This window comes from Physeter macrocephalus, chromosome 16 (genome assembly GCF_002837175.3).
Source record: "Physeter macrocephalus isolate SW-GA chromosome 16, ASM283717v5, whole genome shotgun sequence".
Lineage (NCBI taxonomy): Eukaryota > Metazoa > Chordata > Mammalia > Artiodactyla > Physeteridae > Physeter > Physeter macrocephalus.
Window position 1 is genome coordinate 15,718,039 of NC_041229.1, and position 71,647 is coordinate 15,789,685.

The window sequence follows — 71,647 nt, forward strand, 5'->3', positions numbered from 1 at the left end:
GATGTTGAGATAAGTTCCTTCTATACTCATTTTGATGAGAGGTTTTTTTTTTTTTTAACATGAATGGATGTTGAATTTTGTTAAATGCTTTTTCTGCACCTATTGAGATAATCATTGATTTTTTTCTTTCCTTTTGTTAATGTGGTGTATCACATTGATTGATTTGTGAATGTTGAACCATCCTTGTGACCCTGGAATAAATCCAGCTTGAACATGGTGTATGATTCTTTTTATGTATTGTTGGATTCAGTGTGCTAATATTTTGTTCAGGATTTCTGCATCTATATTCATCAAGATATTGGCTTGTAATTTTGTTTTTTTGTAGTGTCTTTGTCTGGTTTTGGTATCAGGTGGACTTATAGAATGAATTTGGGTGTGTTCCCTCCTCTTCAATTTTTTGGAATAGTCTGAGAAGGATAGGTATTAGTTCTCTATATGTTTGGTGGAATTCCCTTGTGAAGCCATCCAATCCTGGGACTTTTGTTTGCTGGGAGATTTTTTGTTACAAATTCAATTTCACTTTTAGTGATCGGTCTGTTCAAATTGTCTGTTTCTTCTTGACTTAGTCTTGGCAGCCTGTACGTTTCTAGACAAACTTTCTAGAAGTTTGTCCATTTCTTCTAGGTTGTCCAGTTTGTTGGCATATAACTGTTCTTAGTATTCTCTTATGATTTTTTGTATCTCTGTGGTATCAGTTGTTATTGTTCTTTGATTTCTTATTTTGTTTATTTGAGTCCTCTCTCTTTTCTTCTTGGTGAGCCTGGCTAAAGGTTTATCAATTTGGTTTATCTTTTCAAAAAACCACCTCTTGATTTCACTGATCTTTCCTATTTTTTGATCTCTATTTTATTTATTTCCTTCCTAATCTTACTTATTTACTTCCTTCTGCTGGCTTTGGACTTTATTTATTCTTCTTTTTCTAATTCTTTTAGGTGGTAGGTCAGGTTTTTTGAGATTTTTGTTTGTTTATTTCTTGAGGAAGGCCTATATCGCTATGAACTTCCCCCTTAGAACTGCTTTTGTTGCATCCTATAGATTTTGGAAAGTTGTATTTCCTTTTTTTTTTTTCTTTTTGCAGTATGCGGGCCTCTCACTGTTGTGGCCTCTCCCGTTGAGGAGCACAGGCTCTGGATGCACAGGCTCAGCGGCCATGGCTCACGGGCCCAGCCGCTCCATGGCATGTGGGATCTTCCCGGACCGGGGCACGAACCCGTGTCCCCTGCATCGGCAGGCAGACTCTCAACCACTGCGCCACCAGGGAAGCCCTCCATTTTCATTTTTCTCAAGGTATTTTCTGATTTCCTCTTTGATTTCCTCAAGGACCCATTGGTTTTTTAGTAGCATATTGTTTAGTCTCCATGTGTTTGTTCTTTTCCCATTTTTCTTTCTGTAGTTGATTTCTAGTTTCATAGCGTTGTGGTTGGAAAAAATGCTTGATATAATTTCTTTCTATCCTCTTAAATTTGTTGAGGCTTGTTTTGTGACCTAGTATGTGATCTATCCTGGAGAACATTCCATGTGCACTTGAAAAGAATGTGTATTCTGTTTTTGGGGGATGTAATGTCCTGTAGTTGCCAGTTAAGCCCAACTGGTCTTTTGTGTTATTTTCACTCTTAGTATTCTTGTCTCCAGGCCTCTGCTTGGGCCATCCTCCTGCAGGAAATGCCCTACCTTTTCATCACTACGTTCCAACTATCCTTCCAAACCAGAGCAGATGTCTTCTCCTCCACCACATCTGCCCTTCCCCCTAGTTGGAAGTAGTACCTTCTTCCTCTCAATGCCCACTGTACTTGGTTCATACTTCTCTTATGACACATGTCCCATTCTCCTTTGGATCACACATGTTGGGTGTGTGTCTTCTATCCCCAGCATTCTTAGGAAGACCCCCTTCATCCACAGCACAACACAACAGTGCCTGACACTTAGTAAGTGCTTGACAAAGTTCACCAAAAGATGCAAGAATGTCTTTGAAGGTGCATTTTACAGATGAAGAAACTGGGGATCAGAGAGGTCAAAGAGTTTTGTTCAAAGCCAAATAGCCAGTGAGAAGTAGAGATAGACTTCAAGGTCAGGTCTGTTTTAGGGCTGTTTATTATTTTGGGGGACTTCTGCAGACAACAGGTTCAAACATTTAAATAATAGATGATAAAAAATAGCCAAACCAGCACCAGTTAAGGGAGGATGTCTTGACCATACTTCTGATCCATTACCTGGACAAGCCATAGGTGTGCTGATACTGGGGGGCTAAGGGAGAGTTATTTTGCTCAGGGGCCTGACATTCTGGAAATGAGTCCAAGCTGACTTCAGTGGGTTTCCATGAGGTCTTTGGGACCCTGGGGAGTTTCCTCTGTAGAAAAATTTCTGCTTGCTGACCTTACCGTCATAGCAGTATGGCTCTGAGGACCTTTTAGGCTTACAGTGCAGAATATCTGGAATGGTTGGAGGAGTCCACCATCTGTTCTGATGTTACATACAGGCCCTCTGATATTCTGAAACAGTTTACTTTACCAGTGAGGTTGCTGAGTCTACATTAACACCTCATTGCTGTAACTTTCTTCTGTGTAAATCCTGGGAGATTTACATGGCAGAATGGTCTCTGGCATCTTTTTGTGACTCAGTCTGACTTAGTAGTTCCCAAGACTTTCATAAAGAAGCTTTTGCAATAGGGGTGGAGGACCAACATCTTATTTTTATTTTGCCAGGTATAGTAGTGTCCATTGTCTTTGTCTGTGTGGACCCCTTCTTCCCTCTTTTTCAGTTACCTTATCCGTATTCCTTTAGGGCATCAACTCTTCCCCTGTTTCTAGAGGGGCAGCAGGCTACAGTTACCTGGGCCTCAGGAGTAATCCCATAGCTCAGGCCTGGTGTCCCTGGCCACAGTGATTGGTCTAAGAATATATATAGAGGGCCCAAGGTGGGACAGTAAGAGTCCTGCCTTGGATTTCACGTGGGGCTGCTGAGGGAGAACCAAGATCTCTTTCCTCTGAGATCCTAAGCATGGATAACATAAGCCCAGAGCAGCCTTTGGCCATGCCAACCCAGGAGTCATCCCTTCCATGATCTCAGCTTGGGGAGGAAGCTCAAAGTTAGTGAGAGAGCACAAGAGCAATGAAAGAGAGATGGAGAAAGGGAGAGGGACCAACAATACCATCTGACTTCTGGTTTTACCCCTGTTCTTCCTAGTTACATCAGCCAGTACATCTCCAGTTGTGCACTATCAGTTTAAATCCGTCCCTTGCTACTGAAAGTAATGACCAAGTAAGGTTATATGTGTAACTTTGACACACACGCACACGCACAGGCACACATACACGTATGTGTGTAAAACCACAAAGAAAATAGGAAGGACAGTTTCAGAATTAAGAACATCTTTCAAACTGAGTCCATGTAGCTTTATGAAAACATTACCCTTCTTTTTACTAGTGGAAACCTCATCAAGAGTCAGCACCTGACTGCATACCTGTGTTTCAGAACCACTGATGTAGCCAACCCTTTCTAGAGAACAGGTTCTGAATGGCGAAGGGCTCAAGAGAGAACTGGGATGACTTGGACCCCAGAGGCAAACTCGCCTCTATGCTTCGTTTCATGAGGGCTGTCCCTGCCCTAGCAATTGCACTGGAGGGGTGTGTGTGTGTGTGTGTGTGTGTGTGTGTGTGTGTGTGTGTGTGTGTGTGTGTGTGTGGAAAGTCCAAGGTCCCCCCACTCCAGGCCCAGCACCACCCCACCCCACCAGTATTTGGCCCCTTCTTGTGGTCAGACTTCCTGATTCCCGTGGCTGCTCTTGGCGAGGCGGGGGGTTCCCTCTCTGGACAGTGGGTATGTGGCAGTGCGAGCAGGAACCAGCAGCCGGTTCCTCGGGCTCGGCCTGGTGTGAGCCATGGGGGCTTTATCTTGCCATGAATGGTTTTCTAAATTGGTGGCAGTGGAGCAAAAAACCCAATTTGCGCCCGGAGCATGCATGATTACTATTGTAATAACCTCAGCTAATAAGAATACGATGTGGGGCTAGGCTGGGAGAGAAAACACATTTCTCATTAGCTTTTGATTAATTACTCTACGTAATGTCTTAGTTGTGGTGACCAAGGAGGGTGGGGCATTGCCATTTCCTCACCTCACCTTAACCCCGTGGGCTCGGGGTATTCTAGGGGCCGTGGTATTTCCACAGTGACCATGGAGGGAGAAGTCCTTGTCTCTTCTCCCATTTCCCCTCTTTCTCCTCCTCGCATCCTTTCTCTGTCTTCTCTCCAGCCCTCCTTTCTCCAGCCCTCCCTCTCCCTGACTTCTTAATCTCTTTTTTTCTCTTTTCCCTCCCTCCACCTTTTGCTGGTCGTCATGGGTGTCCGACTGGCACTTGGTGACAGCCCACGCTGTCCCCTTGCACTGCCAGGCAGGTAGGTAATGGCTAATTTGCAGGTCCTGGCTGATCTGCCCTGATCCCTGAGCTCAGATTGGATATTTCCTCCTGCTTCCCTCTGGACCTCCCCGGTCTGACCTGGGGACCTCTTCTTGGCTCACCTGCTCCTGACACAGGATCGTTTCTGGCCTGGCTCTGTCTGTGTGGTTTGGAATTGTTTTTCTCCCCTTACCACCTTACCACAAGCAGAGTGGCCTCCTGGCCTGAGGGCTTCTGTCCCTCTCTCCTGGTCCCTGGCAGCTAGGTCCAGGCTGGGTAGTCCCTCAGATCCTCACGTCTGGGATCTAGTGCTCAATAGGGCAGTAGCTGGAAATATTTCCATTTTATTTGTAACTCAATGGGTTTCTGTTGATCCCTACTCTATACCCAGAACTGTGCTAGGCACAGTGGGGCCCTTAGAGAAAAGACAGGTGTGGGTCTTGCCATCGGGTTGGGAAGGGTGTCGAGGAGGGACAGACACTGACACAGGCAGTGTGTACTGAGTGCCCAGTGGGTGAGGCAGAGAGAGCAGGGTAGTGAGGCTTCTCAGGCTGGAGGTTCGGGAGGCTTCATAGAGGAGGGATGCTCAGATTTGGATGACAGAGGGGAGGGGACAGGAGAGGGAACTCCTGATGAGGGTATACCATGAGCAAGGACCCAGAGGTAGGGATGCTTGAGGCAATTTTGGAGGGTGTGAATGTGGCTAGTGTATTTTTAGTGGGAGTTAGTGGGGGAGATGAACTACAAATAAAAATTGGAGGCTGACTGTCGAACATCAGGCTGAGGATTTGGGACATATGTGATATCTGGTTGGGAGTCCTGAAAGGTAATGCAGTGCGAGGGTGAGCCGATAGCAGTGCTTTGCTAAATGGATAATGGTGGGTTGTATTAGTTTTACATTGCTGCTGTAACAAAGTAAATAGCACAAAATTAGCAGCTTAAAATAACACAAACTTACTATCTCATAGTTCTTCGGGCCAGAAGTCCAGGTTGGCTTGAGTGGTTTCTCTGCTGTGGGTTGTACAAGAAATCAAGTTGGCTGGCTGGGCTCCTGTGGGGAGGCTCTGGGAAGAATCCATTTCTAGCATCATTCAGGGGGTGGGCAGAATCCTGTTCTTTGTGGTTGTAGGACTGAAGGCCCCCATTCCCTTGCTGTCTGTAAGTTGCAGCCACCATTATCTCCTAGAAGCCTTCCCAGTTCTTGCACATGGGCTCCTGTATTTCAGAGTCAGCAACAATGTATCAAATCCTCTGTTCTCGGAAGCTCTTAGACTTCCCATTCTGCTGCAGCTCTTCCCCCACTTTCCTACTTTCTCTTTTGTTGCATCTCTCTGACCTCAGCTGGGTAAAGTTCACTGCTTTTAAGGGATCATATCACTAGATAGGGCTCACCCAGATAGTCCAGGATAATCCCTATTTTAAGGTCCAAAACCCTAATTTTAAGCATCTGCAAAGTCCCTTTTGTCATGTAATGTAACATATTCCCAGGTTCCAGGGACCAGGGCATGGACATTTTTGGGGAGAGGCATTATTCTACCTACCCCATGGGGCAAGACAGATTAGGCGATTCCTGAAATAGTCCTGGTGAATGGAAATGAGGGCTAGAACCTGGGTGTAATGAGAATGGAAAGGCTGGGCGGGCGACACTAGAGGCTGCTCCATGACTAGCTGCATGCGTGTGGGTGGGCGGGAGGGAGTGAAGGGGAAAGGAGGAGTTATCCTTGGATCCAGCTTAGGAAACAGGAGAAAGATGGTAACTCGTCAGTCACTCTAGGTGGAGGTCCTGGTTATGGAGGGCAGATGATGCATTTGTTTCAGGCAGGGTGACTTAGGGGTGACAGCATCTGCCAACCTGGAACCGTCCTATGAGCAGGTGGGAACACTCATCAGAAATGTCAGATCAGGCGATACTCATTTGTGACCTATTCACATGAAAGCAATGATTGAAGGCTTGGGGGGTGCGGGGGTAGATCGTCGTTGTGTCCAAGGGAGACAGGGTAGAAAGGAAATTGGGCTAGAACACTGGGGGACCACCAAAGAAGAGATGGGAGGAGGAGGAAGAAGAGCTAGAGAGATTGAAAGAGCAGGCACAGCTGGGCAGCTGGAAGGGAAGGAGGCAAGCTAGGAGAGGCTCGGAAGGCCCAGGGCTCGGCACCGCTTCCCTCTTCCCTAGCCGCAGCGTCCTGGAGCCAGACCTTGGGCCTGCCCTGCCCCGAGGCCCCCCCCCACCCCTGTGCCCGGCGCCCAGCGCAGCTGCCCACCCCACGAGGGAAGAGGGAACCTCGCCAGAGAGCCATGTAAAAATAGATGTATTTCTGGATAAGCAGCGAGCCTGAAAAACGGCTGAGCCGGAGTCTGCTCCGCTGACAGAAGATCTATGTACCAAATTCCTCTTCAAAATCTGTTTCTCTGGAGATTTATTCTTGCAGGGCTCTGCCGAGCTGGGGGAAGTTCTCGGCCTCGGGCGTCCCCTGCTCCACCCTTTCCCCCGAGTGACTGTTTCCCAGCGTGAGCTGTGGTCACATTAGGCAGCAGCGGCAGCTCGGGCTGCGGCCAGAGCAGAAAAGTCAAGAGGGATTTGAAATGGCGAAAAGGTCATTCTCATGCATTACCCTGGCTGGGTGGGAAGCCGGCGTGATGCAACGTGACACCCATCCTGGCGGCTGAGAGAATAAGTGATGGCTATATTTATGTTTCCATCTAAATGCATGGATCAAAGCAGACACTTTAATCTATTCAACAACAGCCCAAGGATTAAAAAGTTCCAGGCAAATCACACTCTTAAATTGGTAATATATTTTTGCTTGTCACTTGACAAATCATTTTAGAGAGTGACTTCAGGCCGGGTGGGGGACCTGGAGATTTGAACCTGGCTCCCTCCTGGAGAGGGCCCCAGCACTATAGGATGTGACATGAATCTGGTCACTTGTTGTAGTCCCTCTGAGTCCTCGCACAGGAATCCTGGAGGGGGAGGAGGAGCTAGTGGGGAGTATCAGGCCTATGGTCACATCTCAAAATGTGTTTTAATCTCCAAAAAGCCTAGCAGGTGGACATTATAACGACCCCCATTTTACAGACCAGGAGAACCAGATGTGTGGCTTGCCCGGGTCACACAATAATAAGTGGGAGAGTGGGAAGCAAAGCTCACCCAACCCCAAGCCCAGTGCTCTTGTTCTGCTGGAGCTGCAATGACAGCAGAGGGCAGCAGAGACTGCTCCGTCAATTGCTCTGTAACTGTTGGCAAGTTCCTTCACTTCCCAGTTTCCTCATCTGCAAAACAGGGGTAATGATGGTATCCACCTACTGGGGTTGTCGTCAGGAGTAAATGAGATGACTCAGGGAAGGCACTTATAGCACGGTGTCTGACACATGGTGAGAACACGTTTGTGCCGAGCTCTGAAGGATAGGACCAGACAGGAGTGTGTCTGGAGGCTGAGAAAGGAACTCAAAAGCATGACTTCTAAGGAATGGTTGAAGGAACTGGGGGCCGCTGAGTCAGGAAGAGAGAAGGCGGCCTCCTAATGTAGGCTGGATTGTGAAAAGAAAGGGAGATTTGATTTGTTCCATGTGGCCCCAAGAGGGACAACTGGATCCTTAAGGAGACTGATGGATTTCAGCTAAAGAGAAGGAAGAACTTTCTCAACACCAGCGTTGGGCAAAGAGGAAACGATGAGCTCAGGATTCTGGAAGGTGTGCCGGTTAAGGCTGGACGAGCCCTTGGTGGTGATGCTGTACCAATAGATATGCCTGCCCCCGGCTTGGCATTTAGACCAGATTTCTTTAAATGTTCTTTCCAAGCAGTATATATATATATATATATATATATATATATATATATATATATATATATGTATGTATATATGGAGTTCTTTGTGTGTATTTCATCATTTAATTCTATTGATTTACGCTTGGCTCAGATTCCCACTAATCTTCAGGTATGCGAGGTGGCACGGTGGTTCAGGAGTGGGCCGGGTGGTACGGGAATCGTAAGGTGGCTGCGCTGGACGGAGGCAAAGCCAGCTTTGGGTGAAGGAAGAATTCCTGCCCCCAACAGATATTGGCCAAAGTGGTCTGAGGAGCCGGGGTAGTGCCAACCAACGAAAGAACGGTGTGCTTGGAGTTCGGCAGACTTGGGTTTCCATCTGGCTCCATCTCTTAATATCTGTGTGTCCAGCTGAAAGTCTCCTAATCTCTATGAGCCTCAGTTTCTCCACATGGGAAACTCTGAAAGCTTCCTTCCCTGTTCACCTTTCAGAGGCGGTGTGAGAATTGGGGAGAAGCTGGCCTTGCTGCTGCCTTGGCCTTGGGAAAGGGGCGCTGTTCCACCAAAGGAAGGGGCGCCGTAGGCACCCCGCCCTCTCGCTGAGCCAGGTCCTTTCCGGGTGCCCGCCGGGTCCGCAAAGCCACCTCCCAGCGGCGTCCCACCGGTTGCAGGGCGCGTGCGCGAGCGTCCGGGGCGGGGCCTACGCGCTGGCGCGCGGCCAAATCGCACCATCTGCCTAAGCGGAAATGCAGCGCAGGTGTGAGTTTGGGGGGCAGGTAATTGTTGACGGCTGAGCCAGCTCTCCCCGCATATGGTCCCGGGGAGGCGGCAGCGGCCCGCGTGGTCCCCCGCCAGGGCCGGCGCTCTGCGCCCTCCAGCGCCTTCAGCCGGTTCCTGCGTGTGAGCCTCAGAGCAGCTAAGCCAGGGAGGTCAGGGCATTATCGGATTCGCTTTACCAGCGTGGAAACCGAGAACCAGAGGTTAAATCGCCGGTCTAGAGTCCCGGAGCCAGTCAGTAGTGGGCCTGAACCAGCCCTCCAGGTCACTCGACTCTTAATTCCATTTTCCTCGCGTGACCCGCTGCGCCGTGCAGTTCAGCAAACATTTATGGAGAGCCTTGTGTGAGTCAGGCGCCGAGCTGGGTGAGCTGGGTCCCGGGGGTGCTGACCTGCGCTCTGGCTCTGTTAATGGGAGGGTGCAATTTTAACCCTCCGGTTTGGCCCCGAGGTTCCGAGTCATACCCCACAACCCAGTGTCAGACACCCAGGTACCTGAGGTGTTTCTCTGGACCCCAGGTCTGGCCGGTTCACACCTGATGATTTGCTGGGCCAGACTGCTTGGCTTGCCGTGCAAGGCCTTTCTGAGTCTGGCCTCAGTCTACCTTTGTGGCTCCATTCTTCCCTGTACCCTCCTGGACCCCGGGGTCTAGCTGCCCAGGTCGACGACCCACTGTTCTACAGCTGTGCTCGGGACCTCAATGCTCCTTTCCAGCCAGGAACTTGGCTTGTCTAAACCTACTGGTGAGTTCAGGCCCAGCTCAAGTGTGACATCCTCCCTGCAGCTCTCTTTGATTCTCCACCCCTTCCTGATTCTTCCCCATCTACAAATGATTCCTTTCCCTATGCTTCCTGCCCTTTGCACTGGCCTTTGTGATGACACGAGGCTGCATGGTACACAGTTCGAGTGTGGCTCCCCCACCCCTTACCTGCTGGATTGCGGGCTCCTCAAGGCCTGGGCCTGGGTCTTACTAATCTATGACACCCCCCACCCCAGCTTGATGCCTGGCCAACAGAAGATGCTCAGGGACACAAAGGAGATGGTGTATGTGAAACTGTTTTGTAAAGTACCACACAGTGCTAATCCTGCTGCTGCTAAAACTGAAAAGTGTTTAAAAGCCTATGAAATAAGGAGGTTCATCTCAACAACCCCCAATTTTTAAGTTATAGATGATTTTCATTATCAATTTAAAATCACAGTAATAATAGCTTAACATTTAAAAAAATTTTATTTATTTATTTTTAGCTGCATTGGGTCTTTGTTGCTGTGCGCGGGCTTTCTCTCTAGTTGTGGTGAGCGGGGTCTACTCTTCCATGTGGCGCGTGGGCTTCTCATTGCAGTGGCTTCTCTTGTTGCAGAGCACGTGCTCTAGGTGCGTGGGCTTCAGTAGCTGTGGTGTGCGGACTCTAGAGCACAGGCTCAGTAGTTGTGGCGCATGGGCTTAGTTGCTCTGTGGCATGTGGGATCTTCGCGGACCAGGGCTCGAACCTGTGTCCCCTGCGTTGGCAGGCGAATTCTTAACCACTGCGCCACCAGGGAAGCCCTTCAATAGCTTACCATTTAGTGACCTTTTTGTGCCTGTGAGTATTAGCTATTATTATTATTGCAATAGGAATATATACACATGTACATAATCTTTCAATTTCTCCATATTAATTAAATGAACATTAGGACAATATTGAAATAAATGTCACAAATATTCAAATATGCTTCAAGAAATTCTCAACAAAATGTCCCCCCACCAAGTGCTTCTGTGACCCCTGGCTCTCAAGGGCCTCGGTGGGTGGAGCCTGTGGTTGTCATGTTTCTCTGCTAGGTCAGGAGCTAACCCCTGGCCTAGCAAGATGCTCCACGCGCTGTGAATTTGTCCCTTTTTCCTAGGAGCGGAACCAGCAGGCCTCTTTTCCTTGCCTTTTGGGACCAGAAGGCAGTGAACCAGGATGGGACATGCCTCTTCACAGAGTCAGACACACACAGGTGTCTTAAAGAGGAACGTGCATCTCTGAGTCTGTCATCAGAATTTTTATTTCAAGTCTGCATGACATGAGGATTGTTGGATTTCTGTCCTTTGGGTGTTTATGGAGGACACAAAAAAAGAATTACTCTGAGTAAATAAACAGAGAAGATTAAAGGCCTTCCTCTATGGGGGGCACCGTTTATGAGGCAGCAAGCCAGGAGAGTTGTTTCTGGGATTTTGTGATGCTGCTGCAGCCGTGAACCACATCTCATTTCTGAGTTGTTGCAGTTGGGGCTCCTCAGCTTCTGAGTCTTAGCATCCAGAGGCTCTGATCTCAGTCCATGTGTATGTGCTGGAAGTGTCCCTGCCAGCACACAGGTGAGTATGGACGTGCGTTTATCCCTGTAAATGTGGGTCTGTGTGTCTAAGGTGAGTGTGTGCACCATCTGTGCATGTGGGTGTGTATAGAGAATGTGTCTTGGGGTGACTGTGAATCTTTCTAGGGGTACAGATCATATATTATGCATGAATGTGCATTTGTATGCAGGGATCTGTGTTTTTGAGTGTGAAAATGGGGCAGGGTGTAAAACCTTGGGTGTATTTGGTGTGAACAGGTGTCTGAGTTTGGGAGCATGGGTCTCTGTGTTCACAGTGGAGTGTGGATGTGCATTTCTCAGCACGTGCCTCTGCCTGAGTGGGTGGGTGAGAGAGGGTCATGGGTGAGTGGACACACGTGCACTGCTCATGTGTAGCTCTGCAGACAGGTTCCTGCAGACTCCATATGCCCAGCTCCTGTGGCTCCTCCTGGCTTGGTTGCTGCCTCCGGTCCCTTGTGGTTCTGCCTTGCTGGTCCACAGAGAGATCAACACCCTTCAAACCAGCTGCCTCGTTGGCTGTGGCTCACTCGATTGGTCTCCCAATGCGTGCAGTTGCCATGGAAACCAAAGTAGATCTGTTTCTGTCTGCCACCAGGTCCCTGGGCTAGGGCAGCTGTGGGCCAAAGCCACCGTGGTGAGGGCTGGCTGGGAGGAAGCGAGGAGGGGTCTGGGGGACCCTCTGAGCCACCTTCTCTTCACATCCTCTTGGAGCCTCTTTTCTGCCTCCAAACACAAGGACAGGTCCCTGCTGTCAGACCACTGGGATCAAAACAGCCCTGTAAGACGAGGGCCTGAGCAGTTTACTTTTTCACACACATATAAAATCCTTTCCTGAAAAAAAGAAAATTCCACATTACTATGCATGTCGTTTGTATACCATTAATTCAGTGCCTAAAATAAAGTGGCTTTTAGGAGAGAGCTGGTGCTATCTGATAGGAGAACTCTGTACATGCTTTTGTGGCCTGACTTTATAATAGGCATCTGCTCAGAGTTCACTGCATTGGGAGAACTTGAACATAACAGTGTTAAGCATTGAAGAGATCACAGATCCTGTTTAGTTTTGAAAAACTGAGTAGCAAGCACAAACCTAGCTGTGTAAGCAAAGGGCAATACATTGTTAGGGAGACGTATAAAAGTGGCACGGCCATAACGCAAAGCTAGGGGATGATTAATAGGAGAGTTAGGATAGTGGTTAACTCCAGTGGTTAATGGAGAGGGTCACAGGAGAGGGGACTGGGGAAATGGGGGCTTCTAAGGCACTAATAACATTGTATGTCTTAACCCAGGTAGTGGAGACTCAGGTGATTGTTACTCTTTTCACAGCACATACATACTTTTACTCTTCTGTATGTGCGATGCCTGCAATAACAAATCACCCATGCTGAGCTTGTGGCCCTGGCTTGATTCGAGTAGGTGGTAAGAGGCAGTATGGGGTCAGGGGAGGAGGACAGGGTAGGAATCACGCTTTTATGGATGGGTTCTGGAGCTCCCTCTAGCACTGACTAGCCGGTATGTGACCTCAAGGAAGCCTCTCAACTTCTCCGAGCTACAGTTTCCTTGTCTGTAACATAATGATGAATGCATTGGACTTATTCAAGTAAAAATTAATTTTGAGCTTTCTTTGTGTGGGGCACTGTGCTAGGAAACAAAGTCATGTACAGATGTCACGGGAGCACATGATGGAGTGAGGTGAGCGCGCTGGAAGGGGCTCAATGATGATGATGATGACGACGACAACGGGAGAGGCTCTGGGGGGACAGAGCTGGGAGAGAGACGGCAGTGGAGGAGGTGAGTTTTGAATTGGGTCTTAAATGATGGGCCAGATTTCAAGTGGCTGAGACAGGGAAGGAGGAAATGAGGAAGGGGAGGCTCAGTGCTATCAAGGGGGAGAGGTACTTGGAGAAAAGCGCAGACCTGTGCGCCTGGAGTGCCAGAACTTGGAGGATGGCTGTGGCGTGGTATTTACAATGAGAATCTCCCCTGATTGGGCTGGAGAGGAAGACAACTGGCCCAGCTGGGGGAAGGGGTAGGGGAGAGGGAGAGGGAAGGTCAAGTGCTGTTTCCAGTCCCCCTGTCCTGGGTGCAGGTGACCACTTGGTCCCCAGGACGCTGATGCTCAAGACTGTGGGCCCCTGGAGACAATCTGGGCGCCCTCACCCCTGGGCCTCTGCATTGGCCAGGCTGTGAGAAAAGACCCCTCCCTCAGATGAAAGCCTTTGTTCCCAGGGCACATGAGGCCTCCACACCCCATACACATCCAGACAAGCCTCATGCAAGCCAGCTGCCGGGATGGGTGTGTGTGGCAGCAACACTCCTTGGAAAGGTCCCAGGGACAGGACAGCACTGGCCAGGATGTCTCGGACAGCCTTCAGGTTGGCCTCACCCTGCCCTGCCCAGCACCCACACTGGCCTGTTCCCTGTAATTTTGAGTGCATGGTAATAAGGGAAGGAGGCCTGGATTAGGGACCAGAGAAGCTGGGTCCACATCCTGGCTCCATCTCTTCGGTGGAGGGACAAGTCTCCAGCCTTCTCTGCCGGGTCTGAGGTGTCCTTGTCTCCAAAGTGAGGAGTGGACCACTAATCACACAGGAACTTTCCATGTAGGACAGTTTGCCCCTTCCAGGGGGGAATGACTTGCTCATCTCCGACCCTCACTTGCTGGGCATCATTTTCAGGAAACCATGCTGCTTGGTCTTGGTGAAGATGGTATCTTTCATTGTTGAAGTGAGTAAAGTGTTTTTGATGTTGCAAGAGTATAGCGTCAGGGCTCCAGAACACCGTCTCCCTGGGGGATGCCTGAATGATGACTTACTGGAGTGCCCCCTGGAGAAGCAAGGTCACCTGTGTTTGATTGTTCTGGGTGCACAGCACCTGGCCGGCAGATGAGCTTTGTGAGCAAGCTGGGAACTGGAGGCCGCCGGAGGTGGGGGCCAGGAAAACCAAATAAGAGGGTTTTCTCCTGACTGTTTGCTGCTGAGAATCCAGCGTTGGAGATGGGAGGTCCCCATTCAGGGACCGCTCACCCCAGGCAAGGTGGTGTCCACCTCACGGACCATGACAACTCCTAAGGAGGGAGTCTGATGCCCGTCATTTATGTATCCACTGAATACGTGGTAGGTGCTCAGTATTTATTGAACGAATGTCTTTGGGGCAAATTCAGTGTCACTGATATTCTTGAATTTGATGATTGGTGAAGGTAGGAGGAGGTAGCCTGGTGGTGTCAGGGGTCCACCATCACTACTCTTAGTGGCAGAGAGCATGCGTTTTGGAAACAGTTAAGGGTCTGAGTCCTGGTTCTTATATTTACTTGCTGTTTGACCTTGGGCTTCTGTAATCCTCAGTTTCTTCATCTCCAAACTGGGTGCCTTTAGTACCTGTGCACAGCACATGAGGATCAGATGAGATGAGTCATGTAGAGGGCGCAGCAAATGCTAGTTACTGCTCAGTCCACAGTAGACGGTGGCATGTGCGGTGTGGTCATTGGGGTGAGGGGGGTGCAGTGCGGAGTGGAGGTGGCGGAGGGAGGAGTCTGGCAGGAAGGCAGGTGGGTTCTTGGCGAGGCTTGTTTGTCAGTCAGGTGGAGGGCAGCGGGGGGTCATCAGGTCAGTGGTGTGTGGAGCTGAGAGTGAGAAAAACAAGCTTGGGTGAAGGGGAGAGACATGCTTAGCATGAGGCGGGGTGTTCACTTGGCCCGCTCATCCCTTCATGCACTCGTTCACTCAGCGAAGGTGCGCTAATCATCTAATCATCCACGTTGTCCCGAGCACGATTCTAGGCACCAGGGATACAGCAGTAGCGTAGGCACTTACTCTGGTGAAATCCCGTGGAATACTTTTATCATTCAACAAATGTGTTTGGGGCATTTGTCCATTGCATGTTTTTGTATTTATCTGCCTTGTGCTTTCTAGTAAGTCTTTTTCAGAATGTTCTAACTTCACCTGGGCAGACTATGAAGAAAAGGGAAAAATCTGTCCATGTTTAGATCAGAAGAGACGGGGGTGTGGGGACAGGTCACATCATGAGACTAGGGGGGAGTGGTATCGCAGGTGGCCCAGCGCCACTGGAAGGCCTGGAGGGAGGGGGTTTCCTAGCTTGATGCTGATGGGAAATTCAGGCCAGGAATTCAGCCGTGCAGCAGATCCCTCTCCTCCCTGCCCCTGCTCCATCTATCTGGGACCCTGCATCTCATGGCTGACATGGCTGTGCCTGGCTGACTCCAGATTTTACACAGTTCTTGACCATTATTGGCCTTCCCCCCAGCCTGTGGCTCCTGAGCCTCCCCCCTAAACTTACCTTGCCCCGCAAAGAGCAGCAACATCAGGACCAGAAAGAACCACACAGCCCCTTGGAGATAGCCCCTCTCTCAAGGATCAAGATGAATCACGGCGAGTAGAATTGGCAGTTATGACGATATGGTCCAGTGTGGTGTTCTGGTAAATTCTTGGTTCCTGTCTACAAGGATGCTTTGCTGAGTGGCTTAGGAGATCCCCCCAAGTTGTGGCACATCCACAGGGCATCGTCAGTAACCCTGAGAGCAACACCCCGTGCTGGAGATGCTGTATTAGTCAGGGTTCTCCAGAGAAACAGACCAATAGGATATGGAGATGTGTCCATTTATTTATTATATTTATTGGCTCGTGCAGTTATAGAGGCCAAGAAGTCCCACGATCTGCCGTAAGCAAGCTGGAGAACCAGGAGGGCCAGTGCTGTAATTCAGTCCAAGTCAGGAGGCCAGAGAACTAGGAAGCTGATGGTGTAAATCCCAGTCTGAATCTGAAGGCCCTAGGACCAGGAGCTCTGGTGGATGTCCCAGCTCAAGAGGAGAGCAAATTCACCCTTCTTCTACCTCTTTGTTCTGTTCAGGCCCTCAACAGATTGGTTGAAGCCCACCCACATTGGTGGGGGCGATCTTCTTTACTTAGTCTACTGATTCAAACACGAATCTCTTCCGGAGACACCCTAATAGACGCACCGGAAACAATGTTTTGCCATCTGGGCATCCCTTAGCCCCATCAAGTTGATGTATGAAATGAACCATCACGCATGCTCAGCCCCTCTTCCAACCTGGCCAACAGCCTAGTTGCTAGAACTCACTTTATTCACTCTTCCATCTGGGCCTTTGCTCCAATACCTTCCCCTGTTCTCAGTTCAGCAGAGTCCTACCTGCTTAAGCACTGTGTCAGAAAGAACACAGCCTCTGCAGTGGATGAATCCACATACAAATCTCAGCTCTGCCTTTTTCTGTATGAGCTTGGGCGAGTCACGTAAGCCCTGGCCTCTGCTTCTTCCTAGGTGAGAGGAATCTTGCAGGAGGATGTAAGGATCATAGGTGATGTGGGTAGTGCCCCTGGCACCTGGCAAAGCACTCAGCAGATGGCTGGATTCAGAGGCTTTGTTTCCTTTTTGGAAAAAGACTGGATGTGCTGACCTTATTTTAAATGTAGCTACTAAAAAGTCCACCTCCTCCACGAAGTCTCCCAGGCCACCCCGCAAACATCGTCTTTAGCCCTGTGCTGCTCCTAGGCCCCAGACCCTTGGTGATGTCATCTGGGAGGCCAACTCGATTGTGTGTTTTAGGGCAGGAGGGAGGGGAGTGTCTTGTCACCTTTACTCCCAGTCATGGAGCACTTACAATACATGGAGAATGTTTGCTGACTTGCGGAGGGTGGGCAGGAACCGCCTGGGGGAAAAAGAGCTGAGGGCTGGCCCCATGGTCTTGGCAGCCAGGACCTATCCAGGGGATGGGGAGGGACGGGCAGCCCTCTTCCTCACTTGCCCCCCGCCCCACCTCCATCTGGGGGCTCCCACTCCCTCCTCCCTGACCTTGTTTCTTGTTGGCTCAGCCCTGTCCTGCTAACGAGCTGAGCCAGCCTCTCTTATGTGCTGACTCAGTCCTGTGGCTCCTGCTTCCTCTGCCCTTGTTTGAAAATGCCACGTTAATTGCTCTGTAGCTTCAGGCTGCACTGGCAGGGGCATGGCCCCCCTCCCTTCTCCCCTTCCACATGCCCCAGCGGTCTCCAGCCCTGGGCCTGCCCTCTGTGGACAGGGCAGCGGGGCGGCTTGGGGAGAGGGGCAGAGGAGCAGAGAAGGGGATGGGCTATCACTGTCCATTAGGGAGAAATGGAGACGGGGAGGGGCTGGCACTCTTGGAGCCTGGCCCCATATTTCCTGGCCCTTGGGATCTGGGAGATGCCAGCCACTGCCAGGGTGGCCCTGGGAGGGAGAGTGAGAGGGGGGCTGTAAGCACTGGTGGGTGGCCTCTCGGGTCTGCGTCAGAGCTGAGGGCCAGGAGGGCGTGCTGGGAGGGAGACCTTAGACCTCAAACAGGGAGGAAGGAAGGAGGAAAGAAGAAGGAAGGAAGGAGGAAAGGAATGAAGGAGTGGGGAGAGAAGGAGGAGAGGGAGGGAGGGAGGAAGGAGGCCAGCGGTGATTCTTGCACAGAGAAACTCTCACGTAATTCCCACAGGATGAGCTACAGATGCACCATCCGGGGTGGGAATCAACAATGTTTAACAACGGTGTGGCACCAGCCCTTACTAACCAGGATGGATGCGGGGCCAGGTGCTGGGCAGGGTCCTGGAGGCCCCTGAGCTGTGCCAGAAGTTAACCCTTTGGTTGCTGGGTCTTGGGGAGGGTGGGGAGGGGAAAGAGCAGGGTGTCGGTAGTGAGGTGTTTCAATATTTTCACATGATGAGCTTCACAGCCTCTTGGTCTGTTTACTCTAGTCTTTGTTTAGTGAGTAGGTACAAGTGGAGGGTGAATGCCAGCCTGGAGCTGACAGGGGGAGGGAGCTGACCTCAGTGGGAAGTGGCAGAACGCAGACCTGGGTGACGGTGAGTCAGGCGCCCCGTGACAGTCTGAGGGACAGCGGGGGAAGATGCCCCACGAGGGCCTGCGGGACAGAGGATGGGTGAGGGCAGGGGCTGGGCAGACCTCCAGAGGCCCTGGGGGAGGCCTGAGATGATGCAAGCTAATTCATTTTTTAAAATTATTATGACAAAGACAGAGGAGGAAGGAAGAGAGGGGATTAGAGAGGAAGCTCTAACCCCCCACCCCACCCAGGGGGATTGTGAAGGTGTAGATGGATGAAAGACTTCTCTCTGGTGAGGGGGTAGCTGCCTCTTGGGGGTGCGCACCGTGTTTCCAGGTGGGTTTTCTGGCATCGGCGTCCTTGAAACGATCTGGCTAAGGGGAGCAGGCCCTCCTTCCTTTCCTTTCTTCTGCAGGAGCTTAGGGAGGTTGGGGGGTATGGGGGGGTGTCGGGCCGGGAGGGGCAGGAGGAGAGCGGTGAGGAGAGCAAGGAGAGCCAGGTAGGGCCTGCCCTCTCGGCTTTGCTCTCCCCAAGAACTCTTTCTGTTTGTCGTCTCCTCTCCAAAAGCGGAGACGTTTTCTGATCATCTTCCAACTTCTCGAACCAGAGGCTTTCTGCAGACTGCACAGCAGGGAGAAAGAAAGGAGGGGAGGAGGGAAGGAGCACGTGAGAAACAGTGGGCTTCCCAAGTAGGGGGGCATCTGCTCTGGATTCCAGATCCAAAATGCACCTGGGCGTTCGCATTAGGCACCCAGGGGACCCATGGACGGGCCAGTTTCGGTGCTTCTTAGGGCCCTGGTGGGAGTCCAGCTGGGGCAGGCCCCTTCCCCTCCCCACCACCCGGCACTTTGGGGCCTGCTGGTCATGTGCTTCTCTCCTCTTCCCTCCGTGGGTCTCCAGCCAGTCCGCCAGCTTGATGAATTAGCCCCACAGATACTCCGTAGGGAAAGCAAGCACATATCATGTATATCTTTGACAAGTTATTATTCTCCCTTATCAGGATTCGATGCATCCTGCACCCGCCATTACTCACACCGCACCCCCGCCCGCCTGGGCCCCGGCGCCAAGCCTGCTACTCGGCAGCGCCCGGCCGTGCGCCCTGCCTGGCGTCTGGGTTGTGGTGTGTGCCTGTGTGTGCGAGTGTGTGTCTGCGAGTGTGTGTGGAGAGCTCCGACCCGTCCTCCAGGCCGGAACCTGAGCAGGAGCCATCCTGGCCCCCTTTAGGCCCAATTGACTGGACTTCCTTCCCCAGGCAGGGGCTGGGCCCAAGACACGGACCTGGTGGCATTCTTTGGTTCTCTCGCAGGAGCCAGGAGCAGGGGTTTTGTCCCAAGGAATGTTCTGGTTTGGGCCTCATCCACGTCCATGTGGTAGGACTGTGGGGGGTGGGTCTACACCCTGTCCCCCAGCCCTGTTTCCCTCTGCTGCTGGGCCTGCCCCTGGCAGCGGGCAGGACTGACTGCTGGGCCACCTCCCCTCATCCCAAGGCTTCTTGGAGCCCAAAGGGGCCCCTCAGGGCCGACTCCCTCACCCGCCCTCCGCAGGTGGCTGAGGCCCAGTGTCTGGAGGCCTGGAGGGGCAGCCCTGATGAATGAGATGTAAGTGAATAGTATGCTCTTAGCCTGGCCACCGGCCCCCGATTTGTCACCTTTCACCCCAAGCATTCCCATTTCCCCAGAGGCAGGCTCCATCTTAACAAGTCCTTTACGTGGGAATCTAAATGGGGCCTTTGGAATTGCTGCTGGTGCACTCAGGCCTTGGGGTGGGGTGGGAGGCACCCTCGGGCTGGCTGGTGGGGGCTGGCACCCGGGGAGTCTGCCTGCTTCTGAGGTGGGTGGGTCCCTGCTGGGCTGGGGGTGACTCTGGGACTCCCAGCCCACCCTCCCCATAGCTGCCGCGAGCTGTAAGGCCCAGCCCTCCACCGGCTCAGCAGGGAGCGGAGACCTGAGGGCCAGCCCTTCCCCCGCAGGAGTCTTCTGTGCCCTCAGTGTCTGCTCCTCCGGCTCATGCTGCGCACTCCTGGGACCCTCCCCTGGCCTCTTTTGGGGCCACTGCCCAGCCCGTCAGTGCGCACTGGGTCACGGAGCGGGTGGGAGTGGAGCCTCCCGTGCGGGTGCCCACGGCTGTGTCCTCCCATGGGCTCGGTGTAGCCAACTGAGCAGGCTTCTGTGCCCAGGCTGTGGCCCAGGGGTCTCTGTACCAGAGACATACATGGTTCAAGCCTGCCCTCAGGGGCTCCCAGTCTAGTGGAGGAGGGCTGGGGGAAGGGAAGACTGATGTCCTGATAAGTATTCTGGGCCTGCTGCTGAGAGGTGCCTTGTACCCCTCTGGAGATAACTGGCAGCTAACGGGAGGGTGGGGGGAGGGAGGGCTCAGAGCAGGCTTCCCGGAGCGGGGAGTGCTGGGACGGGCAGGATTTAGGTGAGCAAGGAGAGGAGTGGGTGAGAGCATTGGAGAGAGGGCACCGGCCTTGTTTGGGAGAGTGCTGTGGGTCCCTGTCATTGCCCCGGGGCCAGACTCCTCCCTCCAGGGGCGCCCCCTCCTGACTTCTAATGCCCCCATCAGCTGGGGAGGGATGGGAGGCAGATGGGGTATAGAGGGTGAGTGGGAGTCTGACGTTGTTTGGCCTCTTGGGGCCGCATCGTCTAGGCCTCCAAGCTTCAGTACCTGGTAGAGTCTCAGGGGTCTAGCGCTGCCACGCTGGGTGTGCAGGTTCCCCTTTTCACTGGGGCTCAGGGCTCTGCACCCGGCCTGGCAAAGTGTGGATGTGTTGGTTGCAGTTAGTCTCAGAGCCACTAGAGGGAAGTCCCAGCCCACGTTTCCCTCTTTCCAGAAAGCTAACTGCCCAGGTAAGGATGGGAATTGGGGGTGGCAGGGTGCCAGTGCTTGTGTCCAGGCTGGGGTTCCTTGTGCTGGGAATGGGGGTGCCTGTTCTGCTGCCTCTCTGGGTTAGGGCCTGAGCTACTACTGCCTGAGCTCCTCAGTGCTGAGTGAGGGAACAAAAAAGTCTCTGGAAATTTTGAAGAAATGGGGAAAAGGTATTTTGTTGAAATATTTTAATATGATACTTATTTTAGTACCTTTTACAAAAATGGGTTATGCACATTAAAAGACTGTAGAATACCGTGCAGCTGGTGGTCAATGGCACCGTCCTGATGCCAGACTTCCTGGTTGGACTCCCAGCCCCACCACCTAATTGCTGAGTGACCTTGGGCAGGTTAAATAACATCTCCAAGCCTCAGTTACGCCTTCTGTAAAATGGGGATGATAGTACCTACCTCGTAGGATTATTGGAAAGACAAACACTGTAAAGGTCTCTTAAGCACATGCCCACTATATGGTAAGTGTTCAAGCAAGCGCAGCTCTTTCATTTTCATAACAAGCAATTACATTTGATTTAGATGGAAGAGTAAAGGCCCCCAATTTAAAGCAAAACCACTATTTTTCTTTCCGTTGATATTTAAAGAACTCCCCACTACCCAGTAAAGTAAAAGAGGTGGAAGAACCTCTCCCAGCCCTGACAGTTTCTAGGCTTTGTGCGGAATGAGTGAGTGCTGATTCGCACCTTAATTTATATCTCACGTTTCCTGAGGTGTGATTGCCTGCTGGGCACCCCCAGGCCCCCTCTGGGACGGAGTGCGGACACTTGGGCCCCCATCCCCCTTGCCACATAATCGGTTGCTGGCTCCGTGAGCCAGTGGTCCCTGGTCAGGGATCCACCTTGGAACCCTCTAGCTGGTGCGTCTCCACCCCAGTCACACACGGGAATCACATTAGTTTGCTATAAAAGCTACCACTGCCTGAGCCCCACCCCCGAGGTTCTGATTCACTTGGTCTGGGGTGGGGCCCAGGCATCAGGGTGATTAAAGGCTACCTGGGTGATGCCACAGAGAATGCAGTTGGGAGAACCAGGTGAAAAAGGTGCCTCTAGCCCCTCAGCCCTATGGCCTCACAGAATTCTGTACAAACTTAGGAAGAGACGTTTGGCTTGATGTAGGCAAGTCCTTTGGGATGTTAGTGAGGAGGCCTGGGTTCTAGCCTGGCTTGGTGGTTAACTCTGTACGGGCTTTTTGGTAAGCCCCCTGCCTCCGGGCCTCAGATTCCTCACCTGTCAAATGGGCTGAGTAGCACCCATTGGGCCTAAGGAGTCATGTGATGTGAGGATTAGATACGGACATGAGAGTGAGCACGCTGGGAAGGAGTGAAACCACGATGCAGTTCCTCTCACTTCACGTTCAGAGAAAGGGACTGTATTAGTTTCCTAGGGCTGCGGGAACACAGACCGGGCGGCTTAAACAACAGAAATGTGCTGTCTCACGGTTCTGGAGGCTGGAAGTCCAATATCAAGGTGTCAATGGGGTTGGCTCCTCTGAGGGCTGTCGGGGGGGACCTGTTCCAGCCCTACTGGCTTCGATGCCCTCTCATCCTGTCTTCACATCGTCTTCAATCAGTGTGTGTCTGTCTCTCTGTCCCATGTCCCCTTTTTATATGGATACCTCTGCTATTGGGTGACGGTCCATCCTAATGACCTCATTTTAACTTACCTCTTATCTCCAAATACTGTCACCTTCTGAGGTGCTGGGGGCTGGAACTTCGATGTAGCATTTTTAGGGGACACAGTTCAACACATAACAGGGAGTGAGCAAGTGACCGAGGGCTGGATTCAGAACATAGCAGCAAGAACAACACCCCCCAAACCCTGGAAGGGGACAGAGAGGGGGCAGAGACCAGGCTCAGCCTCCACCCTCAGGCAGCCCTCTTCATAGCTCCCTCCCTTTGCCGCTTCACCTGGGGCTGGTTTGCCTTCTAGGTCATGGGTGTGTGGGACAACACATGAGGGGGACAAAGTGTATGTGGTCCAGCTCTGGGGCCACCAGGCACACTGCAGTCCATGCAGGAGCTGCTTCCCGATCACGGCTCTTACCCAGTGTGGAGGTCCTGAGGGGGGCGGCGGTGGTGGGGGACAGGGGTCTGTTTGGTGGTACCTTTCAGTTACAGAGCAGGCAGGATGCTGCAGGCTTAGCCAGCTCCCCTCCTACCTTGACACTGGCTGGGGAGATGGGGAGATCAGGAATAGTGGGGAGAAAGGGCCTCCTGTAATACTTAGGCCAGGAGGGGCCCAGAGCTTGCAACTGACAAACACAGGGCTGCCTCCCTTCCTCCCGCCCCTCCCTGTCTGCACCCAGGAATCCACCAGGCAGAGGGTGGCGGGGGGGGGGGGGTCTGTGGTGAGTGAGCCTGCTGCTGCCAGGTATGCATCCGTATTTATCAGGGGTGAGTCCCTGGGAGGCAGCCGGATGCTGAGCACGCTGCTGGGCAAGGTGTCTGGGCCAGCTGCTCCCTTCATGGCCAGCCACTGGAAGGAGGGGATTCTGGAATGTCAGCCTGAACAGTGGTACCCTGATTTGAAATGTTTGCCAGTTTCTGTGGTGTAAATACTCCCACCATGGCTGATTTCATGCTACCAAAATGAAGTCAAAACGGGCTCACAAATCTGAAAATTTAACGTTATGGCCCAACCCCCTTGGTATGAAGAAGGAACTGAGGCCCAGAGGTGGAATAGCCCAAGGTCACATAGCACGTTGCTCAGGGGCTCAGCTGGACTATGTTGCCACACTGTGTTGGAGTGTGTCTGTCTTCCTGGTGTCACCATTGAGAATGGGTCCTCTGTGACAGTGGGGCAGGGAGATGAGGGGTGGACGGTGGGAGCTCTGCTTCCCAGCCTGTCCCAATAATAACACCTAACATCACAGGGCCCTTTGTAGTTTACCAAGTGCTCTCTTACCTGTTACCTTTAAATTTAATTTCCACAGCAATCCAGGGGCGGCATATATTGTTATTACATTTTATAGATGAGGAAACTGAGGCTGAGAGTGATTGTATGATTTCTAGGTCACGTGACTACTAAGTGGCCATGCATTCACCCAAACCTAGGTCTTCTGAGACCAGTCCTAGTTCTTCCTACTCCCTAAGGTGCTGAGGCCATGACGCCTCTCCAGCGGTCTGACGACCCTCCACCTACAGGAGGCCTAGAGCCCCTGTGCTGTCCACCCTGATATCAGCCTAGCACAGAGGTCCCTCAATTAGTGCCTGCTGTTGGGTGAGCTGACCCTTGGGCAATGGCCAGGGGGCTTAGCTTTACCCTCTGCTGCTCCCTAAGGGTGGTGCCCTTGATGCCTGGGTGCTGGCCACTCTCATCCCACCTGGTCTCTTTTCACCCAGGACTGGGACCCCCAGCTCACCTCACCTCAGGTCTTCTCAGGACTGTCCCCACCCCCTCAGCCTCTCCACCCCCCCACAGCCTCCCCAGGCCTTTCTCCCAAGACCTTGCCTGGCACAGGTGAGGAAGGTGTTCATGTATGTGGTTTCACCATGGTTCCTTTCCTGGAACAAGTTCCCTTCTTCATCCAGGAAGTCTCAGCCCCATGCCCATCTGTATCCCTCAGGTTGGGCCCAGCATGTTTAAGGGACCTGCAGCTTGTTTGGGAGATAGGAAGACAGGCAGACAGACCAACAGAGGGAGGAAAAGAAAGAAAGGCACCAAGGAAGAAAGACATGAAGATACCACATGTTAGGGAAACAGTAAAAAGCAGATAACCAGAGCAGATATGTGCTAGGCACTGTGCTAAGTCCTTACAATAACTCTCTGAGGTAAATACTATTTGATCCCCATCTGAGAGTTGAGGAAACTGAAGCTCAGGGAAATTAAGTATGTTGCCCAAGGTCACATAGCCAATGACTGTGAATCAAACCGCATATGTCTATTCTTACCCATCAGACTACCAGGCATTCTGGTTAAGAAGAGGGAGCCCAGAGTGAGTGAGACAAGGAGAGTGAGAAGTGAGAGAGTGAGTGATAGAGGCTGGGTGTCCATCCCAGCACCCATATATACCTTCAGGTGGGGGGCAGCTTGGGGTGCCACAGTCAAGAGGTAGTGCAGTGCAGCAAGGAGAAAGAGAACCTGATGAGGAATCAGGATAGGCTTTGTGGACTTGGATGAGTCACCTCACCTCTCTCAGCCGCTCGACAAGCAGCTGTGCACACGTTCCTGGAGCAGCCTGCACACAGCTTGCAGGAGCCAGGGTGGGCAAGAAGGACCCTGTCCTCCAAATACTGAGGATCTGTGCTATGATTGCTGCTTGTGATCACAGAGGTGCAGACAAAAAGACAGGTGGCCATATTTGTTGCACCTCTCCTATTGTTGCAAGCCCTCTGGCTGAAGTGACTTACAGGGTATTTAAGGGGCTGCCACCTTTTTTCCCTTTAATTTTACTCTTTTTCCCCTTTTGGGAGCCAGATATTAAAAACTAGAACATTCAAAAACAACTCCATATGTGGGGAAAATTAGAAAGTGATAGTGCCTGCCTATGGAAAGGCTCAGAAAAGACCTGAGAAGACTTTAGGTTTACATCTTAGGTGATCCTTGACACAGAGACAACCTACAACAATCAAACAAAACAATAACAAAAGCAGCAAACCCTGGGGTAAGGGGAGAATCTGATTTCCAGAGTTACAACATTATTAGATCTAAATGTCCGGTGTTTGAACAACAAAAAAATTCACAAGACATACAAAGAAACAAGAAAGTATGGCCCATCCAAAGGAAAAAAATAAATCAGAATAAGCTTCCCTGAAAAAGACCTGATGGCAGATATTCTAGACAAAGAGTTTAAAACAACTGTCTGAAAGATGTTCAAGGAACTAAAGGAAGACATGGAGAAAGTCAAGAAAACAATGTATGAACAAAATGGAAATACCAATAAAGAGGTAAAAAACCTAAGAAGAAACCAAAAGTAAATTCTTGATTTGAAAAGTACAATAATTGAAGTGAAAAATTCACTAGAGGGATTCAAAGGTAGATTTGAGCAGGAAGAAGAAGGAATCAGTGAACTTGAAGAGAGATCAATAGAAATTAACAAATTTGAGGAACAGAAAGAAAAAAGAGTAAAGAAAAGTGAACAGAGCCTAAGGGACCTGTGGGACATCATTAGGTGGACCAATGTAAGCACTGTGGGAGTCCCAGAAGGAGAAAAGAGAAGGAAAGGGACAGAGAGAGTGAAGAAATGATGGCTGAAAAGTCCCCAAATTTGATAAAATACATAAATATAAACATCCAAGAAGCTCAACAAACCCCAAATAAGACCCACACTGAGACATATTATAATCAAAAGCCAAGCTTTCAAAAGCCAAAGACAGGGAATCTAGAAAGCAGCAAGAGAGAAGCAAATTGTTTCATACAGGGATCTTTAATAAGAGTATCAGCAGATTTCTCATAAGAAACTTTGGAGGCAAGAAACATGGGCCCAAACTAGATAACCACATGCAGAAGAATAAAGTTGGACTCCTATCTTACATCATTCACAAAAATTAACTCTAAATGGATTAAAGACTTAAACATAGACCTGAAATCATAAAACTCCTATAAGAAAATGAGAAAAGCTCCTTGACATTAGTCTTGACAATGATTTTTTTGGCTATGACACCAAAGGCACAAGCAATAATAGCAAAAATTGATAAGTGGGACTGCATCAAACTAAAAAGTTTCTGCACAGCAAAATAAACAGTCAACAAAATGAAGAGGCAATCTATGGAATGAGGGAGAATATTTGCAAATCATATATCAGATAAGAGGGTTAATATCCAAAATATATAAAGAACTGATACAACCCAATAGCAAAAGCACAAACAATCCAATTAAAAAAATGGATGGAGGAACTGAACAAACATTTTTCCAAAGAAGATATACAAATGGCCAATAGGTGCATGAAAAGATGCTCAACAATCATCAGGGAATGCAAATCAAAACCACAATGAGATAACACCTTGCACCTGTTAGAATAGGTATCATCAAAAAGACCAGATATAACAAGTGTTGGCGAAGATATGGAGTAAAGGGAATCCTTGTGCACTGTTGGTGGAAATGTAAATTGGTAAAGCTACTATAGAAAACAGTACAGAAGTTCCTCAACGAATTAAAAATAGAACTACCGTATGATCTGACATTTCTACTTCTGGGTGTATACCCAGAAGAATTGAAAGCAGAGTCTTGAAGAAATAACTGCACTCCCATATTCATTGCAGCATTATTCAAAATACCAAGATACAGAAACAATGTAAGTGTTTATCAATGGGTGAATGGATAAGAAAAATGTGAGATATATACATATGTGTGCCTATACATATACATATATATGTATATGTATAGGCACACCTATGTATATATTGGAGATGGATGGTGCTGATGGTTGCACATTATGAATGTATTTAATATCACTAAATTATACACTTAAAATGGTTAAGATGGTAAGTTTTAGGTTATGTGTATTTTATCACAGTAAAACATTGAAAAAAAAGGATACGATCACACAGTTGTTCATCCAATAAAATATAGTGAGCATCTATCTACTATCTTTCAGCTACTGAGAATAAAAGTAAGCAAGACAAACACCATCTGAGTTCCTTTTGGGGCTTCCAATCTAGAGGGTGATACAGGTCAATACAATAGAGAGGGGTAAGTGGTAAGTCCAGGAAGTGATGGTAATCAAAGGAGGAGTACTTGACCCAGTTTAGGGTGTCAGGGAAGGCTTCCTGGAGGAAGTGGCACTGAAGCTGAGACAGGACAATAAGTAAGAGTTGGTTATGCTAAAGTTTGGATTATGGAAGAGGGAGGGTATTACAGGAGACAGCATGGAGGGAATGAAAGTAGTTGGATTCACCTGTATAAAGAAGTTCTTTTATTTGCCTAAAACATGCCTTGATCTAATTTTAAAGGTGTCCTCGAGCTCTAGGAGTTAGATTTTGTGTCCTAAGAACTCTTTGCCTAACCCAAGGTAATAAATATATTCTTTTAGAACTTTATATTTTTAGGTCTACATTTAGGTCCATGATTCATTTCAAGTTAACTTTTGTTTAAGGTATAAGATATGTGTTGAGACTCTCTCACAATCTCTCTCACAATCAATCTAACATGGCACTATCTAACACAAAGCCTATTTTATGATAAAGTGTTGAATATCTCTTGTAATTTATTGAATTCTGTACCCAAAGTGAGAAATAGACTAGTTGTATGGGTACAGAATGGTTGTAAGTGTATTGGTTGTTTACCTCATGATTGCATGGCTGACTGGGAGCTGAGGCTTACTGCTGTTGCCCAGCATCACAAGAGAGTATCATACTGTATATCACCAGTCCAGGAAAAGATCCGATTGCAAAATTTGAAGCATGGTTTCTCCTGAATGCATATCACTTACATACCATCCTGAACTTGAAATATCTTAAGTTGAATTATCATATGTTGGGGACTGTCTGTATTGTTTTTGTTGTTGGTTTATCAATATGGTGAATTATACTGATAGATCTCTATTAGTTTTTGTTTCATATATTTCGATGTCCTATATTAGGGGCCCACACATTTAGGATTGCTATGTTCTCTTGAGTAATTGACTTCTTTATCATTATGAAATGTCCTTGTATTCCTGGCAATAGTCCTTGCTCTACAGATGACTCTGTCTGATATTAACAGAGCCACTTCAGCTTTCTTTTGAATAGGGTATTACATGCTATATATTTTTCCATTTTTTAACTTTAATCTAGCTGTGTCTTTGTGTTTTAAGTGTTGGGTTTTACTTTTTAATCCAGCTTGATGATCTCTGTGTTTTAATTTGGGTGTTTAGATGATTTACGTTTAATGTTATTATCGACACAGCTGGGTTTAAATCTACCTCCTTGTTATTTGTGTTGTTTTTCATATCTGTTATTTGTTATTACCTTCCTATCTTCTTTTGGATTGAGTTTTAAAAAGTATAATTCATTTAATCTGCAATATTGAAAACCACCGCTTTAAATAACTATACTATCTCCTCTCTCACAAAACCCTTCAAACAGAGCTCCAGGGGATGGAGTAGGTTGCCTGGGGATATGATAAGGGAAACAGTGCCTTAAAAATAGGTCTCACATCTTGAGATAAATAACTACTTTCTAGATCCAAAATCCTGGTACAATTTATAAGGGTCTTTCCTGCGGCTTCCTCTTTTCTCAGGCATCTCACCATCTCAGCTTCTGGGACTCTTCAGGATAGCATAAACTGTGCCATCAATCAAAGTCAGAGAAAGAGACCTAAATGTAAAATTCCTAGAATTCCTGGACCCTTCCCTCCATTCTGAGAGACAGATCTCTTACACAGTGATTGCCAAGGCAGTGGGCCCTCGCACAATGAAAATCCCCATCCTCTTGAATAATCACTCACTGCTGGAGAATTGAGAGACACTGGTTACTTTTCTAACTACTTTAACCCCTGGAAGTGGACTGGGCCAGTACAGTCTTGTAGGATCTCTGTATTTTTACCATATGATATCCATAACTGATATATTATAAAAATTAGGTCTGTAAAGCAGTACAGGTACAATTTTATATAGTGAGTTTTTTATTGTGGAGATATTCAAATCGGAGTTGGACAACTATAATACTTAGCAGGGAATGTTGCATAGTTTTCAATAATCGATGGGACAATAGGCTGCTCTAGTGGTTCCTAAATTTGCCTGTGCATCAGAATTACCTAGAGTTGTGGGATTCTTTTTTCGCTTTAATTTTAATTTTCTTGAAGGCAATATATGCCTATAGTTTACAAAGTCAAATAATACCAGAAGGTTTATAATAAAATATAGTGGTTTCCTGTTCCATCCCTCTCTACTCTCTCCAGTCTTCCTCTCCAGAGGCAACCTCCATTTTAACTCTTTCCCTTCTTTCTCCTAGTGTGTGTGTGTGTGTGCATGTGTGTGTGTGGTGTGTGTATATAGATATCCATTGACTTTTATTTATGATAGATAAGGGTTTACTTAACTCCCCAATATCATTATATTGCAATTTTAAATATACCAACATTTAATATTTACATTGTTATACCTATGCAACTATTCACAACTGAATATATATTGTGATATACTTTGTTTCCTTTCTTTTCATTTCTCCTGAAGTTGCCTTGATTGTTTTTTTGGTGTGTGTGGTACGCGGGCCTCTCACTGCTGTGGCCTCTCCCGTTGCGGAGCACAGGCTCCGGACGCACAGGCTCAGTTGCCATGGCCCACCGGCCCAGCCGCTCTGCGGCATGCGGCATCCTCACGGATCAGGGCATGAACCCGTGTCCCCCGCATTGACAGGCAGACTATCAACCACTGCGCCACCAGGGAAGCCCTGCCTTGATTTTTAATTTGCTTAGTTTTATGTTTACTCATTGCTAATTCTTCTACCCCTCCTTATAGCCTCTCAGTATGGTTACCACAAAGCCAGTCTCATCAGGCAGTCTAGTACTTCCATTTAAAAAAATTAGAAACATCCCTTCTGAAGACCTTTATTTTCCTTCTTCTTGGTTTGATGACTCTCAAGGCTTGCTGCACTCCAGTCATCCTGGGTGTTTCTTTTGCTGCCATTCTTGGTTTTACTTGTCTCTTTCCTGGGTTGGATTCATTGTTTCCAAATCTCATGTCTTTTTCGGTCTTGCTTTTCTTCTTTGTTTTGATAAAGTACATCCTCCAGTAATTACATCACATTGATGGTGCAAGTGCAAAGGTATGGTGAGGACATTCCTATCTCTTGATTCATACTGATCCAATCTGGACTGGTTATCCTCTGTGTGTAGTGAATACTTGTTATTCTAGGATCTCTTTTTTGTCTTCACCCAGGAGATTCCCTTTGCTTTGTCTATGCCTTCCCCTTTTTTGGCTTACTCTATTGTTTTGCTCTGTAGCCTTATGAAAGAGTATAGCAGAGAGATAAACTTTTTGAGATTTTACAAAATTGAACATTCTAATTATTCTGTTTCATATCAGATGACAGCTTAGCTGGGTATAGAATTTATAATAGCCTTTAATGTCATTCGCCAGTACTTCTAGTTCTTCCTTTTCTGGGCTCATGACAGGATTGCATACCCTCCGTCTTCTTGAAGTTAGGCATTGCAATGTGTTTTGCTTTTGATAACAAAATGTGAATAGAAGTAGAAGGTAGTCTTTGGACAGAAGACTTTAAGAGATGGTATGTACTTCACTATGTTTCGTCTCTGCTACTGTGACTGATACATTTGAGATGCTGGAGGCGCTGTCAGCCTGGGTCCCTGAGTGAGAAAGACTTGGGATATATATCTCCCCACCATACAGTGGGCCAAGAAATAAAGCTTTCATTGTTTTAAGCCATTGAGATTTAGGGGTTGTTTGTTGCCACATCATAATCTAGCTCATCTTGACTGAGATCAAGATAGATTCTTAGAAATGGAGTACTTATAAAACAAAAAGCCTCTATGTAGTAGGTAGCCTGGCCTAGGGGCTGTGCAGTGAGCTCTAAGAAAACTTTATTAGAGGGTATAAAGATGACACTTTACATTATGCAGTGGGAAATATTTAATAAAATTGTCTGGGAGTCAGGTCACATTCTTAGGGAAATTTAAACTCAAGATGAAGATATGGGAAAACAGTATGTTAGCATATGTTTGGTTATTATTGACTGTGTTTGGCAAAGTTGTGTGAAAGTGTGTACTCAGAAAAGAACTGGCCAATATACAAGCAGAAATAAAAGTGAATAGAGAGTTTCCAAAAATTCAGAGCCTTGAAATATTTGGAAAAGCCACTTAACTTTGGACTCCAAATAGTAGGAGATAAAATTGATAAAAGTTTCGAATAAGAAAGTCCGCTTAAAATTGATTGTTGTGGAAAGGGCCAAAATAAGGGCATGGTCCTCACTCCCACTGTTAGCAAGTGAGTAGGTTAAGATGTTTAAGATAAAGCTCCTTCAAGGATGTGGCACCCAGTTATTATTTTAACAGGACAAATGTCTCAAGGAAGAGAGAGTAAAGTGAAACCTTGGATCTCCCATGTAATCCTGATAGGCTCAAGGCACACTCATCTTTAGGAAAAGAGAGAAGATAGGGAGATGAGAAATCAAAGACATATAGCTCTGGGAACTATGTCTCTAAAAGAAATGTGGGCACCATTGCTGGATTCTATTGCTGACAGAATCAAATAGGTAAAAAGACAAGATATTGAAAGAGTTGTATTGCCAAAAGAATCACCAGTGTGGCCTGAGAAAGACTATTTTAAAAAAAATTTTATTGAAGCATAGTTGATATACAGTGCTGTGTCAATTTCTTCTGTACAGCAAAGTGACTCAGTTTTACATATATATATGTATCTATTTATCTATATTTTCATATTCTTTTCCATTATGGTTCATCACAGGGTATTGAATACAGTTCCCTGTGCTATACAGTAGGACCTTGTTCTCCATTCATCCTATGTATAATAGTTTGCCTCTGCTAATCCCAAACTACCATTCCTTCCCTACCCTATCCCCTCACCCCCTTGGCAACTACAAGTCTGTTCTCTACATCTGTGAGTCTGTTTTTGTTTCATAGATATGTTGATTTATATTGTATTTTAGATTCCACATATAAGTGATATATGGTATTTTCTTTCTGAGAAAGACTATTTAAGAACCTGAAATAACCCTGTCCGTAGGAAGTGATCTGAGAAAGAGGCTTAGCTCTCAAAGAGGCCATATTCTCCTACATTCACTTCAGCTATGGCCAAGGAAAATAATGGAAAAGAAAGAATTTCCTAGAGGAAAGAGCCAGGAACAATGGAGTATAATGGACAAAGGAGTTACTCCCAGGGAGCATGGTGGGAGCCTAATCCAGCAACATCCCTGCTCCCAGGAATGAGGCCCTCAAAATATCTGCCCAGCAGGATTTCAGAATTGCTTATGGACCAGTGTCTTCTGGCTATTTCCATTCTTCCCCTTTCTGAATGGGACTGGCTATTGTGGTTATCCTATCCCTGTTCCACCACTGTGTATTGGGTATGTGGAGCATGAAACTTATTTTTAGCTCATGGGCCTACAGATTAAGAGAAGAGGATCTTGTATATATATCTTGTATGCTCCATGACACAGCACCCAGGGATCTTGAGCTTTGTGTTTGTTGCTATGACTACCTGGAACTTTTGGGCTGTTGCCCTTTGGGGAGAAGGTCAGTGTATGTTCCTTGGTGAGGAGAGTGAGCCAAATATTTAGTGACCAGAGAGTAGACTGGTAATTATATATATCTAGTTCTCTCTCTGGGTACATAGTAGGGTTGCACTTCTCTGACTCTTTTTGAAATTAGGCAAATCCATGTAACTAACTGTGGCCAAGGAAATGTGAGCAATGTGATGTGTACCACTTCCTGACAGAATTTTTTAAAGAGCTGTGACCCATTTGTCATGTTTTCTTTTCTGCCATGGAAGTAGGGAGAGACTACAACAGCCTGGGTTCTGCTGAACTAAGATGGACATGCAGCATCTGAGATTTTGGAGTTTTCTATTACAACAGCATAACCAAGCCCATCCCAACTGATGCAGAATTCTAAGTTGTAAATTGTTTTCTTTTAGAATGTTAAACACGTTGCTCCATTGCCTTCTTGAGTTTAGTATTGCTGTTGAAGTCTAAAACCATTCTAATTCCTGATACATTTATTGTGACCTCCCCCCTTTTTTTCCTTTTTGGATTTTCTCTTCAAACTCCTTAGTGTTCGAAATTTCAGTGATGTGTCTTAGTGTGAATTTATTTTCATCAATTGTGCTCAGCATATGGTGCACCCTTTCAACCTGAAAATTCATGTCTTTGTTTGGGGGAAATTTTCATGAAGTACTTTATTGATAATTTCTTTCTCTCTCTCTCTCTCTTTTTCCTTGTTCTCTTATTATTTGATGTTGAATCTCCTGAATCGGTGTTCTAATTAAAAAAATTTTTTTTTTCCTATTTTCCATCCTTTTTGCTCTACTTTCTGGGATATTTCCTCAAACTTATCTTCCATATTTCTGTGAATTTTTCATTTTTGCTATCAGAAATTTCCAAAAGCTCTTTTTTTTTCCCTTTCAATATTCTTTCTTATAGCATCCTATTCTTATTTTGTGGATGCAGTATCTTCTCTTCCCTGAGGATATTAATGCTTAAAATTTTTTTTTCCCTCCTTTGCGTAATTTCCTCCAAGTTATCTTTTCCTGTTTCTTTACTTTGGTTTCTGTCTTTCATAGTAGCGGCTTTTTCCTCTCTCAAGTATCTGATAATCCTTTACTGTCTGCTCAGGCTCCAGTAGCAAACCAAAGAGCTGATTGGAAGCTTTGAGCTTGAGGGGATCGCTTGTCAACTTCATCGGATTGTTTGTTGGAGAACAATTTCAGCGTCTTAGTCTGTCCTCTGGCTGGTCCCCAGACAGTCTCTACCAAACTGCTACCTGAAGGATGAAGGTTTGGTTGCCAGCATTCTGGAACCACATGGATGATCAGGACTGGAAGTCTCAGGACCCTATATTTAGTATTACACAATAAGTGATTTTCATTTTTTATGGTCTGGTACTCATCCCCTCAATTGTGCTGGTTGACCCCTAGTCCAGAGATCTTCTATTTTTACCCCCTTTGTAGAGAATAAGGCTTCAGTCTTTTGCCACAGGTGAGGGAGGGGTAGCAGCACAGCAGCATGGGGTGGGAGAGGGAAGAATCAGAAAAGGAGACTTCTGAGAAGGAGTGACCAGTGAAGTTGAAGGACAACCAGGAGAGAGTGGTATCCCTGAAGCAAGTGAGGAAGAGGTTTTAGGGAAGAGGGAGTAATCACTTCTGTCAAATAGTCTGATGAGTAAGATGAGCACAGAGAACTAACCATTGGACCTGGCAGTGCAGATGTCATTGTTGACCTTAATGAGAGATGTCTCCTGGACTCGTGGGGACAAAAGCCTGGTTGCAATGAGTTCTAGAGAGAATGGTAGGAGAGCAAATGGTGACCTTGAGTGTGGACAGTTCTTTCCATTTGATTTCATTCCTTCTCAAAACAACCCTGTGAGATAGGTAGTCATCCCCATTTTAGAGGTTTGGAGTAGAGGAAGCAAAATCTCAGAGAGGTTTAAGTGAATGCGCTCATGGCTTCACAGCTACGTGCTACTCAAAACAGTGTTCATCTAATCTTTCTTATACTAGGTATTCCCCCCAAACCCCACCTTCTGGTTCCAGAGATACCTGGTCCTTTTGGTTCCTGAGGCTTTGTAGTGTAAATTACATTGATTCTCATCTTCCCCATTTGCTAGCTGGGGATTCAGCATTCTTGGGCCCACTAAGTTAGTCATCACTTATCTTGTCCTTCAGCTTTCAGCTTCTAAAATTTTGAGATTGTTGTCTGAGCTGCCAAGAGGGATTTCAGGCCCCAGTGAACCCCTTCAGGACTTCTGGTGCCCCTCTTCATCTCCTTTGCTGATTCTTCCTCATCTCCCCAAATTCTAGGACTCAGTCCTTGGACTTCTCTTTCTTCCTGGGTGATTTCATTCAATTTCTTGGTTTTAAATACCTTCTTCATGCCAATGACTCCCATGTTATATTTCCAACCTGAACCTCTTCTTTGATCTCCAGGTTCCTGTATCTACTTGCCTACTCAACATCTCCACTTAGTTACTTAATAGGCATTGCGAATGTGACATGTCCAATACTCAACTTCTAATTTTCTCCCCCAAACCTTCTCATCCCACAGTCTTCTTCCTTGCGTAAATGTAGCTCCCAGGAAGAACCCTTGAAGTCATCCTTGACTCCTTTCTTTTTCTCACACCACTCATCCTATACATCAGCAGTTCTTGTTAACTCATTCCAACTTGGGTTTGGATCCTGCTTCCCCCATATACTGAGTGACTGTATTAGTTTTCTGTGGCTGCTATAACAAATTACTACCAACTCAGCAGCCCACATAACACATTTATTATCTTACAGTTCTGTACGTCAGAAATCTGACAAGTCTCTTTGGACTAAAATCAAGGTGTTGGCAGGGCTGCATTCCTTTCTGTTGGCTCTGGATAGGATCTGTTTCCTTGCATTTTCCAGCTTCTAGAGGCCATCCGTATTCCTTGTCTTGTGGCCCTTTCCTCTGTCTTCAAAGCCAGCAAAAGAAAGTTGAGTTTTTCTCACACTGCATCACTCTGACCTTTTCTTCTGTTTGAGTATTCCATTTTTTTCTTGTGTGGGACTTTTAGTTTTTATCTTATATACTATTATACCACTTGAATTAAAATTTTAAAAAAATTATTGAGGTAACATTGGTTTAGAGCAATGTATTAGTTTTATATGTACATTATATTTCAACTTCTGTGTACACTACAGTGTGCTCAATACCAAAGTTTAGTTTCCATCCATCACCACACAGTTGATCCCCTTTACCCATTTCGCCCTCCCCACCACTTCCCCTTAGGTAACCACTACTCTGTTCTCTGTATCTCTGTGTTTGTTTTTGTATGGTTTGGTTTGTTCATTTTTTTGTTTATTTTTTGTTGATTTTTGTATTCCACATATGAGTGAATTCGTATGGTGATTGTCTTTCTCCGTCTGATTTGTTTCACTTGGCACAATGCCCTCAAGGTCTGTCCATGTTGCTGTAAATGGGAGGATTTCATCCTTTTATGGCCTAGTAGTATTCCATCGTATTGTACCACATGGACAATGTCCATTGTCCATTCATCCATCAATGGACACTTAGGTGTTTCCATATCTTGGCTATTGTAAATAGTGCTGTGATGAACGTAGGAGTCCAGATATCTTTTCAAATTAGTGTTTTTGTATTCTGCAGATAAATACCCAGAAGTGGAATAGCTGGATCATATGATAGGTTTTTTTTGTTTTTGTTTTTTTGCGGTACGCGGGCCTCTCACTGTTGTGGCCTCTCCCGCTGCGGAGCACAGGCTCCGGACGCGCAGGCTTAGCGGCCATGGCTCACGGGCCCAGCCGCTCCTCAGCATGTGGGATCCTCCCAGACCAGGGCACGAACCCGCGTCCCCTGCGTCGGCAGGCGGACTCCCAGCTACTGTGCCACCAGGGAAGCCCCATATGATAGTTTTATTCTTAATTTTTTGAGGACTCTCCATTCTGTTTTTCATATTTGCCTATTCTATTTTTAAAGATCCTTATTATTATCTTAATATTATTATTCTATTTTTAAAGATCCTTATTATTATCTTAATATTATTATTGTATTTTTAAAGATCCTTATTATTATCTTGTTTTTCATGTTTGCCTATTCTATTTATAAAGGTCATTTATTATTATTATTTTCATATTTGCCTATTCTATTTTTAAAGATCCTTATTATTATTATTATTATCTGGGCCCACTTGAATAATCCAGAATGATCTCCCCATCTAAAGGTCCTTAACTTAAATGTGCAAAGTTCCTTTTGCCATGTAAGGTAACATATTCACAGATTTGGAGATTAGGATGTGAACATCTCTGTGGGGCCATTATTCCGTCTCCACAATGACCTTAGGCTCTTTTTAACCTTTCTCCCTTGTTCCACTAGGGACCCATTCTGTTTGGCAAGGTGCCTGCACTGGGTTCCTGTCCTCTCTCCTAACTTATCCCTGCCAGCGACCAGAGTTAGGTGGGGAGTTGAGAAGAGGAAGTTTCTTAACTTTCATTTCCTAAATATCTTTTATTACTGAGTCAAGGGAGGTATGATTACCCCCAGTTTTTTTTTTTTAAATAAATTATTTATTTATTTATTTATTTTGGGGCTGTGTTGGGTCTTCGTTTCTGTGCGAGGGCTTTCTCTAGTTGCGGCAAGCGGGGGCCACTCTTCATCGCGGTGCGCGGGCCTCTCGCTGTCGCGACCTCTCTTGTTGCGGAGCACAAGCTCCAGACGAGCAGGCTCAGTAGTTGTGGCTCACGGGCCTAGTTGCTCTGCAGCATGTGGGATCCTCCCAGACCAGGGCTCGAACGCGTGTCCCCTGCCTTGGCAGGCAGATTCTCAACCACTGCGCCACCAGGGAAGCCCTACCCGCACTTTTTAGGTAAAGAAACTGAGGATCAGAAAGACTTTTGTTCTAGACGAGTGGGCAGATGGCAGTTCCTCCTGGGTGTGTATCTGCCTCTGACATGTTGCGTATGCATGAGGCAGTATGTGCCCATATCTGGGACGAGGAGTGTGTGTGTGTGTGTGTGTGTGTGTGTGTGTGTGTGTGTGTGTGTGTGTGTGTGTGTGTGTGTGTATGTGATGTTGTGCACCTATTTGGCTCTGTGGCTTCACCCTGGTGGATCCCTAAGCCTCCCTGCCCCCAGGTTGGGAAAGGGGTACCTCTACTTCTCCATACCCCAGCTGAGTGCAGGTCCTGGACCCTCTGGGCTGGGAATGCAGCCTGGCAACCCCACAGTGGATGGTGGGTCTGGCTTCCGAGTGCAGGCTGCCACACTCTACACGGGAGCAATAGTCCCGGAAATTGGTGGCTCAGTGATCTTTGCAAGATGCCGATGAGCAGTTCCGAGAGAGGGCAGGAGATGAAGGGAAGGATTTCTTTTGTTTGTTGCCATCCCCTCGTGCTATCTTCTCCCAGGAGGAGGAGGGGAGTGTGTAGGCCGCCTGCTGCTCCTGCCTCTTGGCTGCCTCATCAAAATGCAGGGCCTGCTGCTGCAGAGAGGGTCCTTGCTGGCTTTGTGCCTTCAAGGTTACGGCCAAGGTGGCTTTGGCAGAGAAGTAGAGAGGGGTGTTAGCTAGGCCTCACCCGGCCCCGCTGGGGAACAGGGTCCAGGCAGAAATCCAGGCTTCCCAAAGCCTCCCACTATGTGTATGGCTCTTAGCAGTGCCCTGGCCTCAGAACGGCACCTAATTTCCTTTGAAAGCCTCATGTGCCCTTTCAAGCGCCAGCCCCTGTGCTAGGCCCCCAGGGACTCGCTGTCGAGTAGTAGAATTAGACCAGAAATGGTCAAGTGTAACAAGATGTGATGACAGTGGCTACAAGGAAGAAAACAGTATTGGGGGACCACAGGGCTGGGGGTACTTGCCCTTGTTTATTGGGGTGTTGGAGGGAGAGTTTGCTCAGGGAAGCTGTTTAGAATTTTTCCAGGTGGAAAGGAGACAATTTCACATGCAAAGCCCCAGAGGTGCGAGGCTCAGGACTAAAAAGGTCTTGGTATGGTGAGCCTGGGAGAGGGTGTGGTGGAGGATGCAGTTAGAGGAGGGGGAGGAGCTGACAGAGGTGGGCTGGAGTGGGAAGCGGGGAGGGCGTCCAGATGGTGACCGTGTTTCCTACCAAACTAGAGTTTGGCCTTTCCCGGAGGTCCCCATGTCTTGCGTGCTTGGGGGGAGTGGCATGGTGAAATCTGTGCTTTGGCTTCTTTGAGGAAGGTGGGTTGGAGGGGGAAGACTGGTGGGGAGGAGACGAGACATGAGTCTCTTGGGTGCTCTGGGTCAGATTGGAGGTAGAGGTACTGAAGAAGACAGTGCCCAGAGGCAGCTGGAGCCAGACGTGGCAGGCTCATTGCCACCTGGCTCTGGGGCCAGACAGAGCTGGACTCTGGGGGGCTCCCAGGATTCTCCCTGGATGCCAGGGTCCATGGTGGACTCCTTAAGGAAGAGAAGAAGGACAGGAGACTTCAAGAAGATGACAGTGAGCCCACCTTTGGACAGGTCACTGTTGGAACACAGAGGAGCATGTGACCAGCGGGCAGTTAGAAATGCAGGTCCAGATTTTAGGAGAGAGATCCAGGCCAGAAATGAGGGCTTGGTGAAAGGCAGTGCCTGAGGTGGGGTGCAGGTGAGTCCACCAGGGAAGGAGAGCGGAAAGAGGAGAAAGAAGGGAGAGAGGGTAGAAGTTACTGCCTGGGACACACTGTCATTTCAGGAGTAAGCAAAGGAGCCCTGACAGGAGACAGAGGAGGTGAAGTCAGAGGAGCAGGAGGAAAACCAGGGGAGCACAAGGGTGTGTAGCCAAGAGAGGAGGAAAGGCTCAGAGAAAGTCTAAAGCAAAGTCATTGTTTCTGGCAATTTTGTGGTCCTTGGAGACCTACAGTTTCTAAGTATTTGGGTTGGGAGGGACTGAGGGGGACATTTTATTCAATTCTCAACAGGTGGTTTGGAGAGCCCACTGTGTTCTCAGTGTTATGCTGCATCCTTGGTCTCTCCTTCCCACTGGGACATGTGTCTGGGTCCCAGGGAATTGAAGAGGCTGGTGGAAAGAGCTGCTTCTGAGAAACTCCACCTGGCACTGGAGTGTGAGCCTGCACTGCTGGGTTGCTCCCAAGAGGGTCACTTAGAAAGTGGGGACAGAGGAGGGGCAGAAGCTGCTATTGCTCACCAGAGTCCATAGCCACTCCTTTCTGGGCTGCACATGGCTGGACTACATTTCCCAGCCTCCCTTGTGATTAGATGTGGCCATGTGACTGAGTCCTGGCCAATGGTATATGATCAGGGATGATGTGGGCACTTTGAGCCATGGACCCTTAGAACCTCCCTTTTGTAATCCTTGCTCTCTTCTTCCATTTGCTGTAAAACAGAGAGGGCTCTGGGCTCCTAGAGGAGGGTGGAGCCACAAGATAGAAGGAGACTGGGTTTGTGAATGACTGTGTGGAGCCGACACCCCATCGGGCTGTGCTGTGAGCAACAGATAAACTTTTATTATGTTCAGTCCATGAGATTTAGTTATTTATCCGTATAGCAGCTAATGTCAACCTAACAAATACAGAGATTTTCTCCCCTTGCTGGCCAACTGCATGCAGATGTGGCACCTCAAGGCTTGAGAGCCTGGAGTGGGTGGAGGGGACCAGTGCAGGCCCTAAGGCTGGCCAGTGGGGAGGTATCCAGGGGAACGGTTGGCGCCACCTAGCAGAGGGGGTGGTGCTGGGCAGAGGCCCATGGGTGGCCGACTAGACCTGTACTTTGTACTCGAGCACACGTGACACATTTCTTGGGGATGGCCAGAAATACTACTGTTGTCTAGGGGTGGTCCTGCAATTACAGTGGGCAGAAATGGAGGTCATCACTCTAGTACTATTAAGTGTGTAATAGAACAGTGCCTGGCACATAGCGAATGCCTCTTCTGTATAGATATTTATGGCTCTGAGGTTGGGCCATTGGAGTGCCAGAGATGGGCCTAGGAGACAAGGTGGATGAGGGTGGAGCAAAGGTGGACACCACTAGTCGTTGGCTCCAGGAGCTGTAACAGAAGCAAATATTTGGACGCAGGGATTGCTTAGCTTTCTCCTTGGAATCAGCAGACTCACAGAGGCTTGGATTAATTTGAAGAAATTTACTAGCAGAGTTTGTGGCAGATAAAACAGTTTGCTTATTTCACACTTGTATGGCCACCTGCTAGGAACTGTTTGTTCAGTTTCGGATTCTTTAATTAAAATCAACATAAAACAGATTGAAAACATCCTAAGAAGGGGATGCTTGATTTGCTGGAGGATATTGCAGAAAGATGGAGCAAAGTGGTTCAAAAAGCGCTTCGTCACCAAGCAAGCGGAGGGGGTAGAAACATGTAGCCTGAGTACGTGTGGGGTTCGAGTATGCATGTGCATGTATGCAAGTGGCCGTCAGGAGGTGTAGAGAACTCACATGAGTCTTTCCATGATGATGGTGGGCTGGGGTGGAAAAGTGAGAAGTGCTCTTTGCTTCCACCACTCGGGAAAGGCCAACTCCATTTTTTTCTTTTAACAAATAGTCATCGAATTCCTCTGTGTCAGAAATTGTGAATAACATGCAATCCCTGTCTTCAGGGAAAGAGACAGGAAAGTGAAGTAGAAGTGGTAATCCAGTGTGTGCTAAAGTGCTGCAAGAAGGGTAAATGCGGGGTGCCAGGGGAGCCCAGAGGGGCATCACCTGACCCTAAACTGTGGAAGTGGTGAGGGGCTCAGGTCAGACTTCTGAGAAGAAATGGCATTTACCTCAGCTGAGGTCTGATCAATGGATAGAAATGATTCAGGTTCAAATGAAGTATCGATTAGCTATTACTACCATCTGCTGTGTAACAAGCATCTATAATATCTCAATGGCATATAACAATTACCGTTTATTTAGTTTATGCTTCTGTGAATTGGCTGAGGGTCAGTTAATCTGGGCTGGGCCTGATCAGGCAACACTGCTCCATGAGTCTCTTATCTTCCTCCTGAGACCAGCAGGCTAGCTTGGGCATGATGGAAAAAGCACAAAAGAGTCAGCCCAATCACACAAACACTTTTCAAACCTTTAGTCGTGTCACTCCTGTTAACATTTCATGGGCCAAAGCAAGTCATATGTCTGGACCCAAGGTCAAGTGGAAAAGAAATATATTCTGCCTCTTTAGTGGGGTAATGTTATACTCCACCTCTTTAGAATGGTGGCAGTTAATACAATCTGTCACACATGGGTGGATGCAGGGTGATGGTGGTGGTGTGATATTACAGGGTAAGGGAAGAGCATGTACAGGCTCGGGCTTGGCACATGGGGAACTGCCTGGCAGGGGCATTGAATATGAGGAGGGGCTTGCAAACTGGAGGCTCCTGGAAAGGCCTGAAGGAGGAGATGAGGAAGGGTCTTATCTGTCAGCAGAGCTTGGGGATGTTATCTCCTGGGCAGGAGGAAGCACTGATGGGTTTTAAGCTGGGGAGTGACATGGCCAGAGTTCTCTGCTCTGGCTTCAGAGTAGAGAACAGAATGAAGGGGACACAGGGAGAGGATCAGAAGACCAGTTAGGAGACTTTGAGTCACTCAGCTTCCTTGGGAGTTGATCTCATGATCAGGGGACCCAGGTCGTGAGCCCTTCTCTGCTTTTTTTTGTTGTTGTTGTTGTTTTGCGGTACGCGGGCCTCTCACTGTTGTGGCCCCTCCCGTTGCGGAGCACAGGCTCCGGACGCGCAGGCTCAGCAGCCATGGCTCACGGGCCCAGCTGCTCTGTGGCATGTGGGATTTTCCCGGACCGGGGCACGAACCCGTGTCCCCTGCATTGGCAGGCGGACTCCCAACCACTGTGCCACCAGGGAAGCCCTCCTCTGCTTTTATAAGGGTTTTTCTAAATGCTTACCGATCTTTAACTCTCGGCATGTCAGCACATAAGCAAGAAGTCCCACTGCTGCCAAGGCAAATGGGTCAGCTGAGTTGGTTAAACATAAGGAGGTTTGTGTGTCCTGAGGCATCCCACCCACCTTGGCCTTGACTCAGTGCAGTTGGTCCACTGAACCTCCATCATCGTTCTACAGGCCCCACCAGCAATTGGACAGCCAGAAGCTAGAGGCCTCTACCCTTGTAAGAATCACTCAGCTCACCCTGAGATGGTCTACCACGCCCCCACCCCATTCCTTCCCTTTTGGGGCCACCACACTCTGTAGACACAGCTGTCTGCCTGCTGGAGATTTTGGGTCCCAGGGTGCTGTGGGGAAGGCTGAGCCCAGTGCCTGTTTCTGGACACCTGGTTTTAACTCCTGATTTTGAGCTAGCCACATTACATTTTGCACCCTGCATGCACCTAGTGGCCTTGGTACGGGGTCCTAAGACATGGATTTGGGACTTAATTCAGCTCCTTGCAAGCCCTGTGATCTTGAACAAGTCACCAGCGCTCTCTGGGCCTTGGTTCTCTCATCGTTGGTTTATCCCAGCAGGTAAAGTCATCAAATAAGGTCATGGTTGTGGAGGTTCCTGGTAAACCTCTCATCTCTCAATTCGCTGCCCGGCATATCTATACGCATCCCTGAAATGGCAGCTGAGAACGACCTCTTCTTTCTGAGGGCCCAGGGCGACCTGTGCTAAACTCTCACGGCTTTAAACTTGGCTCTCACTAGAGTGGATGCTGCTCGTTAATGTCTTTTCATCTCTGAGCCCCCAGCCCCTGGCAGGTCCTATAGGTAAACAGTGTTGAAGAAATAAATGTTAACTCTTGTTCACCTAATCTGGCCTGGAAAATTCATCCAGTCCCCTCCTTCTTCCTCTTCTGAAGACACTTCCACCTTGTTGCCCCCCAGACTACCTCTCCCGTCTCTCTCACGCTCTCTCCTCCCCAGGACCACTGCCTCTGTGTCTTGGGCCTGAGCATGGCTGTAGGACTCTGGTGTGCCTCCTGCCCTACTCTAGCCCCTGAGGCCCCTGAGGATGAGGACAGCCATCACTTCTGTCCCACCCATACCCCTGACTCCTCAGCTGGTCCTCAGGACCAGCTGTCACACCGCAAATGCATGACTTGTGATGTTCACAGCCCCATGTCTTAGCTTGGGCTGCCATACAGAATACCATAGATGGGGTGGCTTAAACAACAGACGTTTGTTTCTCACAGTTTTGGAGACTGGAAGTCCAAGATCAAGGTGCTCACAGATTCGGTGTTCCTTATAAGGGCGCTAATTCCATCAAGAAAGTCCCACCCTCACAACCTCATCTGAACTGAATCACCTCCTGAAGGCCCCGCCTCCAAATACCATCACACTGGGCGCTAGGGCTTCAACATATAAATTTGGTGGGGGGGGGGGGGAACACGATTCAGTCCATAGCACCCAGGCAGCTCCATGTTTGGATTTCTCCCTCCTCCCTCCCACCTCAGCCCTTATCAAGCGCTGGACAGCAGGGGCACAGTGTACTGGTCATGGGCTTGTGACTGAAGTCTGAGGTTCAAGACATCTCAGTACCGCCACTCACTGGCTGTGTGGCCTGGAAGACTCACTGACATCCCGTGAGCTCAGTTTCTGCGTGTAGAAAATGAGGGTGATTTAACTACTACTGCTAACTATGCCTTGTGTGGAAGGTACTGGGTGTGCTTGGTTACCAGGTATGAAAATCAGCATCGCCACCACCATCATTACATCATCACAGTGCTGGGGCTGCCAGTCCTTGAGAGCTTGTCATGGTCCAGATGAAGCTGACTCTTTATGAATATTACCTCATCAACCCACACACATTTCTGCAAGACTCATCTTCTTGTTTCCAGGTACCTCCTGCCTGCTTTGGAGGTTGCTGTGAGGAGCAAGGGAAATGATGCATGTCTATGTGTGGATGTTAATCATTTCTGGGGTTAGGGGAGGGCAGGTGGGGGAGATAGGGAGGAAGGGCTGGATGGGCCCTCCCACCTCATTTTAGGAGAAGCAGCTCAGATAAGAGAAAGCTGCTTGGATTCTAGAGGCAAAGACAGCAGGTTTGAATTGCAACTATGCCACTTTCTACTGTGAGGTTTTGGGCAAGACACTGAGCTGCTCTGAGCCACAGTTTCCTTATCTGCAAAATAGAGTAAGATTCCCCACCTTGAAGATTTAATGAGATAAGGCATAAATACAGAGCAATCAGCAGTGAGCATAGCGAGTGCTGTGTACTCTATAGATTGTAAGGTGGTGGTTAGCTGGCTCACAGGACGTCCTCAAAAACGAAACTTCCCTTTCTGGATTTTATTTTTATTTGATCATCGTCAAATGGGTTTTCAGGGCAGGTAAAGAGGGTTCTGGTCATCCAGAGGAGAAATTGGGGCTCAGAAAGGGCAAGTGACTTGCCCAGGTCCACAAGTGAGCAATCATGAGGTGCCTCCTGACCCCGGGCCCCAGCTCACTTCGGGCTTCAGTGACCTTCCTGACCCAGCCACTTGCCTCCTGGTGTCTTTGTGCTGGTTCTGGGCCTGGGGCAATAGCTGGGACCCTGTGGTGTCCAGTGACTGGCCTGGGCCCTCTGTCCTCTCCCATGCCCGCTGTCACCGGCTCCCTGGAGTCCGGTCCTCGGCTGGCCGAGGGGCCCACTGCAGTGAATCAGCCTCCTTTGTGGCGTTGATTAGAGGCCTCCTCCTACAAACATCAAAGCTTCAATTAACATGGGCTGCTTGCAACCCTCTTGCAAAACTCTGATAAGAATAGAATTTTCTCTTGGAAAATGGATTTTTATTTAGTTGTGTGTACTGTTGGTTAAATGACCTACTCTATACACTGGTGCTGAGATTCTGGGGACAATTAGGGGGTTCGTCAGGAACTGGTTATCTGAAGGAAACAGGCGCCAGGCTGTTTAGCTGTCTAATATCCTGACAGGGGCAGGGGGGCAGAGGCAAGTTTAAAAAAAAAGGTTTCTCTCCTTCTCCAGACACGGGGTGCTGAGGGTGTTTGCTGAGTTGGGGCTTTGTGGAGGGAGGTGGGGTAGCCCCAGCTCATGTTCTCCTGGGGGTGTGGCTGTGTAGGGGGGGTCCCAGACTTGTATCTGCACTGCTGTGTGCGTGTGTGTGCGCGTGCGTGCGCCTGCGTGTTCGTGCCAGTTTCTAGAGGCTGCTGAGAGCAGAGCCTGGCCTCTTTCACGGAGGCCTGGGGGAAGCTGGCCACTGGGTAGGGATGGGCAGGACGTCAGGCACACAGCAGGGCTGGGGACCCCTGAGTCGGGGGGAATGGGAGGCTAAGGTTGGTGGGCCCCTTACTTTTTTGACGACCACTTCTCCTGTTAAACTTGGCCTCTTCCGCGGGATGGGGGTGGGATAACTTTGGGGAAATGCTGTCTCCTCAACCTCATTGCCTCTGGGGAAGGAGAAGAAACACTCTTGACCCAGCCCAGGGTATAAATGCCTTTCCTCTGAGTAGCAGAGACACAGGTCACTGAGGGGTCGTTGGGTCCATACCCCTGACTTAGGCCACCATTGTGCTTGCATGTTTTTGGTTCTGAAGATCCTTTGGAAAAGGGGAGTGTTCTATTCCTGCCAACTCTTCTTGGGTTTGAAAAGTTCTGCCTGTTGTCTAACCGCATCCTTCCAGCTGTACTCTAAGTCTATCAGGAATCTGATGGAGCGGGGCACTTAGGGTTCAGGGAGTGGCCTGCTTGGGAGAGGGAGTGTTTAGTGGGGGGACGGGTGTGAGGGGACGGCTGGGGAGAGCAGAGGTCAGGAATATGAGGAAGAGCAGCTCACTGACCAGCATCTCTTCCTCAAGTCAGGGAAGCCTGGCGTGGCATGACTGTATTGATTCAGTTATTCCCTACAATGTAATACTCTGCATTTGTGTGATAGCAACAAACAGAGTTGAAAGACATACAAAAGTAAATGATCTGAAAGTTAACATGGATGAATGGGCATCTATGAATTCGAGGAGAGAGGTTTTGTTTTACATTGTAAAATCAATAGTGTGCAGAACAATGTCCTAACTTCCCCCGGGGACCCCAGCGAACCCTCCCGTATCGATCGCCATGCAAATTAATTGAATTCATGAAATCCACATTGCTGGGTAATTGATGCTTCTTATAATTACCTCCGAGTTATGAGCTTTTAGGGGATTGCATTGATTCCTGGGCAGCAGGGAGGGCAGGGCAGGGCAGGGGAGGGACAAGGCTGGGTTCCTGGAACTGCTGGCAGCAGCTGCCCAGGTGGGCATTGGGCAAGTGGGGGATGGTCAAGGCTGGGTGGGGGGTGGGGCATTTGCCTGGTGGTGGAGGGATCCTCATCCCACAGAGTTTACTGACCCAGCCTGCGTGAGGCTGGGAGTTGGGGCAGACCTGAGCAGCTACACTTGGACGTTTGAAGGACCCCCAGGAGGATGGCTGCTCCTGGGAAGCGGAGACTATTCAGGGAGTAATAACAGCAAACACTCACTTAGCATCTATTATGAGCCAGGCATTGTTCCAAGTACTTGACACGTATAGGACTCATTAAATCCTCAAAACAACCTATGAGGCATGTACTATTGCTGTCCCCCTTTGATTATTGAAAAATGAAAAAATGAGGCACAGAGAGGTTAAATAAATTTCCCAAGGTCACACAGTGGCAGAGCTAGAATCCTCGACCACCAGCCAATCCATGAATGGGCTTCAGGAGCAAATCTCCTTAGGTCACATGAGCAGTCCGCATGTCAGCGCATATGAGTATTTTTCAGAGGAAGGGTCTGTAACTTGCATCAGATGACCACTGAGGCAAATATCTGTTATAGAAACATTGTTTCTGTTATTGGTACAGTGGTGAGCATTTGGATCCACATTTTAGCACAATGAACTGTGTGACCTTGGAGAAGTCACCTAAATTATCTGAGCCTCTTCTACAACTGCAAAACCAGGAGGGGCGGGTGTTCCCCTGGCTTGTTTGCAGCTCTGGCAGTCTCTGACTGACACAGAGTGTTTATCTCCCAGGAAACCCTGAGCTGAGGGGAATGTGGGACAGAAATTATGCTCATTTTACAGATGAGGAAACTTAGACACAGAGGGGCTAGTTCACTTGCGGAAGATCACGTGGCAGGTTTGTGGCAGGGACATGAGGACAGGTGGAGCCAGTCTCCAAGCCAGACACAGCTCAAGCCACCGTCTCTTGTCTGCCTAGGGACCCTCCCATGTGGCTCAGCAAAACCCAAGGCGAGTCTGATACTAGGCCCTGCAGCCTGCACCTCGGCCCCTCTACCAGAGGGCCACACCCCAGGTTGGCCCTGAAGAGCTCCCTGCTCCCCACTGTGGCTGCTTGGGAAAGCCATCGCTCCTCCCTGGGCTCAGCCCTTTCTCTGTGCGATGACCAGGCTTTGGGAGCTGTGACTGGGGCCGGCAAGGGGTGCTCGTGGCCACAGGGTGGGAAGGCTGGGTTGGAGCCCAGAGGGAGGCAAAGCATCCTAACAGATACTATCTCCATGCTTCCCAGAAAGTACCTGGGTGATGCTGGCCTCCTCTCGTCCTTCCCTGGGCTTGGTGGAAGGTGAGGGCTGGCTATTTGTGCTGCCCCTTCTACCTCCCTGGCTGTGTTTTGGAGCTGTTGAGGCCGAGGTTCAGAGAGACTCATCCCCTGATTGGTGGAGTCTGGCCTAGTAGAGCTGGAGCCCCATGAGTCACTATCCATGCTGGGGGCTTGGCCTGGCTCCATGTCCTTGCCAGGGCTGTCTGGGCTGGCCAGGTGGCGCTCACAGCAGGGAGAATGGGGCTCAGAGTTCAAGGTGGTGACTGGGGTAGATTGGCAGCTCGGCCCTCCCTCCCTGTGGCTGGAGCTTCTGCCTGCTCTTGAGGACTTGGTGGGGGAGGATGTGAGCAGGAGCTCCTCGTTGGCACCAGGCAGTAGCCTGGCTCTCCATCTCCCAGAGGGTTTGGGGCCAGGAGGGTACCTGCTCCGTCTAGGGCAGCCACCTCTGCAGAGAAAACGGGGTCTGTGGCATGCTCAGAGGCTCCAGTCACTGTCACAGCCTCCTTGCCCACCCCCACCCCCTCCCTCTTCCCACTGGTCTGAGGCTCAGGCTCTGCTAGGGTGTCCTTCCCAACACCAGTCACAGATCTGGAGAAGGGACTCAGAAGGCTGAGTCATCGAGGCCCCCAGGCGGCCAGCCAGGGGGTGGAGCTTTCCTGACGCCATCCTGCCGTCCAGATCATGAGCTCCTGAATGACCTTGAAGTCTGTCTTCTGGACTCATGAGTCTTGAGAGATGGGAGGGATCTTACGAGATCATCCAATCCAACTTCCTCCCCAAAATGAGGCTCCGAGAGGTCCTATGACTTGCCCATAGCCGGGACACGTATGGTTGAGTCTTCAGGCCAAGACCTCCGACTCAAGTTTGGGTTCTTTCCATGACACCAAAGGCCACTAACCAGCCCCATCTCTTCTCTGGAAGACTTCTGGGCGTCTCTGGGTGGGGGCCATCCGGTGAGGAGTCTTTGCTCCCCTTCCTCTCTCCCTGCCTTCACCCCAGAGAATCCTAAGACTTCATGGAGATTGAGGACATGATGGAAGTTTCCCACCTTGCTTCCTGGGCTTTCCCCTCAGGCTGCTGGGCCCCCTGGACCATGAAGAGCACAGGTTTCTAGATCTAACTAGAGTCCTTCTTCCCTCCCTTCTGAGGGAGAAGCCCAGACGCCTTCAACACACCCTAAGGCAGAGATAGATGGCTCTAGGACAGCCTAATTAGGTGAAGTTGATGAACTCATCAAAAATGTGTTTAATTAAGATTGAGAACAAACTGTGGGATGGTTGATGTTCCTCTGTCTCTTTTCTCTCCCTGCAGGAGAGGAATTCTCTCTGCCCACACTGAGCCCCAAGAAAGGACTAGGGTGAGGTCTGGCATGAGGCCTAGAGTGAAGGACACCCTCAAATCATCCTTACATCTATCTGTTTGTCCATCCTTACATCTATCTTTTCGTCCATCCATCCATCCACCTACTCATTCATCCACCCATCTATTCATCCATTTTTCATCCATCCATGCATCCACCCATTCATCCATCCACCTGCCCACACATCCATCTGACATGTCCTTATCCTACTCTGTGCAGGCACTGTGGTGGGAGGTATACTCATGGTTACAGAGATGAATGAATGCTGGATGGTTGGGGGGCCATAGGTATACAGGAGGAGGACAGATTATCACCCCATGTCAGAATTTCTTGGGGTTCCCAACAATTGTTACTTGAGGAGCAGGCCTCAGAAGAATGGACCTTCCTCTGTAAATGAAATCGGGCTCCCTGAGCTGTTTAAATTCTGTGCTATAAGAACATGGCCTTATTTGGTATCACAGGTGCCATTGTCTCAGTCATCCCGCACATTTGAGGAGGACTCACCAGGCCTGTTCCACTGTGATTTCATTTAACTCTCGTAGCAACACTGTGGATCTGATGCTGTTATTACCCCCGTTTCACAGAGGAGGAGACTGAGGCTTAGAGAGGTTAGCGGAGCAAAGGTGGCTAGTGCGTAACCCAGGGTTGTGATGAGAATGAATGAGGTCAAGGACAAGATTTGCTCTGTAAACAAGCCCTCAACTACTTAGAATTGTTATGGGACAGGAATGACCAGTGTCCTCTTTTTTTTTTTTTTTAAACCTTTCCTTTTAAGCTCCCCCTGCAAATTATTTCAGGCCCTAAAGGAAATGGGCAACTTGGGAGTCTGAAGGTAAATAAAAAATGGGAAATCCCCAGCCAGACCTGCTCTCCTGCCTTCAAGGGGTGAGTATTCCAAGACTTCAACTTTGAACTTGATGTTGTATATTTATTTCTGATTTGATTCTCATGTAATGAGACTCTTTGCCGTGTCATGAGAATAATACCCAAGGAAGCCAGGTTTATCATCATCTTTTTACAGATGAGAAATGGAGGCAGAATCAAGGTCACTTGTGCAATATAACCCAGGTAGTAAGTGGTAGACTGAGGTTTAAGGCCAGGTGAGGCAAATGTCATTTTGTTCTCACTTCTACCCTGGCCTGCCCGCTAGCCTAGGCAAGCTACACAGCTGTGTCAATGTGGGACGAGCTGGGGATGATGGGGACCTGCTTTTCCTGGGAATTCTGAACAACCCAGACCCCGCCCATGCCCTCCATATCCAGGCCTGCTGTGGGCATCATTCAGAACTCTTGTCTGCTGCAGTACCTGTTGACGTCCTGCCTCGGTGCCTCTGCATCTTCTCCTCACCTTCCCTGCTGCGGGTGCTGAGTTTACAACACAGGTCCCCAGGGGCCATTGTTGGGGGTGTGGCTCTAGACCCGGCTGCAAGCCCCTGTATTAGCTACCCATTGCCATGTAACACATTATCATACACTTCAGGATCTTAAAATAGAGGTTTATTATCTCACACCCTCTCTGTGGGTCAGGAACTCAGGAATGGCTTAGCAGGGTGGTTTTGGTTCCAGGTCTCTCATGAGGCTGCAGCCAAGATCGGCATTTGAGTCAGGGCTGCATCATCTGAAGGCCTGACTGTGGCCGGAGGAGCCATTTCCATGATGGCACACTCACATGCCTCAGTTCCTTGCTGTGTGGGCCTCTGCGTAGGACTGCTTGAGTGTCTTCACAGTATGGCTGCTGCCAGAGTGAGTGATCCAAGAGAAAGCAAGGAAGCTGCAGTGTTCTTTATGGCCTAGTATCCGAAGTCACACTGTCACTTCTGCCACATTTTTGTTGTTAGAAGCAAGTCACTAAGTCTGGCCCCACACGAGTGGAGGGGACTTCATTTTTAGAAGGGAGGAGTGTCATAAAAGATCGTGGACATATTTTAAAACCACCACACTCTCAACTGCTCTTTTTTGCTGGTAAAGATAAACCACCCAGTTTTTACCAGATACCAACCAGGGCTCCACCAAACTGCTCTTTGGGGAAAACTCCCCCATTGTTGCTCATAGCTTCTTTTGAGTGCTGGGTGAGTCTGCAGCCTCATCTCATCAACCCAATCTCCTCATTCCTGGCATTCGAGGCCTCCCTGCTACAGCTTAAATCTGCCTTTCCAGCCTACCTCTAGCCATTTCCTTTTATTCTAGTGCTATGTTTTCTATTTATTCTTTATAAGAATAATGGCTGATATTTTTTTATAAACATTTAAAAAATTATTTATTTATGTTTGGCTGTGTTGGGTCTTCATTGCTGCACATGGGCTTTCTCTAGTTGCAGTGTGTGGGCTTCTCATTTTGGTGGCTTCTCTTGTTGCAGAGCATGGGCTCTAGGCACACAGGCTTCAGTAGCTGTGGCACACGGGCTCAGTAGTTGTGGTGCACAGGCTTTGTTGCTCTGTGGTATGTGGGATCTTCCCGGACCAGGGATCGAACCCGTGTCCCCTGCATTGGCAGGAGGATTCTTAACCACTGTGCCACCAGGGAAGTCCCTGATGGCTGATATTTATAGAGCACCTACTATGTGTCAGGCACTATACAGATATTGTCCGTAATCCTTAAACAATTCTGCAAGATGGGGAAAGAGAGGTTCAGAGAAGTTAGGTAACTTGTTCAAGAACACACAGCTAGTCAGCAGCTGTGGATTCAAATCAGGCTTTCCTTTTCTGCCTCCTGCTGGGCCTCTTGCCTCTCCTCCACCTGACAAGCCCTTCCCTTCCATCTCGGCCCTTCTCAGCCTTTGAAGTATGGCTGAATAACAACCAGGGGGAGGCTTTCTCTGATGTGCCCCAAACTGGCATTAACTGATCCAAGAGAGCTCTCCGCCCTATTAGCGTATGAGTGGCGTGAGGGCATATGTTCGTCTAATGGTCCCTGTGTCCCCAGAGTGCCCCGCACACACCTGGTACATAGTAGGAGCTCAGCAAGAATTTAGGACACAGTGAGTGGAATGGTCCCCCAGCCAACCATCTGGGATTCAGAGACCCTGAATCCCCAGCTGGGGGTGGATGCTGCAGGGATGCCCCCAGTGAGTCTCAGGGAAGGGGTCAGAAATCGGAGCCCCTCCTGGCCAGTCAGCTGTGACTGTTTTCTACTTGCACTCCTCTGCGCAGCCCCGATGTCCTGGCCCCTCCGTGCTCCAGCGCAGTCATCTGGGCTGGCTCCTGCTGGCCTTGTCTCCACCCGGTTCCCCGCCCCACCCCACCCCCACCCCCACCCCCACTTCCTGTTTTCACAGCTCCCGAACTCCTTGCTCTTTCTTCCCTAAATTGGTTCTCGGTAAAATCTCTCTCTTTATTCGACTCCTCAGTTTGTTTCTGGAATCTTTTGTTCCCCCCTGCCCCAGCTCATCCAAGTCTCACGCCTCGGCCTCTATGCCCCGCCCCTACCCCTCCTCCGGCGGCCGCACCTGTTGCGGGTCTTCTGCGGAGCCGCCCTCCCTCCTTCTCGCTGCGCCCTTCCCTACGCCCGGCTGCCTGGCTCTCGTCTCCAAGGTTACCCAGCGACTTCACCGGGTTCTGCTTCCTCTGCCCGCCTCCCGTTTCTTAGTTGTGCCTGCGGGGAGGGTGGAAGAGGGTTGGGGCCGCCTGGAGAGATTGTGTCTCCTGCCTCCCTGGTCCTTTCACTGTTGGTGCATCCCTTTGTCTCCTTAGCTTGCCTTCCTTTCTCCTGCCCTGTAGGCTTCCCTTTCTCTCCTGCTTTGTAAGCTTCTCTCCTCGTTTCTGTCTTTTTGTCTCTCTCCTTTTTCCCCTACTTCTTTATTTCTCCATCTTTCTTTTTCTCCCTGTCTCTCACTTTCCATCCCTCTCTGGGTATCTTTCTCCGAGTCTCTCTCTATCATTTGGCCTTTGCTCTCTCCTCTGAGTTCGGTTTTGAATCAGAAACAATGAAGAGTTATCCCTGCTCCCATCCCAGGAGGGGCCCTTAACCAGCACCCCGTCTCTTTAGGTTTTGGTGTTAAAGGCTTTGCAGGAGGAAGTGTAAAGTCAGAAGCCCAAAGCAGGCCCAGGTGTAGAGGGGGGTGCACAGCAGCATGTGCATTCATGCCAGGCCCCAGGCCAGACCAGTGCACCTACGCCCCTCACCTGGCCTAAGCAGAGGCTGAGGCTGACAGGCCCTGCCTCCCCTGTGTTCGGGTGATGCCGTCCCTTGGCTGAGGTTTGCTGCATGATCTACAGGTGTGATCTACAGGTGTCGCCTTTCTGTCACACCAGGCTGTGCACAGGACGAGCCTGGCACCGAGCCGGGCACACAGCAGGTGCCCAGTACGTGTGTGTCTGCTGAGGAGGGACTTGCGTGGAGCCTTCTGCCTCCTCGTCACATAGGTGTTATGTAACATTCAAGGGGCAATAAAGCTTTTCCCCAAGAACCTTTTGAGGGACTTTTCCAGAAATGTTAAGAGAATAATTTTTTTCCTTTAGGAAGTGTCCATTTCCTTCTGCTGAAAATTTTCCATTTTCTGTGACTTTCATATCTGTACACAGTAAATGGCCTCTATATTTCAACTTGATGATTATATCTTAATGCATCTATGTTCCTAAACTAATAGTGCTATTGTGAAGGGCCCTAAAAACAAGACATTGCATAAATTTGGTCCCCCCCACATTTTCCCCTTAGCCTCAACGTTTCTGGACTTTCCCCACTATATGTCTCTAAACTAGAGCCCTGGGAGATTAGACTGAGATGACAGTGCTAGGCGCTCCTAAATATGGGAGCAAGGAGGAAGCTGCCGGCTCAGCCAGGCTCAGCCAGCGCACCCACCCAGGCCTGGTCAGACCCCATCCAGTACAGTCAACCAGGCCCAGCCAGATCCCAACAGAGCCAGCTAGGCTGCCCTGAGGCTTCGGTTCTTAGTGAGCCCTTCCTGGTGCCAGAGAGGAGCTCTTTCTAGCTCCTGTCCCAGATTCCCAGGATGAGCAAAACCATCCTAGCTCACCTATGTGTGTGGGAGGACAATCCATGCCATTCTGCCATTTTCCCCTCCCCCACAAGTATTTGGGAATACATAGTTACTGTGTGCCAGCTCTAGGCCATCCTCCACCTCCTGGGATGCTTCCTGTCTTCTATTGATCTACGACCATTGCCTTTTCAAAAATGGATGTATACTCACCCCCTCCTGGAAGCCTTCCCTGATTAACTCCATTCACTCACTCAACATGGATACTGGGAATACCTTAGTGAACAATGCAGGTGAGGTTCTTGCCTCCACAAAGCTTACATGAGAGGGACAGACAGTAAACAGAAAAATGGGTGCTGTGGGACTAATAGGGGATCATATCCTGGCTGCAGGGTCAGGGAAGGCCCAGCCCACTCTCAAAAAAGGAAAGATCCTGTCCTGAGAGGGAAGTTCCAGTCCGTCTCCCTACTGACAAATGGTGTGACCTTAGGCAAGTCACCTATCTTGGAGCTTATTTTCCTCGTCTGTGAAAGAAAGGGGATTGGCAAAAGGTCCCTTTTTGCTCTAAAATTATTGTGTCTTTACTTAAAAGCAAATTTACTTTCAGGTAAGTTTATAAACATATCACGTTATTTCTTGAGGCTTACTTGGTCATTGCGGAAAAATGTAAAATTCCAATTAAGCATAAAGAAAAAAAAGAAAGAAAAAATAAGAAGTAAACACAACAAAACAAATAAAAAGGCAAACTAACAAAAAACATACACACTAATTACACACAATCCCTCCTCTAGGGATGAGGGCTCCTGGCTTTCTGGGAATCTCACAGAAGCTGGCAGTGAATCTCCCCCCAGGTCTCTGGAGGTGCTCTCTCACACTCACCCCCTCCCTTTCCCTGTTTTGCGGTCCGGGTCCCAGCGCAAGCCCCGGCATGAGGCAGGGCAGGAAGCAACCTCAGGGAGCCCTGGACCGTTTGGGGCCTGAGCACACTGTCTTTCTCCAAGGGCAGAGGGCCCCGTTGTGGCTGCCTGGGCTGGTTTGGAGTCTTGGGCCATGGCCGATGCTGAGAAGCCGTCCTTCCAGGGCTCACGGAGGAGTGCCCCCCACTCCAGGCACAGACTCTGCAGGACAGGCTGGCGGCCGGTGTCCCTGGGGGCAGCTGCTCCGGCTGGGTTCACCCCAGAGGGCGGGTGGGGCTGCAGTGCCTCGTGGGGTCGAAAGATGGCAGCACTGCACTGCCTCAGGCCGGCGCTGTAGCGGGGCGGCGGGAGAGGCCCGTCCAATGTGGGATCTTCCCGGACCGGGGCACGAACTCGTGTCCCCTGCATCGGCAGGGGGACTCTCAACCACTGCGCCACCAGGGAAGCCCGCGGGTGTTTTACTAAGTCAGAGATTTTAACAACAAACAGAACTTCTATGACTACTTTGTGTAGCCAAAAAAAAAAAAGAAGTTGCTTCTGGATAACTAATAACTTTTAAGTCATTCGTAATAAAAACAATACTCCTTCCCTTGGGCTATGAGACTGCTTGGGCTGAAAGAGATGGAGGCATTACTTAGCCCCAACTCCTGTATTTATTCCCAAATGGGGAACTGGGCCCCAAGGAGGTGACAATTTACTTGAGTTCACACAATGACTAGCTTTATTGGGGAGTTCTTAAGAAAGAGTATGGATAGGCATATCTAGATAAGAGATAAAAAAACATCTGAGTTATATTGGTTTGTTAATGAGCTGTTAGCCATTTCATCTTTCAGATGTTATTTATCCATGATTCTGTTCTCTTGGCAAGGGGAATAATAGAAGCAGGATTCCTGCCCTCTTGCTGAGCTTGGAAGAGTTATGTGTGTGTGTGTGTGTGTGTGTGTGTGTGTGTGTGTGGCCCGTCCAGCGAGGTGTGTGTGTGTGTGTGTGTGTGTGCGCCCTCCAAGGCTTTCGGTGGGGACCACCGCTTTGACTGGGCCGCATGGAAGGTGTGGCTCATGTGGCCTTGACCCAGAGTGTCAGGAGGATCATTGCGTTCTGGAGGCCTCTGCCCTGGCCTCCATCCTGGAACTGCTCCCTCCCCGAAACCCCACATCACAGCAGGTCTTCCCTTGTAGATATCAGGACTGGGAGGGGAGAGGGAGGACGACAAGGATGGCTAAAATCTCAGGTGCAGTCTCACTGCCTAGCCTCCAAGCCCAGTTCTACCACTTGCTTGCTGGATTACCTTGGGTAAGTAAATCAACCTCTCTGAACTTTCGCTCTAAAAGGGGGACAATAAGAATAATGTTAGGTTTTATTATTGCTAACTATTTTAATCGCAGCTTTAAAAGACCTTTCCTCAGTGTATTAGGCCAATTCAGAAACATTTCCTAGTGGTCTTATTTCCTGTTAATACCTGTGCTTGTCCTTGATCCCCAGCTCGGGACCCCCAACCTCTGCATCTTTCAGCTCGGCGATACCTGCCATGTATTGGGTGCGGAAGCCATCCTGGGCACTATGCATACATTTCAATGAACCCTTATAAGAAAGCTTTGAGGCACCACCTTATACAAATGGGGCAACAGGGGCTCAGAAAGATGAAGTAACTTACTTGAAGTCACACAGCAGAGCCAGGATACCACTGCAGGGGTCCTAGTCCTAGACACTCTTCCTCCAGACCCCTGGGCCCCAGTCTGCCAAGCCAGTTTGCTTCCTCCTGTTCAGATACCAGTCGGGGCCCAGACCCCCCTTCTCTGGGGTTCTGGCCTTCCTCCAAACCCTGGATGCCATTGGTATAGCTGCTAAGCTCCTGAGCACTGTTGGGTCGGGGGAAAGGGCAGGAATGAGCCTCAGGCTGGCCTTGGCTGAGTGTCCTCTGCGTGAGGCAGGAAGGGGACAGAGTAACTCCTGGAGGCTGGTGCCCAGCCCCACCTGTGCCCCCCTCTAGTGCTGACTTGTTAGGCTGAGGGAGCTGACACCCTAACAGTGCCTCTCAGACTCCAGTGAGTTGCTGATGTGGAAACTGGTTATTAAGTGTAATAACAGTGCTTTGGTTTTTCCACGGTTATGCCTGTAAGTGCCTAAGTGACAGCTGGCATGTGCCATGGTGCTGCATTCTAAGTGGCCTGAGGATGGGGCATTGTGAAGAGGGTGGGGGGACCTCCCAAGGCGTTGGATGGAAGGAGATCAGGAGGTGCTACCTCCATCTCTTGGCCATCTTCTGTGGGCGAGGCCTTCCAGGTCAGGCGGGAGGATGGACCCTGAATTCTGGGCCAGGGTCTGGGCTGGATGGAATGTGTGGATGCAGGACATCAAAACATGTAGTGATGTGTCTCCAAACCTACTGGATTCTCAGATGCCTGATCCCTGGGTCAGCAGTTTAAGAATTGGATTAGAAATCTGGAGCAATTAGTCATTGCCCCTAATTGCTTGTGATCTCAGGACCATAGCTTAACTCTTGGAGTTGCCCCCTCTGCACAATGAAGGGGTTGAGCAGAGTTGAGTTATCCACTTAACTACAAGTGTCAATGGATGGAAACTTGCTGTTAGATATATTTTGCTTGGCTCACACAGTGCTTTACATTTACATGCCAACATTTAAAATTCTAGACTTTCTAATAGAGATCTTCATCTCTGGCGTTTCTTCAGAAATTTTAAGAATTGGTATAACACTGAACCTGCATGCCTCCATGGCAATGATTGGCTGCAGTAATACCCCCCTCAGACAGGTTTCTATTCTCCAACTTGCCACAGTCCTCACCACTCCCTATTGGACCCCAACACTGAGGCCGAGTGGCGACCACGGTTTGACTTGTTACCCTTGATCTGCCTTACTTGTCTGCTTTCAGTGCTCGACCCTGCATCAGATATTCATTGGGCCTACTTTGTGCATGGCATCTTGCTTTTCATTTCAGAAATTATGATGATAAGTCAAAGAGCTTAGAACCAGGAACTGAGCCCTATATATAATCTTAGTATAAAGAGATAGGAGATATCTCCATCATCCTTTTCAGCTTAAAAATTCTAGGAGTCTGTAATACCATGGTTCTCTGATACTGTCTCCCTGAACTAGAATAATGAAATATTTCATTTGGGCTAATCTCCGTCTCCATGCTGCAGTCTGAAAGGGAGATTGTTCCCTTCCCCCTGTTCTCATCAGGCCTCACCCTGGCCCTACAAGTAGTTTAGTCCCCCTGGGTATATGCGGAGGGGACTGTCATAATCTCACCAGGTACCCTCTGCCTCAGTTTCCTCATCTGGAAAGCAGGCTACTGGGTTGTAGACAATTTTTGAGTTTTGTGTTTGAGTTTTTCGGGCTACCTATTCCATGAGTGACTTTGGACAAGTCACTTCATCTCCCTGAGTCTTCTCCTCTGCAAAATGGGGAATGTACTAGCCTTCTTGTATAGGAAAGTGTGTTCTGGAAACTGGAAAGTACTATACAAATGGATAATTTTGGCGTTATTAATTTTATAAGTGTTAAAAATGACAAGATATTTCCGCATCCCCTGTATCAAGGGGATGGCAAGAGAATAACGTGAAGTGATATGCATGGTGGTGCCTTGGAAGGGAAACTGTCCCTGTCCACAAGGAATTCTTGTATTGTGATTATTAATATAGTTTCACCAAATGGTCTTGGCTGGAAGCCCAGAGGGGTAGCAGCTGCTGAGACTCGGAGCTCTCCACCATTGTGGCTCATGTCTGACTTCTGCTCAAGGCAGCACCCATCTTTTCCTCCCCTCCAGGCCGGCTTTGCTCCATCCCTTAGGACTTGTCCCAATCACCCTTCTCCGACCAGTCTTCCTGGCTAACCCAGCTCTGTCTGCACCCAATTCTGCCCTTGTTTTCTGGGCCCAGATGTCAAGGGCCATTGAATGCCCATCTTGTAGGGGTTTTAGTGATCACCTAATGATTCATTCAGTGGTTGATTATTTTTTGAACCCCTGCCATGTGCCAGATACATGTGCCATGTACAGAATAGGTACTGATCCGGGAATTGGTGTTAAAGTGTTGAATAAGACAGATGAAGTCCTTGGTTTGTGGAGTTTATAGTGGGAGGAGACAGAGGTAATATACAGGCAAACAAATGAGTACAAATGCCGAGATAATTTGGATAGTGACAGGTCCCATGAAGAAAATAAAGCAGAGAGAATATGCTCCAGAATGATGGGGTGGTGGGGAGTAGGTGGTTAGGAGACTTCCTGGGTGAGCTGATGTGAGCTGAGACCTGAAAGAAGGAATGAAGCAACCAGGGGAAACTGAAGGAGGTGCATTCCAGATAGAGGGAATGAACTTGGCTTGTCCAGACTCCTTAATTAACCGGTGAAGAACAGAGAGGAAGTGTCTTATACGAGGTTGCACAGCCAGTCAGCAGCAGTGGAGCAGGACTAAAAACCACGTTCTCCAGACTCCCAGGCTAGAGCTCTGCCAATGCAGCCCTTATTTCTTCTTAATGAAATGTCAGCTTCTCAAGGGCAAGGCTGGGCCTCTAGTGAACTCCCCACCTGTCAACACCTCTCTGCACCCCAGCCAGGGTCCTCCTGTGCACCGCTGTCCTTCCCAGGGCAGCTGTGACTCTGCTCCAGCTCTGGCCTCTGGAGGTAAAAGGGACAAGGCAAGAGCAGAGAGAAAGCGGAGTGGCCAAGTGGTTCCTGCCATTAAACGCTAAGCGCGGTAAGCCCAGTGGAATCCCAGCCTTAAAATGGCCTTGTTTAATTAATACTAAATGACTGTGGGACCCGTATGGATTTATACATTAGATCCACATTAACATCAAATCGTTTGATCACGAATAACTGTTAAGATAATGAACACGGGCACTTGACAACTAGACGAGAAGGATGGGACTCAGCTTCCTGCCCAGCCTTGGGAGGAGCAAAGCTCTCTTCTCAAGGTTCTGCCTCCTTGCTTCCTTTCTCTCCTTCTTGCTCTATAAGTTGTTATTTCTGAAAGGCATATATTGAGCTGTCCATGTGCCAGGCATTGTGCTGGCGCTGTGTGTGTGTGTGTGTGTGTGTGTGTTACAAAACTTCCCTCCTGGAGCTTGCAGTCTAGTTGAGGAGATGAGGTGTGTGCTTGAAAATGAAGCATGTTACAAGAGAAATACATTTATCAAGCATCTAGTAAGTTCTGGGGCTTTACAAATATCTTATGTAATCCTCTCAATATTGAGAGATGTACGTATTATGGTCACTTCTCAACTGGCAGATGAGAAAATTGTCCTTGTTAAGGACGAGTACGCTGCCCAAGGTCACCCATCTAGTTGAGGCGGAATTGGAAATAAAACCCAGATTGAGCCTCTTGAGCCCTTGTTAATTCCACTGCAGGGTCCTGCTTCCTAAGACAACTGTCTAGAGGAAGTGATTCTCAACCTTGGTTGTGCTTCTGGCCCTTCTGCCTGGGGCACTCAGGGAAGGCTCCATGGAGGAGGAGGGCTTTGAAGGGTGCCTGTAGTTGTGTCGTGGGGATGGGGAGTCGGTGGATAGAGCTCTTGGACAGTGGGAAAGGAACTTTCTGCCTCTCCCCCTCCCTCATCCCTCCCTGCTGCCCCTCTTGCCCTCTGTGCTCACATATTGCTGCCACACAGTATCCAAGTTCTTCTCCTTCCAGGTGACTTCACTGAAATCCTTTCCTGAGAATCAGGTTACTTGATTCACTCATTGGGATGGCGATGGGCCCCCACCCACCAGTCTCATGACCTCAGGAGGGGATCACCCTTCCTCCCCATTGCTTACTCCATCACTCATCCATCCCCTGGGCTCAGTCAATGAGCAGACAGGAGCTGGCCCATGAATGGATGGACAGTGATGAGCTCAGCAGGAAACAGGACAGGACCACTTGCTGGGCATTGCCAGGGGAAAGGGATGCAGAGGTGCCCCGCTCATTCTCTTCTGGGACCTCCGATCTCTAGAATGTTATCTCCCTACTGTTTCACCCATTGTGCTGTACTTAATGGGTCCATCCTGGATAGGGATGTTAGGAATGTCCCCGAGACCCCCAAGCAGGTGAAATGAGGCCCTGGGCTGGAGACACACAGGTCCTGTCCTGGGGTTTTGAGCTCCCACAGCTGCTGGATAATATGTTGAGTTCATTCCTACTTACATCCTTGACACAAGCCTTCCCTTCCCTTTCTGCTCTTCTAGGCTAACTATTACTTATCTGGTAAGACCTCAGTCACTTCCTCTGAGAAGCCGTCCATACATCACGGTGGAGAATTAACCACAATTAGAATTAACCACAAAATGCTTTGCATTTTCCTGGTATTCGGCCTAAGCAGAGCACAAATCTTGCTGTATTACATGTATGTATATATACCTGCCTTCTGGGTAGCTGCATGCAGGTGTCTACCCAGAAGAGATGAGGGGTTGGAGGGGGGCTGGGTTCTCTCTGACCAGAGAATCCTGGATGTGCCAGCTCAGGCAGAGCCCAGCCACCTCCATTTTGGGTGGAAAGATGTTGGGAAAGAGGGGAAAAAAAGGAAAATTAGGACTGGGGAGATTTCCCCATTCGATGAATCATGTACTTTGGGCTGTGTGTGTGTGTGTGTGTGTGTGTGTGTGTGTTTACCCTGGATTCAGAAAGCCCCATGAGCAAGTCCCTGGGGGCACCTCTAAGAGGCCCTGTGTTGGCATTTCTCTAGGCTCATCAGCTGGGCTTTGTCTTCTGGGCTGAGCTGTCGAATCCAGCAGGTACCAGAAGAGCCGAGAGGGCCAGGCTGGTCGGCAGGTGAGAGATGACCCTGTTTAACCATCCATGGCTCAAACAAATGGGCACAATATTTTGGGTTCCTTTTCTCTTAACCAGGACATAAATCAGCTCTCTGGAGGGAGTTCAGAACAGTATTTTGGAATTAGGTTCTGGAAGTGGAGATGAGCCCAGTGGGAGCCCAAGGATTGACCAATGGGAGCTCTGCCCAAGTGGACCTGAGAGTGATGTTACAACCACAGGTAACCGCGCTGCAACTCAGCACGGTGCAGCCGTCCCAGGGCACTTCACCTTACTGTATTTTGAAACTAGGCTGAACATTTTCCACTTGATTCTCTAGGAAATAGGACCATTGTATGATGAGACTAGATTATGGAGTGTCTAGAATGCCAGGATAAAGAATTTGTTCTTAGTCACTTAAGGCAAACACCTGATATGTGTTTCAAGGCTGTACTCTTTCTCGCTCGTGCCAAATATCAGGACTTGATCACAGTACCTTTCTCCAAGTGAATCTGTACTTGTCCTCAGAATCTTTCTTAACCCAATGCTCCAGATAGCTGTTATAGCCAATTAGATTTGCTATACTCAAAAAGGAACTCTATATGCCATCTCTAAGTCCAGGCTCCTCACTGTATGTAGAAAGAAACTGAGGCTAAAGGAGATGGTATGACCTCTCCAGGATCATCCTTAATTTAGTAGGCAGATGGGACAATGGTAAATCTTATGGCAGGGGAGGGACATGAGGAAAACAAGATTAATCCACCGTGACAGAGCAGGGCCTAGTGTGAGGCAAGCTAGGTGCCTGGGTGCAGAATTTAAAGAAACATCACTTTCTGCTGTCAACTCCATGCTTGCAGCACCCTGAGAATGATGCCTCCTTAAATTTTAGCCCCCTGGGTGCCTTGCTGGCCTCACTAGTCCCTGACCAGGCTGGGAGACTAGTTAGAAGCCAGCTTCTGCTGAGCCTAGGCATTTGATGGAGCAGTGACAGCAGGAACACAAAACAAGCAGGTCAAAGCCAGAAGATATTGTGAAGAAATGACCAGCAGGACTTGGTGGCAGACTGGCCATCAAGGGTTAAAGAGAGGGACATTTTCGAGTCTTGAAGTGACCGTGAGAATGGTGGAACCCTGACAGGAAGAGGGGACAGGGTTAGAGCTTATCAGTTGGCTTGTGATTTTGTCGTTCTAGTGAGCGTTGTTCAACATTGGCCTGATCTTCTATTTTTCGTTCCTATTTTAAAATTGCAGTATAATGTACCTAGGGAAAAATGCACATTTTGTAAGTGCGGAATTTCCAAAAAATGAATCAAGCCACTTAACTACTATCCAGATCAAGAAACAAAACATCCCCAGCACCCCAGAAATCCCTGTTACTCCTCTTTCTAGTCTTCACCCCCAGCCCCCAGAGATAAGCACTGTCCTGACTTCTAACACCATGCATTAGTTTTGCTTGGTTTTGTACTTTATATAAATGGAATCTCACAGTCTGTACTCTTTTGCATTGGCTTCCTTTACTCAATATTCTGTTTGTGAGATCCATCCATGTGGTGAGTAATTGTAGATTATCCATTCTCCTTGCTGTATAATGTCCTATTGTGTGAATATACCATGATTTATTTACCCATTTGACTGTTGATGGGCATTTGGATAGTTTCCAGTTTTGAGCTGTTATGAACAGAGCTGCTGTGAACATTACTGTGCATGTCTTTTGGTGACAGTATGTATGTATTTCTTTCGAGTATATATATGGGAAGGGAATTGCTCGGTCATGGGGGGTGTGTATGTCCAGCTATAGCAGGTACTATGCTTATGTTGGATCAGGACCTCCAAAGAGCAGAAGCCAAGGTGGGATCTGGGGTGCAAGAGATTCACTGGCGAAACCCCTTTGAAGGACAAAGGGGAGGGAGCAGGAGTAGGCAGTGTGACTCTGTGAAAAGAGAGGGGGAAGGAAGGAAGATTGGATAGGAAGAATCTGAGACCTAGCACAGCTCTAGAAAGGCATTGGCCAGGCTCATGGAGAGTCCCCAGCCAAAGCTGCCATTAGAGGAGGGCAGCATTAGCACCAGTTGTGCTTGGTCATTGCCTGAGAGCAGCCCGGGGGGAGGCAGGCCCTCGGCACTCATGTGGTTTTGGATCTAGAGGAGTGACAGCTATGTTCCCTATGGCAGGAGAACTGAGCCATGAACATTCATGTCCACCATGTGAGAATTCTGAACCCTGTGGGTGATTGAGAGAAGTATAGTGAAGTGTTTAAGAGCCTGGGTTTTGGAATCAACCAGGCTGGGCTCAAGTCCCAGCTCCATCATCTGCTGTCTGTGTGACCTCCCATAGATTGCTTAAACCCTCTAAGCCTCAGTCTCCAAGTCAGTAAAATGGAAGTAATAATGACTAATGTGGTTGTTGTAAGGATTAAATGAAGGCATTCAATATCCAGTGATCGCTCAATAAATATTAGTAGTTCCTTGTTCTTTCAACACATTTACCGAGCACCTATAATATGCCAGGCCCTGTTCTAGGCTCAGGGGATGCAGCAGTGAGCAAAGCAGAGTGAACGTTCTATAGAGGGAGATAGACAATAAACAGACCAACAAGCAAAATATAAAGTGTGTCAGAGAGTTGTAACTGTGATGGAGAGAAATACACCAAGCAAAGAGGGAGCCTCTGTCCTCTGTTACCAGAGTGGTCAAGGAAGCCTACCCCTAAAAGTGACATTTGAGCAGAAACCTCAAGGAAATCAGGAACCATGCCATGAATGGGTTAAGTGTATCCCAGGCACATGAAACAAGTGCCAAGACCCTGGCGTCAAAGTGTGCTTGGCACACTTGAAACAGAATGGAGGCTGGTGCGCTGCAGCAGAGAGAGGGAGGCAGAGGGTGGTTGGAGATGAGGCTGGAGAAGTAGTTGGACCAGGAAATGCAGGGCTCTGTGGACTTTACTCTGAGCAAGATGGAAAGTCAATATAAATTATGTAGGGTCCCATTCCTCCACATTCTTGCCAATACTTGGTATTGGCAAACTTAATTTTTCTACCCAAAATTATGGACATAAAGTAGAGTTTCCTTGTTTTAATTTGGATTTCTCCTATTATTAATGAGACTGAATCGCTCTTTATAAAAGTTTTATTCATTTGAGTTTCTGCCTCAGTGGATTGCCTATTCATATCCTTTGCCTCTTTCTCTATAGGACTTTCCATTTTGTTGATTCACAGTTCTTTTGCATGTTGGAGATAGTAATCTTTAATGATTTTAGGCTCTTAAAATATTTTCTATCAGTTGTCACTTGTTTATTAATTTTGTCCATAGCGTCTGTAGTAGGTTGAATTGTGTCTTTCAAGAAGTCATGTCCACCAGGAACCTCAGAATGTGACCTTATTTGGAAATAAGGTCTTTGCAGATGTAACTAGTTAAGGATCTCAAGACAAAATCTAATGACTGGTGTCCTTATAAGAAGAGGAGAGGACACAGAAAGACATGTAAAGAAGGCCATGTGAAGACAGAGATAGAGATTGGAGTTATGCTGCCATAAGCCAAGGAATGCCTGGGGCCCTCAGAAGCTGAAAGAGGCAAGGAAGGATTCTTTTCTAGAACCTTCAGAGAGAGCATGGTCCTGCTGACACTTTGACTTCAGACTTCTGGTCTCCAGAACTATGAGAGGATAAACATCTGTTGCTTTAAGTCACCTGGTTTATGGAACTATGTTATGACAACCCTAGGGAACTAGTGCAGATTTTGGTACTGGGTAGTGAAAAAATGTGGAGGTGGGTTTAGAATTAGGTAATAGGCAGAGGCTGGAAGAATTTTGAGGCTCATTATAAAAAAATCCTATATTAAACTGAAGAGATTATTGGCAGAAATATGAATATTGAAGGCTATTCTAGTGAGGGCTCAGATAGAGATGAGGAGCACAGTTGAGAAAGCTTCTATCATCTTAGAGAATACAATAATCATCATGAACAGAATGCTGCTAGAAATATGAACATTAGAGGTTCTTCTGGTGAGGCCTCAGGAGGAAATGAGGAACATGGTATTGGAAACTGGAAAAAAGGCAATTCTTATTAAAAAATAAAATTAAAAAATTGGCTGATTTATGTTCTGTTGTTGGGTAAAAATCAGAACTCAGCTTGGATATTTAGCTGAGATGTGCAAGCAAAGTGTAGAAGGTGTGGCCTGGCTTCTCTTTACTGCTTATAGCAAATTCCAAGAGGAAAGAGATCAACTGAAGAAGAAATGGTTAAAAATAAAGGAACCAGAGCTTGATGGTTTGGGAGTTTCTTATGCTGAGTGCCAAAATTAGAAAATTCACTGTTGAGAAAGCATACTCTGGAGAGAGCACCAAAGGTGTGGCTGGACAATATTTTGCTGAAGAGATTTAGGTATGTGACCAATGGGTCAAATCAAATCTCAGCAGAAGCCAGAAACAGAGGCAGAGTTATGTGGAAAGTATCTGTGGGGAACATTTGTCTAATGGCATAGATGTCTTTGACATACACAGGAAACCCACAAGGTTTGTGAGAATGTTATGCCAGTTAAAACACTGCCAGCTTGGACAGAGGCTGGTTAAGAGAAGGAAAGCTGTCAGACTTCTGGGATTTTATAGGCAAGAAAGTAGGTGATAGAGCTACTCAACTACAAACATGTACTACCCTTGAAGAAAAAGATGAGTGACTCCGAGGGCAACAGAGACGGAGGCCAGAGAGGCAGCAGCTATCACTACAGGCCCAGAGGACAAAGCATCGAGCTACAGAGGATTGTTCTCAGGCCTTGAAATCCATAGGAATTTGTCCTTCTGGGATTCAGACTTGCTTGAAAATGGTGACCTTTTAATTCCTTTAAATTCCTCCCTTTTGGAATGGGAATGTCTGTTCTATGTCTGTCCCATCATTGTATTTTGGAAGCAGATTACTTGTTTTCTAGTTTTACAGGTCCACAGATGGAGAGGAATTTTGTCCCCAAATGGATCATACCCAGGATCTCGTCTATACCTTATTTAGATGATGAGATTTGGGACTTTGTGAGTTAATAATGTTTAGATAGGATTTTAGACTTAGAATTGTTGCTGGAATGAGTTAAGACTTTTGTGAATGTTCAGATGGGGTGAATGTATTTTGCCTGTGGGTAGGATGTAAATTTGGGTTGGGGGCATAGGGCAGACTGTAGTGGGTTGAATAGTATTCCCCAAGAAGACATGTTGAAATCATTACCCCTAGTATCTGTGAATGTGACCTTATTTGGAAATAGGGTCTTTGTGATTGTAAGCAAGTTAAAATGACGTCTCTAGGGTGGACACTAATCCAGTATGCCTGCTGTCCTTATAAGAAGAGGAAAATACCATGCGAAGACAGAGACACACAGGGAGAAGATAGCCATATGATGATAAAGGCAGAGATTGGAGTGATACACCTATGAACCAAGGAATGCCAAGGATTGCTGGCAAAAACTGTTGGAAGCTAGAAGAACCAAGGAAGTATTCTCCCCTATGGGTTTCAGAGGGAACAAGGGCTGGCTGACACCTTGCCTTCAGACTTATTGCGTCTAGAATGATGAGACGATAAATTTTTGTTTTGAGCTGCTCAGTTTGTGGTACTTTGTTATGGCAGCCCTAGGAAATAAACACAGCATCCTTTCAATTAATATAAATCTTTAAGTTTGTTATAGTCAAGTTCATCAATTTTTGCCTTATGGTTTTTGCTATTTGGGTTTTGATTATGAGGTTCATCCCTGACAAAGATCACAAAAAGAGTTTCATTTGTTTTTATTCTGTTAGATCTATTATTTTACCTTTCAATTTGAGGTCTTTAATCTTCCTGGAATTCACCTTTGTGTATGGTATGAGGTAGAGGTTTTACTGGCAAACCATCAACTAAATAAATCATCCTTTTCCCACTTATTTGTGGTGTTACCTTTATCATATATCAAGTTCCTATACATATAGGTATTTTCTCTTCTGCTCCATTGGATTTATATGTTCTTGAGTTAGAACCAAACTTTTATAAAATTATATAGCTCTGTATTATGTCCTAATATCTGATATAGCAAATCACCATGCTTTGCTCTTTTAAAAAATTGATTTAGCTATTTGTGGACTTTGAGCCTTCATTTTTCTATATATTAATTTTGGAATCAATTTGTCAACTGTCTAAGAAAATCTACTAGAATTTTGATTGAACTTTTATTGAATTTAGAGTTGATTGAACTTTCATGAAATTTCCTGCAAATTTGCAGTTGGATCTAGAGGGTTGATCAAATTTGATCTATATATCTATACCTACATCTATATCTAAATCTATCTATATCATATTTACCTATCTATACTGATATCTACATATATACGCATTTTTTACATGACTACCTCATAAGTAGGTTATGTTCTTCCTTCAAGAGGAACATAGTGACAGTGTCTGGTTGACTCTTTTTTTTGGTTTTAGTAGCAAGTGGTGATCAATGGCTAGATCAGTTAATTCATTAGGAGTTGCAATAAGGTGATATTTTAACTGAAGGCATTTTAATTGATTTTTACCCCTTTTTTCTTTTATTATTTTCTTCTTTGAGTTTATTCTGTAATCTTTTTTGCTAAATTCCTGAGTTAAATACTTAGCTCATTTTTTCCATCTTTGTTGTTTTCTGGTAAATATAGTTAAAGCCATTAATTTTCCTTAGGTCTCACTTTAATCTTACAAATTTTGACATGTAGGGTTTTTATTGTCATTCAGTTCTAAGTATCTTGTAATTTCCCCTATGATTTCCTATTTAATACAAGTATTATTAAGTAGCTTGGGTTTTCAGTTTCTATACCTTTGAGATTAATAAAAAACTGTCTTTTTGTATCGATTCCTATTTTTATTACGGTCTTTGGAAATGGTTGAATCATCATCCTTTGTAGCCTTAGTTCATGGTGTATTTTTTTGAATGTTCTATGTGAGCTAAAAAATAATATACACTCATGTCTTGGGTGTAAAATTCTTCATTATATCTCAGTTCAAGGTTATCAATTCTATTATTCAAATCTCTCTTCTCATTTTTGTCTTCTTGATCTGTTGGCTTCTGAGAGGAGTATGTTAAATTCCTTAACTGCAGTTTTTGATGTGTCTCTTTTCCCCCATAGTACTTGTCAGCTGTTGCTTTACAGTCTTTGAGACTGTGTTACTAAACACACATATATTCATGATTCTTATATTGTCCTGATCTATTGTTCTTTTACAGTTTTTAACTTCCTTCTTTTTTTTTTCCTTAGAACACAGTTTAATGACCATATTTTGGCATATTGGTATGATTTAGGGGCTCGCATCCCCCATGGAAAGACTAACAAGGAATTCTCCGACAAAGATGGGTCTCCCCTTACTAAAAACCCCTATAATGGCTAAAAAAGGAATTAACTTCCTTCTTTATCTCTTACAGTTGGCCTGGAATTCCACCTGGTCTGAAAATAAAACTGTGATTTATTTTTCCATGGAATATTTTTTATTTGTATTAGTTAGGCCCAGATTCAACTGTAGTCAGAGAAAACCTAAAATACCAGTGTCCCAAATAAGGTAGAAGTTTATTTCATAAAAGCCAGAAGAAGCCTAGGGTGGTGTTGCTTAAACATGATAGAAGTTTATTTCTTCTTAATTAAACATAGGCAGATAAGAGCTGTTATGGCAGCCACATAAAGTCCTTAGGGACCCAGGGTCCTTCCACAATCCCTAGGTTATGTCCCTTGTGCTCATGATTTAGTAAGAAGGAAAGAAGAAGGGGATGGAGGAGGGCATGTCCCCTTTCTTTAAGAATACTTCCTGGAAGTTGAATATATCATTACTGCTTACATCCCAAGGTTAGAATTTAGTCTTAGGCCACTCCTAGTTGCAAGGGAAGTTGAGAAATGTAGTCTTTACTCCTGGAAGCCCTGTGTCCAGTTGAAAATTGTGTTGTATTATATAGAAGAAGGGAAGAATGAGAATGATGGACAATCATCCATCTCTGCCATACCATCTTTATTTTTCAACTATTCTGTAGATTTTGTTTTTTTAATTTCAGTTTTTGAGATAATTATAGATTCACATGCATTATAAGAAATATGGAGAGATCCATTCTGTGTACACTTTAACCAGTTTCCTGTAATGGTAACATTATGTAAAACTGTAGTATAATTTCACAACCAAGATATTGACATTGATACAATCCACCAGTCTTATTCCTTATTCAGATGTTCTCACTTTTACTTATACTCATTTGTGTGTGTGTGTGTATGTGTGTGTGTGATGGTTAGATCTTTGTGTGTACACATTTAGTTCTTTACAGTTTTATCACACGTGTAGGTTTGTGTATCTAGCACCACAGTCAAGACACTGAACAGTTCCATTACCATAAGTATCCTTATTGCCCTTCTGTAACCACATCCACCTCCATCCTCTCTCCCCTACTATCCCTAATCCCTGGCAACCACTAATCTGTTGTTGAAAAAAATGTTATTTAAATGGAATCATGTAATATGTAACATTTTGAGTTTGACTTTTTTTTTGGGGGGGGTTTGACTTTTTTCACTCGGCATAATTCTCTGGAGATTTTTCCAAATTGTGTGTATCAATAGTTTATTCTTTTTAACTGCTGTGTAGTGTTCCATGGTATGTCTGCACTGCAGTTTGTTTAACCATTCATCTACTGAAGGACATCTGAAATGTCCATTGTTTGGCTATTACAAACTAAGCTGCTATGAACATTTGTGTACAGTTGTTTTTTTTTTTGGTGAACATAAATTTTTTTTTCTCTGAGATAAATACCCAGGAGTGGAATTTCTGGGTTGTATGGTAATCGCATAATCACATGTTTAATTTTATAAGAAACTGTTTTCCAGGGCGGCGATACCATTTTATATTCCCACCAGCAATGTATGAGTGACCCAGTTTTTCCACATCTTCACCAGCATTTGGTGTTGTTCCTGTTTTTTATTTTAGTCATTATGAGAGGTGTATAGTGACATCTCACTGTGGTTTTAATTTGCATTTCTGTAATGGCTAATGATGTTAAACATCTTTTCCTCTGCCTGTTTACCATCTGTCTTCTTTGGTTAAATGTTTGTTCACGTCATTTGCTCATTTTCTAATTATATATTTGCTTATGGGCTTCCAATTGCTCCAGTGTTAGTTGTTTCTAATTGTGTGTGTGTGTATTTTTTTATTACAGTTTTGAGAGTTCTTTATGTTTTCTAGATACTAGTCCTTTATTGGAGATGTGGTTTGCAAATATTCTTTCCATTGTGT

The 71,647-nt window shown here is 47.6% G+C and overlaps 1 long non-coding RNA gene across 1 annotated transcript; it reads left to right on the plus strand.

The window, feature by feature from the left end:
- The first annotated feature begins 11,020 nt into the window (after window positions 1-11,020).
- LOC114488058 (uncharacterized) lies at window positions 11,021-50,663 on the plus strand. The gene is made up of 3 exons (XR_003683746.1): window positions 11,021-11,268; window positions 12,910-13,055; window positions 50,590-50,663. It is a non-coding gene; the product is annotated as an uncharacterized lncRNA (long non-coding RNA).
- Window positions 50,664-71,647: the final 20,984 nt, after the last annotated feature.